Below are 72089 nucleotides of genomic sequence, written 5' to 3'. Positions count from 1 at the left end.
ATTTGATACTACCAGTGATTTTAGTCATTTTAATGGGAAGCTAGTCAGCTCTCTAATAACCTGGTAAAACACATTTTCATGGGCTGATAGGCTATATGACTTTTGTTGAAGTATCTAGTCAAGCTTTTAGCTAATTTTTAATTGGACATTTGCTTTATCATTGATTTGGAAGACTTTTTGTACATTCCGATTACAGGTTATTTTGTAACAGATATACATTGTAAGTGTCTCTTCCTTCTTTTTTTTCATTGCTTTTGCAAATTCAAATAACAAATACTTAAAAGTTGTGAGTGGCTTTAGGACTAGTCAATGAGGGCAAATTTTAAACTTCCTGAAACACTGTTACTCGAAATTTGAAATCTAGACTTTGAGGACACTGCCAATGAGAACTGAAAAGGAATATGTTATTAAAAATCAGAGAATGGATCATTTTATGGTGTGATAGAGAACAAAGCCATACTATTGTCTTCAATAACACTGGAAGAAGTATATACACTTAATAAACTGATTTATGTACCCAAGAGGATTTCTAAGTCAAGTGTTGAAGGTGTCATCTGATTTAATCTTGCTTTTTAGAGTAAAATATGGAGAGATACATTAAGAAAATAGTTTTAAAAAGTTAACTTGCAGCATGTGGTTGTAAAAAGTTTCCTCCTATCCAATAAGAAAAAGATGCTAACAGTAACATTATTTCTAAATCTAAGCCTAGAACATGCTCAAAAGAAAGAGGTCTACACTGAAGCCAAGCGTGTTACCACAAAACTTTCTGTTCATTTCTGAGAAACATCAAATATTTACCTTCTAAATAACATTCAGTTACAAAAAGAGGTATTTAAAAAGATTGAGTGTGCCTCAAAGATCTCTTAATTAAATAATACAGCCTCTAACATGCTTAAGAATATTGTACTTCAGCCATCTCAGAAACAGCTGAAGGCAGACAAGGGTGTATCTCAAAGATATCTGGGATCCTGTCGTTGTTAATGAAGTCGGCTACAATGAGAGTCACAGGTTGCCTTTGAGGTTTTCGAAGGAATTCTCTTAGTAAACAGGTTGTTCACTTACAGTGACAGCGAAAGAAGCAGTGCGATTAGAAATATTTATGGTTGCAGAGAGCTTGAGAAAATGACTCCGCTCCGAAAGTGCTACCTTTCACAAACAAAAAAGGATTATTCCAAAAAAAAGAGGTCAGAACAAGGTGTACAGGACCAAGGAGGAACATTCTCAGGAATTGTGATGGAACCGAAGAACTTCTCATGCTTGCTTGGCAGGATTTCAGAGGACAAATTTTCAACTTTTCCAAAGGCATATCTATATCACTATTTAGATATATTCTTTGGGTTGCTATTTCTACAAATTTTAACATGGTGGGAAAAACATAGTTACATTAGTCATGTGTGCTCCGGCCCGCGGAGCAATCAACTGGGGCTCGACCACCTACCTAGAACAAATGAGTTGGGGGGGACAAGAGGCGCGAAGAATGGCAGCAAGACAAAAGATTCTGATCAAGCTGCAAACTTTATTTTTCCGAACTGGGTATATATATAGGGGGGAGGGAGAGGAAGAGATTAGGTTGCTTGCTATTGGCTAGCTTGAGACAAAGAAGGGCCCGCTTATTGATTACTTGGGTGCAACTGGTACTCGTGGACACCTCATGTACCTGTAGCCGATTGGCTTGTGGAGGGCACAGGTTCCTGTAATCAATGCAATGTTTTTAGCTAGAAGCCAGGTGTAAGGTTCCCAACACATGTGGACTCATTTTATTTATTAAACAATCAGCTAATAATTATAAAATATGAGTAATAAAAACTCCCCCAAAATCTGAACCTAAAGATTCTCATTTTTCAGATTTTTTTCTTCTATTTTGTTTCTCTTGATTCAAATTACAGCTGGGGCTTTGAAGTCTGAATGATCAGTGGCAGATTTTCTGGACTCTAAACATTGCATATATTTGCCTAGACTCAAAATGAGAGCTAATTTTTTTTCATGAGCAAAGGGCTCCGTAGTTCTTGAATCAATTGTAATTCCCATGACCTCGGCCCCACTTCTGGTGTTTCATTGTCAGAGACAAAGATGTGTAATGGGCATTGTCTTTACTTATTTGTTCACAGTGATTTGATGGGGAAGTAGGACAGATGTGTTCTCTCATCATGTCCAGAGAAAACTGCAGGAAGATCTGTTCTCACATGTAAATTTATGGGAATATTCTCTGAGAATCTTCCCCAGTAAGAGTCAGAATAAACCAGCAAAGCCATGGACAATTTTTCTTGGAAGAAACAAGCTCTATGCTCATTGGAATATAGAAATCAACTCTGACAATATTATAGCATTACATTTCTGAACACTTTTAAGTTCTTATGGTTGTGATGTCAAGGGCAATTGCTGGGATATTTTGTTCTTTTTATAAAGTAGCTTGAAGACAAAAGTTGTCTTTTAAGATGCATATGACAATGGAAATTCCACTGGTGTTTTTTAACCCTGTTGTACTATTACTTTACCAAGATTCATCTCTTTTTCTTAAAAATTCCATGGCTGCTGCTCCCAGGGCAGAAGGGACATCATGCTACAGTTGTTAATGACTTGATTCAGACTGCTAACAATGAACCAGATTTCCTCAAGCAGGTCATAACTTACAAGGGGACTGAGACATCATTGTCCTCTGTACAATGTTTCTTGTATCTCCTTCAATAAATGTCTCTATTTTTCATATAAAAATAATTAGTAGATAACAATTGCCCATCAAGATCTGCAGCTTTTCTCTTTGGAGCTCTGCCTAAAATACTAAACCAGAAATGTGGGTCTGTTCTTTGGATGTCGGTCACACAGAGCCACTTAATCAACCCAAGAAGATTTGTTCTCATTAGCATCACATTTGCTCCCCAGGAAATGTTGACTCTATTCAGTGGCTGAACTGAACCCTTATAACATACCTTGGTTTTTCATAAATAAAAAGTAACAAAAATGCTTTTAAATCAGGATTTTTGCCCTCAAAAACACAAAGGCCAAAGATCTATAAGTCTTCTATATCTAAAATTCTTACGCACCTTTTAATAATTTTTGTGCACTTTTTAATATTTTTATATGAATCTTGAAGAAAAATGTCTATGTATTTGGTGTTTTCATTTTCTAAGCTGTGTTGCTATCAGATCAAAAATAATTCTCTCTTAACACATAAAATTTGCAAAAGCATATCGTTTACTTTGGCATTTATAAAGACAAGATTTAAACTCTTGCAAAATAGTGCAGTCATTTTCAGTTGAGCACAGTATATTGGGTGTTTCTGAAATTCTCTCTAGTCCCTGCTTGTGAAAGGATAGAATGACATGAACATGAGCTCTCTTTTCGGGTACTTGGCCTTTCATAGTGACTATGTGTGCAATATTATTTTGCTGTGGTCTGCTAATTTTTTTCCTCAACACATGAAATGTCTGTTTTCTGTATGTATGAAGACGGCAACAATTAATGGTGCAAAATAAAATGAAATAATATTAATAGTTTTAAAAGAGTAGACATTTAGTAGTTGGAAAATAAATTTGGTTATTAGCCTCGTTATGTAATCAAATTTCATCAAGAGACCCAATACAATGATGAGCACTCAATGGTATGATTATCTGTGTCCTGAGCATATTGCCATGCCCTGATGTTCCCCCTGTGGCTGCTTCTACTCAAGCGCACCTGTGAATAAGTGAATAGCTTTAAGTGTATCGACAGTCTGTCAGTTGGGGGGATGTGCTCTTGCATGCAAAAACTAATAATAAAGTGCTCATTACTTTGACTTGATTAATCTGTTATTATGGATCCATGTTTTCTTGTGTATATTCATCGAGTACTCTAAACATCCCTGGAGGTACATGCCTTTTAAAATCTTTAGCTACAAATATAGCTGTGGGTAAAATCACATAGTGTTCTATAATAATTTAGTTGTTATTTCTAATAATTATCAATAAGCATTATAGAATACTTATTTAACACACCTTGCAACAATAATGTTAGTCTGAGTGATTAAGATATAGATGTAAAATTTCTTAGCAAAATGATTTGGTGGAATTGTCCATCTGTTGCATATGAAAGCCTATAATTTTAATCATGCTTGTATTCTCAAAATCCAAAGAACTTTCAGGATAAAGTGAACATTAAAGCTTTATTATACGTATTGGGTGTGCTTAAATTGTCTATTTACTACGACAAAGTATTATTTGACTATGGGTGGTGAGCACACAATGATATATACAGATGTTATATATATAGAAACACACACTTGACCCTGGCTGGTGTGGCTCAGTGGGTTGAGTGCTGACCTGAAAAACAAAGGGTTGCCAGTTCGATTCCCAGTCAGGGCACATGCCTGGGTTGAGGGCCAGGTCTCCCCCTCTTTCTCCCTCCCTTGCCTTCTCTCTAAAAAAATAAATAAATAAAATCTTAAAAAAAGAAATGCACACCTGAAACCCATGTGATCATATTAACCAATGCCATCCCAATAAAATTTAATTTAAAAAGACAAAAAATAAATTACCTACTTATTTACTCTCATTACATTTTTGAGCAACCTGTGATATCAAATTCAGTGGAAACATTGAGGAATGGGAAGAAACAAAGCTATGACGAGACTAAATGAAATTATGTATAACTTTCTATAGGAAATTAAGAATAATCTTGGTATATAAATATACATATATGAAAGTACTGATAAAAATCTTCATTAGACAATTATAAATGTAAGTTGCTAGAATTATTTTTCTTAACCTCCAATTTTGTTATTTTAGTGTCGGTTTCTAAAATAGCTGATCTCTTTCTATTACTCCATATATGCATTATATACATATAGATATATATCTATATATCTTAAAATGTACATGGCTTCAAAAGAAAATATATAACAGTTTTTATAAACTTATTGTAAAATACATGACTGAATTTGAAAGCATGTCTGCTTATCTATTTGAATACAAACAATTACACACATAGGAGATGAATTAAGAAGCAGATAGTAATTTTTGCTCATGGTTTTAACCATTCAGATGATCAGTGGCTTTCTAGTACTGATAACATTGAGAGGAAGAAAAATGCACAGTACTAAAATTAAGCCCTTCAACTTTATCTCAAGTTTTTCACATTCAGTTATTCAAGTTAGACATCACACAAATTTCAAGATTTTCCATGTCATTTGGTTTTGGATTGGTAGAGACTTTGCATAATGTAGCATGCATATATTTATTTATATAAAAAGAAGCAGAAATAAGAAACAGGGAACATCATTTTTTAAATACTTAAGATTTTAAAAATATATGGATCCTATCATTTACCCATTGCTGTATTTTAAAGCATATTATTTTATATGAATTTACTCACAAAACATCAGGATCTTTGAGGCTTTTAAAAATAAATTCAAATTATATCTTTAATTACCCACATGCATTGCATATTATTTTAGTGAGCTTTAATTTAGCTGACCTCTGAAGTGAAAAAGAAATTTGCTTTAATTACTAGAGCAATTCAACCAAGTGACAAACACATGAAGAATAACCTTAACGGATTTAAAAATTAAGTCACTTACTTGTTTCAGAATGGAGCAATGAATCTTTTCATTGGAAATCTACGTGGGTAATATTGATATATGCAAATGGATGTGAAATCTTGCTATTTATGGTGGGTAAGTGAAGCTATGAAGAAATTCAATATCACTTACATGATATTCAATGAACTGATTAACATCAAAGACACATCATTTAGTGAATGACTAAATACATGTAGAAAAAATGTGCAAGTAACAGATTTTATCCTCATGTGACAAGATGATAGCAGACAATTCTGAGCATTATTCTGAAAGGTCAGGGAGGTGAGGACTCCAAGGTGTGTAACTCTGTGGGTCCCTTACCTTTTCCCTTAGCATCACATAAGGACTGTAGGGCTGCAGCAACTCTAAATCCTACCTATTTTTTCAGCATTTAACAGAGAGAGTGGTCTCAGTGAGAGTGGGAGTATTCCAACTGATTTTCTGTGCTCTTTTCAGAAAGTATTAGTTTATCAAAAAAGTCTAATAGATACCACTTATATTGTACTGGCAAGAACTGCAATACTGCAAAGACATACTTGGGTAGTATAATCTGGCCTTTCTGAGACCAGAGAAACTCTTCACAATGCCTCAATCGTATCTCAGCCCTAATAGCATCACAAAAAGAGAAAACCATCATGGGAGTGAACACAGAGAGTGGCCCTCTATGTGGATGGCTGTGATGTAATATGTGTGTGTATATACACACCTTTATTATTTTATACATTTTGATGTTTTATTACATTAATAATTTTCCAATAATTATTTAAACTTAGTTGTAATGTATAAAATTGCAACATATGTTTTTTGCTTCTTGACTTCATAGTTGTAAAGGGAGGAACCCTGCCCTGGAAGTGGTGGAGGTGTTGGGAGGTGTTGGGAGGTACAAGGGAAGAGAAGATGACTCGTGATCTGCCTTATGAGGAGAAGAAAGTATGGAAGATTCAGGTACTGGGCTGATTTGGAAAGCATGACTCAGCAGAGCTGTATCATGGAAATACACCTAGATCAGAATTACTAGAGGTGAGTGGCAGAGTGATGACCTATACTCAATGCCAAGTGATGAAGCTTCTGGTATAGTACGACAGAGTTCGGTGTTTACCGGACAAGCTCTGATCAGCAGAACTTGCATTTAACCAAGGTAATGGCTTGAGCAGACTGTCATTTATAAAGCTTTGTGGATGCCTTCTGGATGGAAAGAAATGGAGAGAAACAGGAGAGGCTACTTCAATACTCCAAACAAGTAACAGCATCTAAATTAATGGTGTTATGAAGAAGGAAAAATGTTGCTTTATGGAAAACCGAGAATAAAGAATTCAATATTATTCATTGATTTCATTTCCCTATACATTTATAACTGACAGTAAGATAGTTTCTAAAGTTTTGAAAAAAATAAAGGTCACAGAACAATAAAAAAACAATTGAATATGATCATTGGTTTCTAGTTGGTAGAGTTGGGTGAAAGTAGCAGAAAAGTGGCAGCAGCTGTGCAGCTTGGGTGGAAATACCACTAAAATGTAACTTACAGAGGAGTTTGACAACAATAGACAAAAGAAGTAACAGATAAGTAGCTGACTTGAGACCACTTAGTACACTTACAGAATTTGGATTCCTGGGCATTTATAAACTAAGGAACTCATGCCACATGAGTAGTAATGTGAAAAAGTTGTGAGAGAAAAGAGGTAGCCAAGAATTAACAATTTACACTAGAGAATTTTATGGGACAATAAAAAACTAAAACAGAAACATAAACTTTGACAAAGGTTGTACGGGTGTGTCACTGATACAAGAGAAAAAGACAAAGATTTCTTTTTACATAAAGAGTGGAAACGGTTCTGAGAAAGTAATAGTCCATTGCTTTAAAGATAGTAAATTCAGGTAAGATAATAAGATCAAATCATTCATTTGATCAAAAACTTCATTATAGATCTTTCGCAGAGGAACCGTTTTGGGTTCCGGGACAGAGAGAATATTGCTATGGTCTGAGGAGTGAGCACTGCATTGGAGAGGAGACACAGCACGTATGGACTAGTTAGGAGCATGATTGAAAAAAAAATAAAAGGAAGTTTAGTAAATAATACAGAGTGTGTCTCTGTGTGTAAAGGGGTGGGCTTTTTTGTTTGGTTAAAAATGGGTAAGGCTTAAACTCGTTATCAGACAGAGGGAGGGAATGTATCTAATATTATCAAAAGCAGACTCACGCGAGATTGCTACAATAAGCAAACACATTGGCAACTTTTTAATTTTATAGTCCAGGGGAAAATAAAGAATTTTATGTCCTGTTAAACATATTCAGCTTTTAAGTGCACAAGACAATGCTCATCTTACTCCCTTGATAGATTCCATAACGGGCATATTTCTTGGTGTATTGAGACAGTGGGTAGAAGCAAAATCTTACTGCCACGGTAATTGTGTCAATGTACCAAGGTGTTTATCTCTCGGATGTGAGTTGCTGCTTTTTGTTTTGTTGTGGTCAAAACCAAATACTTCACTGTTTTAATCCCTGTACATCTGAGGAATCATAACATTATATAAAGTGAATGTGTTAGGTAGCAGCTAGGAATGACCGACCAGAGCAGAGATAAAAACAGGTCCCTCACCATCACAGTCTAAAAAAGTATTTAATACAGGAGGCTCGAAGCAAAAGGGAGAGACATGTCTCACCTATTCACTCAACAGTCCTCAGGGCAGTTTGGTAAGATTTGCATTACAAGCAAAATGGCACAGGAAGGGGGAGACCTCCTTGAGACCATGCTGAGGAAAGGGGCTTCTGTAACACTATTACTAAGATTACAGGATGTTCTGAACGTCACAAGACGAAATTACACAGGAAGAAAAGGTGGGTCTGTGCTGCAAAAGGGGACCTCTGTAACAAGTTCACTAAGACGAAGAGCTTTTATTAACTGAGAAAGAAAGCCTTTGTAATGGTATGTTTTTCCCAAGATTTAGAGGGGAAGGAAGGGTACCTGTAAAAGCCCACTGAGGTGGATAGCCTCTGAATCTCAATAGCTGGCCTACTTAGATTAGCTAGGTACCCACTTGTAGCCTCGGCTCAAGTGTATAGAACAAACTTACTAACAACTTTCTTTCCCCTACAGGTGGGTCATCTAGACTAGCTGAGTGTTTGCTTGCAGCTTTGTGCTTGTATGTATTTCATAAATACACTTACTATCTCATTTCCACTACACATATTTGTCTCCTGCATGAATTATTCTCTCCTGAGCGAGACAAGAACTCAGACAGGGGAGGTCTCTCTCTCTCCATCTGTAACAAGTGGATTTTATGTTGATAAAATGTTTAGAGTGCTGCACTGAAAGGAGAATGATCTCTTTGATTCACAGTTCCATTCACAAACAGCAAACTTGTACAAATATCAAGTCATGATAGTTGCTTTATGCAGGTCATCTGAGTACAAAGTTTTATTTTTTTTGTTTTTAATATATTTTATTAATTATGCCATTACAGTTGTTCTATTTCCCCCCTTCATTCCCCTCCACCCTGTACACCCCTCCCCCACTATCCCCCCTTTAGTTTATGACCACATGTCTCAAGTTCTTTAGATTCTATATTTCCCATACTATTCTTGCCCTCCACCATTTATTTTCTACCTACCGTCTATGCTACTTATTTTCTGTACATTATCCCCCCTTCTCCTTCTCCCACTCCCCTGTTGCTAACCCTCCATGTGATCTTCATTTCTATGGTTCTGCTCCTGATTTAGCTGTCCTCTTAGTTTGCTTTTGTTTTAGGTGTGGTTGTTAATAACTGAGTTTGCTGTCCTTTCACTGTTCATCTTTTTATCTTCTTTTTCTTAGGTAAGTCCCTTTAACATTTCATATAATAAGGGCTTGGTGATGATGAACTCCTTGAATTTGGTCTTATCTGAGAAGCACTTTATCTGCCCTTCCATTCTAAATTAAAGCTTTGCTGGATAGATCAATCGTGGATGTAGGTCTTTGGATTTCATGACTTGGAATACTTCTTTCCAGCCCCTTCTTGCATGTAAGATCTGGCAAGGAAATAGACTTCCAGGAAATCCAGGAAGCTCAGAGAGTCCCAAAGAAGTTGGACTCAAGAAGGAACATACCAAGGCACATCATCATTACATTAGCCAAGATTAAAATGAAGGAGAGAATCCTAGAAGCAACAAGAGATAAGGGGACAGTCACCTACAAAGGAGTTCCAATCAGACTGTCAGCTGAGTACAAAGTTTTAAAGAACTGTGTTCTGAGAACCTAAAACTCAGATTCTCCTTTTACTTTGATGGCATGGGAAAGTGGTATGATGTTAAAATGAGGTAGATGTTTATTTGCTGTATAATATTTCTGTAAATATCAGAGAATTCATGTACTTTTATTCAGGAAACTTTTGAAATGCTCTATCTAATCTTAATTAGCATAATTATACTCCACTGAATATGTGGAATCCCTTCTGAACAATATGAAGACTTGTGATTCTAACCATACCTTGTTATCTAAATTTGTCACAAGTTATAAAAGACATTGAGTGAAAGAGTTAATAATTCAGTCAGCAAATTCAGGGTAAATAAGAAAGCAAAATGAAATAGGATACTTTAGTTAATACCAATAGCAAGATACTGCATATGTATATGTCTGGTTAATTGTATTCTATCACAGACAAAATTAAATGCAGTATGTTATATAGAAGTATAGTGCATATACAACTAAAAGCTTGTTAGATTTTATATTTCACTAGCAACTTAATAACAAAGCTAGACAAATGTGTTCAGTTACATTATTTTAATGGTGACGAAGTCAGGACCAGTTCACTCATAGGGACTGTCCAGTGAGACAGACCCAGAGAAAGACATGGAAAGGAATGAGAGGTCCGAGACATTTGGACAACGTGGTCACCAGGAATATGGGTGAGTCTAACATCAAAGTAAGTAAATTTTATATATTTTTGTCTTAAAGGGGAAAAAAAGCTTTGTGTAAACTATTATAGCAGGAAGTGAGGGACCAATATGGCTGCTTGTATTGTGAAAAACTGTGCGAGTATCCAATTCCCCAACAAAGATGATTCGCATGTGCTTACTTTAAACGCTGTTATCAATTTGTCCTGGGGAAAAACAAAACAACACAAAACAAAACTCCCTTCACCTTTTGGAACAGCCAGAATAAAAAAAGCCATTCCTTTTCTATCCACACCATCTTATATTGGTTTGAGCTCTAGCACTTTTGTTTACCTTCATTTAAAATTTAAGCACATATCATTTTTCAAGAATTTTCTCAGAAGTTGTGTCTATTCAGTTTCTTCTAATCTCCCAAGGAAATGGTCACTCCAGAAAATGCAGTAATGTATACACATTTGTTTTCTGTAGTTAGGTGTAATGTTAATGTCTCCTTTGAATTCCAAGGACACATTGTCAGGCCCAAATACAGAAGACCATAAAAAAATAAAAGAAAAACAATTTCATTGAGCTTCCTCCTCTGTGAATAAAGCCCTTTGGAGAAAGAAGGGAAATCAAGATATATTCACCCTCAGGTAAACACTTGATTGTGTTTTACTTTTACTTTTCATACCCATTTCATTTACTTTTTTTTTTTACAGTGGGAGAACACGGTGACTATTAAAATTGTACAATGGTGTTACATAAGCCCTGCAATCAAAGCATTAGGACTGAAATGAAAAGCAACATCCAGGAAACTACTTGGTTTCACGATATTTCATATCGTCTCGTGTGGTAAAGGAAGCATGAAAAGAACAGCTGCGTCCCCAGAAATTCTAGAAGAAATGTTTGTGTTCACGGTAGATTAATAGTGGTTAGATGTAATAGAATATGCTAAGCAGGTGTGCGGTTTTTCTTCTCTACAAGGTGCATCATGTCTTGAAATATTTTGTGACATAGCAGTCTGGAGAAACAGGCAAGGATGACGCAGGCATCAACAAGTCTAAAACCTAATAAAATTTAATTTTAAAGGCAGTAGAAGAGAGAAGGAGACCGGAAACACCAAGGCAGTGTCAAATGGCCAATAGCAACAAAGTGGAATGAAAGCAGAATACAGGTCACATTCCCTTCGTGATTCTATTTTTAACGCACTAGCGGCCAGTGCGGGTATTACACAGTGATATTAATTAAAAACTGAAGTCAAATTGACTACTTTCAGGATACTTTTATTCATTGCTGTGGTTTACCTGGCAAAAAAGATAATTATGACACACATATGTGTTACCTTTTTGCTACCATTTGGAATAATTATCATAAATGATCATGCCTCTGAAACATTTAAGCTATGTTAGTCATATTCTACATAAGTTTAGCTTTTGTTATTACCTGCTGATTAGACTTTCAAGGTCAACAAAAATCAGTACATGTAACTATTCCTATGATTGTAGTATTGTAAAATTGTAGTATTGTAGTATTGTAAAATTTAAGGCATTTTTACATATATCTATCCTAGACAAAAATATGTGACTACATTAGCTATTAGGTTGCATTACCAAGAACTCTTAAGGAGTAGAAATATATGCTAATGTAATATATTATGAAATGTGCAATAACTGATAAGGATTTCCAGACTATAAGACCCATATGTATCCTTAAACAAAAATGTTCAGTGAGCCTCCCTGTAAATTCTCTCCTTTCTTGTTTTATATGATCACAAAGAAAGAAAAAATACAGCTGTGTGAGCTGTGTTGCATGCACACAAATGCATACATGTATGTATGCACACGCACACATCAGCTACGTATGAAATTGAGTGAAGCTTACTTGCAGCAAAACCATAATATTCCACATCACATAAAGGATTTCTCAGCTCCATGTGAGAGCAAACTATAAGCAGAACTCCCTATAGGTTTTATTAGCTGAATTCATGTCAGGAATTACTCCTTGGTTGCTTTCTCTCTACATGGAGGTGCTTAGATGGAGTGTTTTATTTACATAATCAAAGATTCCTAGGGCTAAGTTCCACACTCAGAACAGCGCTATGGGGATGTGCCGGAGGTGCGGAGGTGCAGGGCATATGAAAAGAGAAGTAAATAACAGAGAAAAACAAGTCTAAACTCTCCAAACTCTGCCATTAACACTAATTTGAAAGAACACACACACTCACACTCTACTCTTTTAACGTCGTGACAGAGTTTTCTGTGACTTCTTAGGTAGCAAGCAGGACCCAATGGAATAAGCCTGGTTCTGAGACCATTGGCTTCTGTTCCTGGCCTGACCATTTGGTATGTGGTCATAAGTGATTTCAACTTACTCATACCACACATTTAAATGATCTCCCAATAACATTATTTTCATTTAATCATCGGTGAAATTCAATTTTGGAGTAGAGAAATTACCTGTCTCCATTTTACATTTGAGGAAATAGAATTCCAAATTAGTTATGACCACAGAATGGGGTCCTGGATCAAACCAGTGACACAGCTAATGATGAGACAATTTATCTATGCTCCTTAGTTCATTTAACACTGCCATTCTAACTGCTTTATACACTCATTTCTTAACGACTTGTTTCCCCCCATACAGTGAAGGGAAGCTGAGCGTTTTATAAAGCTTCCTTAAGTTGGAAGTGTGAGAAGGTATTGATACATCATGGTCAATATTTAGCAACTCTGGAGCATGCATTCTTTTATTAGCCTACAGAGGAAGGAATCTGCTTATGAATGTCAGCAGTGACTCTATATGAAAAACTGCAGTCTTATTCTAATCGTGGTGCTATACACAAGCATTTCCCTGTATTAGATGAAGTAAAACTTACCAAAGAACCAAATTTACCTTTACCTTTCGCTCTGCTCACTTGGAGCTGACTAAAACTTCTTTGTAACTGACTATCTGGCCTGTATGGAGAAATGAACAAAAAATTTTAAAAAAGGGCCCTGACTGATGAGTCTCAGTGGGATGGGCATCACCAGCAAACCAGAAAATTGTCTGCTTGATTCCTGCTCAGGGCATGTGCCTGGGTTGCAAGAGGCAACTACTCCATATTTCTTTTTGCATATCCTTCTTCCTCTCCCTATTTCCCTCCCTTCCTCTCTCTCTCAAAATAAATAAATAAAATCTTTTAAAAATTAAAAACAAGGAAAATAGGACAGAATGGAGTGAGAAAGTGAGGGGCTGGAACAGCCAGGTTCCAAGCATTGCCCGAGGCCCCAGCTGTGGGTATCATATCTCCTTCATAAGTCCCATGGGGCCCTCTGCCTGGCAGAGACCTTGTCTCAGCACAGGATGTCCAATGGAATAATGTTAGCTTTGATTTCGCTTTTACTGAGAGATTAAAGAACATCACAATATTGAAACAGACATATTCGATTTGGGTTGTGTTTCCGTATGAAGGTTCTGAATAAGAGGACCATTAACCTTCAGAATTTCACTTTTTGGGCATGAAACGGCACTTGCACTGAGAGAGTTGGTGTCGAGTTGTTGATTTTGTGCCAGAGGAGTTGAGATTGATCTCAGCACGCTCGGTGCCTGCATCTTAATGGGTGGCGTTGCTCTTTCAAAGCCCCGGAATGTATCTATTTTACTGTGAGTCCTAAGCTTTATTCTATTAACCTTCAACAAAATCAATGAATCATGAAGTTCTGAAATTATTGTCATAAAGAAACTATTGTGTAACCACAGCTATTATGAACCCATGCATTATTCTTGTTGACACCAAAATTATGTTTGTGTATCCCTTACATGTGAATATTAAATAAATGCACAGAACAATTTATCTTTAAGCCAACTGGGTCTCAAATGCTACCCCCAAAATACTTCTTGTTCATCTCATTTTCAAGTTTTTAAAATAATTTTTAGTTAATGTATTTTATCAAGACATACTCTGAAAAAGTTACTGTTTGAGTAAAACTTATTTATGAAACAAACAAAGCAAAATTATTCCCCCTTGATATTAAAAATGGATTATACTGTTAGATAGAAACTTTGGAAAATACACCAATAATTAAGTCCTCCGTTTATCCTGTTGGGGGTTACTTATTTAATATGGTGATTAGTTTACAGGGCCTGTCTGCTGGGCTTATTTTGATAAGTTCCTTTATTAAGATTAGATCCTCTATATTTTAGTTTTACTAATTTTAGACATGGTTTCTTCATCTGTACATAATGATAAGCATACTGTGTTTCTTGATCAGGGGTATGGATTAAATACAGTATTATCTAAGAAACTAAACTGCACTGAAATCGCACTAGGTGCATAATTTATTCTAGTGTCTTTTCCATTCTCATGTTTGTTTGAAAGTTTAAAAGAAGCCGAGATAAAAAGGTTTACTTAAACAGTGTTCCAAGTGTCTTCTTCTCCAAACATCTAACATTTATAACTCCCAATAAACTCACCTCGTATGCATTTCCTCTTTATTTTTTGATGTTTGTTTAGTGATGTTTCCTAAATCAGTAATTGACTGTTTAAGATCTGAATAGTCTTCATTTCTGAAAAGTTTACTCCCAGCTTATTTCTCATTTTATTCAATTATATACATGCCATACTCAAGTTATGAATGCTTACCTTTAATTATTTTATATATGAGTCCAGGGATGTCCTTCTGACAACTGCCAAGATATTCAACTTTCATTAGCAACTGCAGATAAAAAAAGGGGGAATTGGAAGAAATAAAGACACGTGCTACTAGAGTTGAGATAGATTTTTAGTTCAGCTTGCAAAAAACAACCCTACTACTTTATTTCAATATGCGTACCTCCACAAAATTCCACTTTTTCCTAAACTGTCAACAATGTATCAGTCAGAAATCAGGTAGGGGAACAGAGACAATCTATGAGAGAAAGGAATTATGCAAATTAAACCCAGCAAAACAATGGGGGAAGCTGTGAGAATGAAGAGCGGCAGAGAAATTGGACCTGAAGTTTTCCGGAAGTAAGAGTTTACTCCAGCCTTACAGGAGAATCTGAAAAACAAACACGTCAAATGTTAAAGTTGTACCTGACCCATCCCGTTTTTTATTCTGTGTTCTAATATTACCTCCACAGGAAAATGTCAGGTTTCTTGATAATACTATCTAACATATAGTCCATCACAGCCATTGACTTTTATCACATTCAGCCTTATTTTAAATTAAAAGCACTATATCCATCTAAAATTATATATTTATTTTCCCATGATGAAAACTCCACAATAATTAAGCTCTTTATAGGATGAGAGACTTCTCATATTTATTTCTTTTCCATATAACTTGTGCACAGATCGTACCTGTAACTATAAGAACATAATAACATTTAATATCATATCTTTAAAACATCTATAGATATGCATGACTTACATCACAACAACAAAAAAGAAAATCTGAGATTCCAAAAGTGAAGAAGTAGCTGAAACCTGGAATTTATCAGATCAGGTAACCAAGATAACCAATTTGCATTAACTTTTCAGGAATGGGAAAAGGCTTTGGTTTTATGAAAGTTTGGGAGTTGGACCTTAGAAAACCATAGAAAAATGAGATATGTGAAGTACTATGCACCACGTGAAAGAATAGTAAAACTGTTCTAACTGGAGAAAGTGTTTTATTTCCTTTAAACTTTATTATTAAGGAAAAACTGACCTATAGTAAATCCCATATATTTTATCGTGTAAAATTTATAGCACAAGAAACTAATAAGAACAGCAAAGACAAAAAGTATTCCCTTGACAATAAAATCAAGAATTTGTCTCTGTTACTTGTACTCAGACAAATTTTTTAAAACCATACATTAATCGAGTATATCTTGAGTCTAAATGTGTTTTCTTTTGCCAGTGGCATCCCTGTGAACTGGTTATTAATGAAAACAATAATTTTGTAGAAAATTTTTGAGGGCAATTTTAAGCATGTCTGGTCTAAAGTACAAATATCAAACTTACACCAATCAATTAGAAAATGAACAATTTTAAAAATACATATGTAGCACCATGCAGTGTTTACCTGATACTGAGCCATAATGCACACTTTACATTATTTGCCTAAGTATATCCTACAGACATTATCTTTTCAAAACTGATTTTATTGTTATTCAAGTACAGTTGTCTGCATTTACCCCCCCACTCCCTTTCACCACCTACCTCCCCTACTTCTACCCCTCCTTGGTTTTGTCCCCGTGTCCTTTATAGTTGTTCCTGAAAACCCTTCCCTCTTTCCTCCCATTATCCCCTCCCACTTCTCCTCTGGCTACTGTCAGTTTGCTCTTGATTTCAATATTTTTGGTTATATTTTGCTTGCTTGTTTGTTTTGTTGATTAGGTTCCAGTTAAAGGTGAAATCATATGGTATCTAACTATATAACTCAATTAAGTTACACATAAATAAATAAATAAATAAATAAATAATATCATTTCATCTTGTTTATGAGGGCATTTTGTGTTATTCTAGGACCGAACTATGACAAAATATTATTGAAGTGAAAAAATCAGTTATAATTTCAAGTAAAAATTATATAAATGGAATAGTTACAAAATTTTTAAAGTAAACCTTCAATTATTCTCATTGTTTTTGGTTAAATAACAATATAATGATGAATTCTAATGTCTGAGCAACACACATATTCTATCTCATCATCTTTTGTTGTATATTTTTATAATCTGATAATCTGTATGAAAATTGCTTAACTAGGTTTTAAATAAATCCTGACTGTTTACTATTCAATTCAAGAAAAGGTATTGAGTTCTCACTATGTTATAAAAGCTGTGCCATATACTGATCAAAATAAAATGAAACAAAGCCTTGACTTTCAAGAAGCTTACTGTCTTCTTGCACTATGGGCAATTATACCAGAAATTATAATGATACAATAACAATAATGTAGTAACGATGGTTTTAGTAGCTCTTATGATAATTCAAAATCCATAGTGCTATAAAGTTATATACAATAGGCACTATGTAAATATGTTGGATAATAAAGTGCTTATGTCACCAACATTTAAAGAAATATCATTTGAGGTATGCATACTAACTTCCACATATAAAATATGTTCCTTGCCTCTTTTCTTTTTACAGATAACTTACTAAGTGGAACAAGAAAAACAAAGCCCTACTACAAACGGGTTTTATGGGAATTTTGGGGGGGGTTCTTTCACCTTTTTTTGAATTTTTCATTTTTCTACCAGGAGGGGGATATATACAGGTTCTCTACACAAAATATAATGACCTGTCACTTTTGCAAGTGGGACTGGAGTGCACAGGTCAGGTGAATGAAGTTTTCAGTTTTTTGTTTTGTTTTGTGTTTGTTTTTAAGGGTGTACACAATGTGGGGCCATCAAAGTAGCCACTTTCAATCCATCAGACCCACTGGTGAATGGTTTCACCAGTACAATAGTGTTAACTGTCTCACAGAACATTGCAGATAATTTTTAATGTGTCTTTCTTAATTTAATACTCAAGTCTTTTTAGGTCAGAGAGAGTGAGGGATGTTTAATTACAAATAGCACCATTTTTTGGAACCAGGATATGACTTGGATATCAAAAACATCTTCAGTACAAAGTTCAGCATTTCTGCCTGCTTCTTTCTATACATTTTAAAGATGATTTCTGAGTTTCAGGAATAAGGTAAAAATATGTCAAGACAACAAAATACTGAAAAGATTCCAAAATAAGCTTTAGGTTACCTAACCAAGTTAGTACTTGTAAGACTCACTCATACCTACATAATAAAAATGTTTTCTGTGTTTTTGCTTTTTAATTAGATTTCAAACTTGAAATGTAAATTGTACTGCTAATCACTAATATGATATTGGTGATAGAAAATATTTTTGCTTTAACATTGTCAGTAAAATAATTTAATGATATCTATGTCCTAAAAGCTGAAAAGAACCATTCAACGAGAGGTAGACCTCATTGCAAAGGTATTGTAAATAAAAAGAGAATTTTAGCCTCTTCAAATTTTAAGTTTAAGTGACTAGTCAACAAATACATCGCTTGAGCTGTTTCCAGATGCTATTGTAAATAGGACACATAGTTAATAAAGGGTCTCTCAAACAATTCTGTAGGGGACCGGTTTGTTTAGGTCTGGCAAATGTGACTCAACTCTGTATGGAAAACCTACAGAAGCGAGGTGGTGGGCAGGAGCCAGACCTTCAAACCGAGTTTCCCTGTTGGAATCAGGCCTAGAAAATGCATACAGATTGTTATGGCTTACTCTTGCTAAAACTCCATTACCCTGGTCTAAAACAACAAATGTGTATTGCCTATCTTCAAGGTAATTTCCAAAGCCTGTGTGAGTTCTCCCAAGGACAGATCTAATCAGCTCATCGCCATTCCCCTCTGCATGTTATTTTTATTTCCTCAATTGTACCTAAAATGTAGACAGTAATATTCTATGTAATAGATAATAAATCTTTCTATGATGTAAGACCCCAGGAAAACAATAAAAGCCTGTCTAGGCAAGGGTCGGGGTGCTCCCCTCTTGAGGGAGTGGCCGAGGCACCATAGGCACTCTCCCCTTGAGAGAGTAGAGGTGCTGTTCCTTTTTTCTCCACAGGATTGTTGTCTCCTGTGCATTGATTCTCGTCATATACCACAACTGGCGGACTCTGCTGGACAGGGTATGCCGCACAATTCTATTTTCACTTAGTTTCATCACGCAACTTCTTCCCCATTCCATTACATTGATTCATAATTATGTGATACTGTTATGGTGTAAATTCAGGGCCATTTTATCACACAATGACAGAGAAGACTCATGAAATAATAAAGTTTAACGAAATGGACTCTGTTCCAGGAAAGGCAGCAAAGGCCCCGTGACCTGATGGTCTAGAGAGAAAAAAGTCGGTGCATAGTAGTGCACTGTCCATTCTCTTCCTCTTTCATTTGCAAACACTTCTGCATCTATAATCTTCCAAGGAACAGTGGCTAAGAAACTTATAGGAAAATTTAGAGGAGTTATTGGAACTCTGACACTGCTGGAGAAAGAAAATTGGAACATAGGAACCTCTAAAAGATAGGACAGTGATAAAAACCATAAATTATCTATTGAGACTCCTAGAGGAACGTAACATATCAGTGGAGGCCAATAAAAAAACACTGGTCTTAAAAAAATTGAAACACTAAGGGCTAACCCCTGAATTGAGAATATCCGACATTATTATATATGGCTGTTAGAGCATAGAGTCAGTTATTACTATAAAAAAGAAAAATCTCAAGCTTCTGTAATTTCTCATGAGAAATAGCTGTTATCTCATGAAAACTTTCCAGGGACAAATATCTACCAAGTAGACAATATAACCAGAGTCATATAGGAACTAGATCTAAGAGTTATCAGATATGGACTTTAAAATAATGACAACAGATATTTAAATAGAAGAAAAATTTTCAGAAACAGGGAGTGAAAGGTTAAAAATAAATCATAAAAATCTTGTAAATCTTAAAAATTAAAAAAATAACTTAAGAAGTATATGAACAAAATATTTTAAACAGCTAATTAGTTGACAGGAAAATAGGTAGGTAGACTAAAGCAAGGAGGAAAAAACAAGGGAAACGTCCTTAAAAGATATGTAAAACATGGGGAAACTCTATTATGTGTCCATTAGAATCCTGGAAGAAGAGATAAAAAGAGTATTTGAGGAAATAACTGAAGTGTAATAAAAACTGATGTGATATTTTAAGTCAGAGATTTAAAAAAAGTGCTATGACCCCCCACAAGTAAAATAAATATAAGAAAAATTTCTTTTAATGTTCAATATAACTACTGAAAATCAAAACCAAGATAAAATGCCGAAAGGTGCCTGAAAAGATTCCTTACTTACAAAGGAACAACAATAAGACTGACATTTAACTTTTCAAAAGTAATCATGGAATTAAAATATAGTAAATTATGTTATTGAAATATTAAAACATATTACCATCCATCTCAAATGCTATATACATTGAATATTTTCATTCTGATGGAAACATTAACTACATGCAGGAAGACTTAAGAGCAATGAAAATGAGAATTCTATATGTGTTAAGAGATCAAAGATCATATTATGAACTACTTTGTATAAGTAATTCTGAAAATTTAAAATTAGTGGAAAAATACTTGTGAAACAATTTAATAAAAATGTCACAAGAAGAAATGGAATTTGATTATAGAAAGTAAATATGTAATAATTAATTTTTCTGGAACTTATTTCCCACCCTATGGCACAGAATTGATTTAATAACATATATAAAAAGCTATCTGCTTCCTGCCCACCAGATCAAATCATGTTAATATCATAAAAATACTGAACCAGGATATTATTCTGCAGAAGGAAAGGTGTTTGACATCAGAGATCACAACCCAGAGCTGAAGAACTGACATTCTTCTAAGGCAGGATGGTGAACATGTACTGCTGGCCTTGACAGTTGAACATGAACCGCTTCTGGTGGCCTTTTCAAAGAGGGATAGAGGAAAAGCATTCCCCAGGTCAATGAGCAAGTCATTACATGCACTGATTTGCTCCAATAATAAAACAGCATTTTGCTCCAATAATGAAACAGTATTTTGCTCAACTCACACATTTTGCTCCAGTTGCTGAAACAGCAACTTCAATTGGAATCACACCTGATGAAGTTCACAGTAAGTCACTGTGGTTTTCCGGGTACGCTCTGCAGAGGCCAAAATGGGTGAGTTGAATCAGAATGTAATGAGACTCAGCATTTATGCCTCTAACAAATTCTTGATGGTGATATTTAACTCCATAGTCCTTCTAATAAACTTATATTACTTTTGGTTTACCTATTTCCTAAGTAGAAGTAGTTCTAACGGCTGTCATTTACCCATTCCTGGGACTAGAGTGAGGCAAACAAGGTGCTTAAAGACAAATTTTAAGAAGATGCCCACTCTGAGTGATGCCTATTTCCCCTTAAATACTATGCCTTAGGCCTCTTATTTGCCTTACTTTGGTCTTGGCCCTGTTCTTGGCCCTTACTTCTGGGCCTTCCTCCCATGGCCCAGAAGACCAGTGTATGGATTCTGCCAGTTGTGAAGGGTATTTACTTCAAGTAGGCATTTTGTACCTGCAGAAATACCACAGTGAGTGCTAAGGTCCAATAATTCCAGTATGAGAGAGATCTGAGTGAAAAGTGTCTCAATCATCTGTTCTCTAGAAGGTGCTATGCCGACATGTGAACCATTAACCATTTGGATCTCCATAACTAGTGTCAGTTCAGAAGTCTCCAAAGGGTTCACTATTTTCCCTTTCCCAGCATGTAGAGTAAGACGCTACCTTAGAAGACAGCTGCAAGGATGTTTCTGAAATCCTGAAAGAAGATAGTATAAATTATTGGTGGTGTAGAACATTCTTGTCTCAAGGAGCCATAGCCTCCCCTTTAATTAACAGACTTTGGGTCTGTGAACCGATTTGTCTGATAATGGAGCACGTGACTCTCTGCTCTGTTAAATCAAGTGAGGCTTGTGCTCATTAGACCTAGAGATTTTCTGCTTATGAATATCAGACAGGGCTTCCATAGACTAGCGTCTACTTCAGTTGCCCAGACACCATGATCAATCAGTCAGCAGTGGGCATCTCTGTGAAACAGAGGATTTTTTTTCCACTCCTTTAAATCATTTACCCATTGCAGTTACTATATCCACTGTAATTGTAGGGATTAAATGACAACAATTGGTCCCTTTCACCTAGTGATCTTGTCTAATCCAAATAAATAATGATAATTATAAGTAGTTATTAACTTTACTGAAATATAAAAGCCATATTAAAGCTTTACTGTTAACAGCCACAGGTTCCTTCATCTTTTTCATTCATGACATATATTAGATTTGTCTGCACAAGTACTACATGCTTATAGGCAAAGTTTCACTAGTGGGTAGAATCTGGAAAAATGTGATGCATATTTGTGGAAAACCTCGATTGGGAATCCTTTGGCAAGCAGGCTTGTTTTATGGTCCTACCTCAAATACAACAACTAGAAAAAACATCCTACTCTGCTGATTTCTAGTGATCCATGAGGGATTTCATTTTAGTTGTAGATAAACATGTATATTTTCCCATAATACAGTAACTTTTGTATTGTTTTATTTCATTGTATTAAAAAGTTTGGATCTCATGCATTACACTGCATGCATCCACATGCTTGAAACACTAAATCTGATGGAAGCAGTGTACAGGCACTGACCACCCTCAGTGAAGTGGAGGTACGTCCACTTGGAGGAGGCCTACGTGCCATTTCATGGTTAAATTATGGAAGCAGAGAAACGTTAACTGCAGCAACTTCGGTGAAACATATGGGAATGTTTTCCTTAGAGTGGAATTTTCTACCAAGGCTGTTTTTCTGCCAGCTCTTTTTTTTATGATTTAATTTTTGTCAGCATATTATTCAATGAACACTTTTATTAAATTAGTTATGTGCATAACTCTTAACTGAATATCTCAGCTTTTAAGACTCTCCTAAAAAGGTGTGCCAGTCAAATATTTAAAATAATATTGTCTAGAATTGTGTGGAAATAGTTAATCACATTTATATTCTAAATGTCCTATTTTAAATTTACACATTAAATATATTACACAAAATATTATACACAAATATAGTCTTGAGACTATTTTGTGTGAAAAGTGTTAATAAATATCATCATAGTTATTCAAACCTCAAAGTAGTCAAAACATTGACATTTTATAAGCAAATATTTCACAGTAAGTTTTTATCAGATATATACATGCAATTCATACAGTCATGAAATTAAATGCTACATGGGTTTTACTCTCTTCAAATTTGTTTAATGTTACTGAGACATAAACTCTACAAAAGATATAGTGTTTAATTCTATCCATATCCAATATTAAAAATACAAAAAATATAATATTTCATATATTATATAATGTGTACTTTAAAGTATGTGTAAATGAAATAATATGTCAGTGAAATAAAGAACAAACTGACAGTTATCAGAGGGGAAGGGTTAATGGGGGAAAATCAGGGAAGGGTCACGTATAAAGACACATGAGGGGTGGGGGGCATGGTGGGTGGAGGCAACTGTACTTGAACAATAAAAATGGTAAAACAAAAAATAAAGCAAAATCACATGATAATTATGGAAACAAAAAAAGGGGATGGTCAGATATTATCTCATCGCCATAAATAGCCATTGTATGTTCTGACATGTATTTGTTTCCCTCATAAGTTCTGTGAATATGCATGTTCTAGATGGCTAAGATCATGTAATAAATAGGATTTATGTACTGAAATAAAAATTAAGTTCTGAAGATGCTTTCCTGGGTTTTCTCAAATTTTATCCAAACTCTTTAATTTCAAGGGTATGTAATTTTCTTTCTAGTACATAAAATTAAAAAGAAAAAACACTGTGGAGATGTAACTACAAATTGAATTTATAAACAAATGTAAATTTTAGAATAAAGGACTTCAACTTATACATACTGTGAAATAAAGAACTTCAAATCATATATTTGGAAAAAGAAGTTCTTATGTTCTCATTCAATGATAATATATTTTATTATTAAACTGAATAACAAAATACATAACCATGCATTCATGTACTTAACTATAAAATTGTTCTCTCAGTGAAGTAAAATATATCTCAGTAAAAATGTAATGCACATAAAATATCTCAGCCTTGCTACAAAACCATTTTTTGTATTTTGAATTGTTGAAATGAAACAAGCCCTACAGATCAATCATTTGTCATGGCCTCTGAATGGTCATATGACCAATTGGTTTGTTTACTCCAGCATTGCCACAAATCATGTGAAAATATATATATAGTATATTTTATAGATATATGCATACATATTTTTTCATTCTATGTCTTGAGCCTAAACTTTAGGAAACGGCTCTAAAATTCTCTGCACCTAGTCCTCAAAAGTAATCTTTGTCAACTGCTTTCAACATTCATTTCATTACAGTATAATTTACACACAGAGAAACACATTCATTTTAGGTGCAAATTTAGATGAACTTGGACCATGCAGGGCAGTGGGTAGGCTAAAAGCACAGATGTTCATCTGACCGAGATGCAGGCATTTTCTCTCAAGCTTCTGCACGTCTTTTGAGTCAAGGTAGTGACTTTGTTCCAGACTGTTTTTAAAATGATCATTACAGAGCAAACAGTATTAGACTAGAGATCGAGTCTCACTTTGACCAGAGCTGGTTTTTGGTGACCCAGTATAATAAATATCACCACACTCTGTGAAAAGGTGAGGCTGAATAACTACCTATTGTAAAAGAGTCATTTTCCCAAAGCACAGGGCCTCTCCTTTAATTCAAACCACTGAGTGTTCAGGCATCAGACGATCCTCTTTTCCTTACCATGTGGAACTGAAACATGTAAGAACAGGCACAAATACAAAAATTCTGACTACTGCTGAACAGTGACTAATAAACTGCCTTGTCTCAGACCCACGTTTACAGGTTTTTACTGTCATTTCTGAAAATGTGGCAGGCTAAACTCTCAGTGAGAAAGTAGAGTAAAAATCGCATATACTCCACTATTCTTGACAACTGTAAGTGCCTCTGTATATCAAGGTCGTTCTTAACTATTCACTTAAAGTATCAATGCAATGCTAGTTATGATAGTTAGTACCTCTAAGATCCTACCCTCTCAACCCATCACAGTTTTTTGTTTTTTTCTTCATGTTTACTCTCAGCAAATAGTCTCGCCATTTAGTTTTAAAAAATATATACCATTAAGAGAATGATTCACTTTTCATCCTACCACTTCATCTGCAAATACACTTTTCTCCTTTCCTTATCTTTCTTTTCCATCATATTCAAATGTAAGATATACTCCCTTTTCTGTATTTATTTCTCCATCCTGTTCTTTCTCAAAAACATTGTCATATTTTAATGACTCTTTAGTCATTTAAAACAAACGACATAACCTCAAAATGATTCACAGTCAAAAATGTCTTTACTGTACTTTTTATTCTAGCCACAACCATTAGACATAGAATATACCTTCATACAGATAATTATTTAAAAGTGTGAATAATTTGATTTCTGAATTTTATCAGCTTTCAATGATTCTTCAATCCACCCTCATCATTATAACAAAATCTTTCTTGTTATTAATATCTTAGATGATGAAATAACCAATTCATATCACATACTTTTAAATTTTAATTTCTTTTTTTCTTTTTCTAAACCTTATTTTATTGTTTATGCTATTACAGTTGTCCCAATTTTTTTCTACTCTTTATCCCCTTCCTCCCTGCATTATTACTCCACCCTCTGGCAGGCCCCTCCCACCTTAGTTCATGTCCATGGGTTGTACATATAAGTTGTTTGGCCTCTCCATTTCCCATACTATTCTTAACCTCCACCTGTCTACCAATTTTGTGCCTACCAATTATGCTTCTTATTCCCTGTACCTTCCCCTCACATTCTCTTCCTACCCCTCCCTCTCCACTGATAACCCTTCATCTGATCTCCATTTCTGCGATTCTGTTCCTGTTCTAGTTGTTTGCTTAGTTCATTTTTGTGTTTTTGTGGGTTTTTAAATTTTTTTATTAATTTTTGAATTTTATTTAGTTATTTTTCAAGTACAGTTTTTTTTGTCTATTTCTTCCATCCCAGCCTCCCCCACCCTGTGCTCCCCACCTCCCTCCCATTTCCACCCCCCTTAATTTTTGTCCCTGTGTCCTTTATACTTGTTCCTCTAAATCCCTCCCATTTTTCCCCTTAAATTCCCTCTCCTCTCCCCTCTGGTCACTTGCCCCCTGTTCTCTATTTCAGTGCATTTGCTCTTATTTTGCTTGCTTGTCTGTTTTGTTGTTTAGCTTCCTGTTAAAGGTGAGATCATATGGCATTTGTCTTTCAACCCCTGGCTTATTTCACTCAGCATAATGCTTTCCAGTTCCATCCATGTTGTTGCAAAGGGTAGTAGTTCCTTCTTTCTCTCTGCTGCATAGAATTCCATTGTGTATATGTACCACATTTTTTTATCCATTCATTTACTGACGGGCACCTAGGTTGTTTCCAACTCTTGGCTCTTGTAAATTGTGCTGCTGTGTACATTGTGGTGCATAGGTTCTTTGAAATTGACATGTCGGGGTTCTTAGGATATAATACTAGCAGTGGAATTGCTGGATCAAAAGGCAGGTTGATTTTGGCTAAAGAAAACAGTATTAAATTAAAAAGATAACCAACTGTATGGGAAAACGTACTTGCCAATGATATCTCAGACAAAGTTTTAATCTCCAAAATATACAAAGAACTTACACAACTCCACTCTAAGAAGATAACCAACCCAATTAAAAAATGGAAAAAGGACTTGAACAGACACTTTCCCAAGGAGGACATACAGAAGATCCAGAGACACATGAAGAAATGCTCAATATCGTTAGCTATCAGAGAGATGCAAATTAAAACCACAATGAGATACCACTTTACACCAGTCAGGATGGCTATCATAAACAAAGCAACCAACAACAAATGTTGGAGAGGTTGTGGGGAAAAGGGGACCTTAGTTCACCGTTGGTGGGATTGCAGACTGGTACAACCATCATGGAAAATAGTATGGAATTTTCTCAGAAAAATAATTTCTTATCTATATAAACCATTTAAAAGTTGCACATGCATTCCTAAGACACTTTCTTTTTCTTTCTTTCTGAAATTACACCATCCCAGTATTTCTGCAGTCTCATTGACTGTTTTGTGTTATTCAGTTTGTTCATTTTCTAACATGAAGGTCATCAAAACAAAATTTCACAAAACCCTTATAACTTTATATTCTCTCTCTCCGGTGGTATCTGCTGCCATGGCTTCATATTACATTCTGGCAAGCAATGTAGGAGTTACCCAGTTTCTCTACATCCTTACCAGCATTTGATGCTGTTTTATTTCTTATTTCACTCGTTTTATTTTTTATTTCACACCTTAGAAGTAAGGTGTATAATGATACCTTACTGTGGTTTTAACTTTCATTTCCATAATGGCTAATGATATTGAATATCTTTACACATGCTCATTTGTCATTTATATGTCCTTTTAGGTGAAATGTTATTCATGTCTTTTGACCATTTTTTAATTGGACTAAATTTGCTGTGCTTTTATTTCTTTTTTTGCTGAGTTTTGACATGCTTTTATGTATTTTAAATAGAAACCTTTCATTGGCTATATGGATTGCAGATGTTTTCTCCTAGTCTATAATTGTCTTTCCAGCCTCTTCACAGGATCTTTTACAGGTACAAAGTTTTAAATTTTAATGAAGTAAAATTTTGCGATTTTCTTTTTACCTCCCATTCTTATAGTGTCAAGTAAAAGAACTACTATTATCAGTAGGCTGTTAAGACTTAAAGATTGTCTCTGAGGTTTTCTCTCTAAACATTTATTGTTTTAGCTTCTACACCCGTGAAACCGAACATGGAGAAGGAGTTAGGGCTGGATGATAGATAACTCACCTGCTGTCCATTTCTGTAGCCACAGACCCGCCTGCTGGTGCGCAGCACCGCAGCTGGCAGTTCTGAGTCATCTCCGTCTTCCCCACGCTGGTGTCAGTGATATCCCGTGACAAGCTGATATCATGTCCATTTGAAGGCGATGTGTTCGGTGCATGTCAGTGGCTTACTTCTTACTTTTTTTTTTTTGGAAAAGTGTCAGCAAGACCAAAGAACTTCCATTCTACCCATGTGCAGCTAGGCAATATGAGTCAGTACGGGGGTGGAGTCACCTGGAACCAGTGGAGAGTTGAACAGGCTCGTTCACCGAGCCCTCACATTACACCTTAATGGACGAGCTCACCATTACAAAGTAAGACTATAACAGAGATAGAGGAAATACTTAATTAAGGTGATTTCATTTTGAAGGCAAGAATAATAAAGGAACATCAATGTAAATTAGGCTTCTACACTTCCCTCTAAGTGGTAAAATGTTTGTATCAGTATATTGTGATAAGTTACATTTATATATTTTAATAACCAGAGGAATCACTAAGAAAACCATATAAAATATAGTCAAAAATACTGTAAGAAATCAAGATGAATTCTACAATAAAAATTCAAGTAACTTACAGGAAAGTAATAAAAGGCAAACAGAGATGGAACCACAAGAAACAAATAAAAACAATTAATAAAATGATGGAATTATGTCCAAGCACAGTGATAATTGCACTGAAAGTAAATGGGATACATGCAGCAGTTAAATAATAGAGCAGAGCAAAGTGGATGTAAAAATATGACCCAGTTATGTCTTATCTACTAAAAACAAATTTCAAATACAATAGTGTAATTATATTAAAAACATAAAAAATAATACATTATCCAGGTGCCACTTAAAATAGGATAATGACAGATATTAAATGAAGTGGATTTTAGAATAACAAATATATATAAGAGATAAAAAGCGACATTACATATTAATAGTCAATTCATCAGTACAACCTAATGATCCTGAATGTGTAAACTTTCAACAGCTAAGCCTCAACATGTATTAAACAAAAAAAGACACAGCTAAAAGAGCTATGCAGGCAAATCCACACATATACTTGTGAACTTCAGCATGGTCATTTTAGTAATTAATAGAAGCACTAGACAGCATAGCAGGAAGAATAGAGAATAAACGAACAACACAATCTACACCAGCAACCACATTCTTATAACATTACTTGTGAACAAAAAAATACTGACATAAAAATACAATTAACCAGTGTAATTCCATAAGATGTACTTCAGAGAGAAAACAAGCCTGGAAGATATGTGTCAGATGTAAAAGCTAAAATTAAAAAAGGAAAACAAATATGCAAAGAAATAATCTTTAAATATGTGGGTAAATTTAAATAAATGAAAATCTGTTTCTACATAGTGCTATGATGACAATGATGATAATGATGATGATGAGGAGGAGGAAGACACTGTCTACTACGAATTAGGGAAAAGTGCAATATAAAATACTGAGGACAACATGCAGGTGAGTTGATAATAATTGATATGAAATGCACTTTTGAAGATCAAGATTAAGATAATGAGTGTGCATTTTGTTAAATGTCATGGTAACATTTTAAAGGAAACCTTTAAATAAATATCAGGATGTCAAATTAATATCCAAACCAGCTGAAAGAAAAAAATTAAATTTTGAAAAAGGAAAAGGAAAGTAGCAAGCATACAAAACATGGGATGGTTTTAAGATACAAGGTAAATAAATTCTAAGAAAATTATAAGGAATAATTAATTAGAAATAATATAAAGGGAATATTCAACAATATTTAGGAGGAGAGCTACTAAAACATAAGTTTATAAAAAGCTTCAGAATAAAATAGTAGGGTATTGATTTGGTATTTTTGTTAACTTCAACTATTCCAAGTATATCTGGATTTAATATCAGACATAATGGTAATAAAAGGCTTTACTAAGATGGAGAAAGTCACTACAAAATGCTGAAGTGTATAATTTTTAGGATATACATTCACATGTGTAGATGTAAAGGTAGTATTTACGTGTCTGTATTCATATGCAAACATAATGTATGATAAAGATAGATATAACTCCACTTAGAAATAGGCCAATTTTCATCATATTGAAAGCTTTAAATATACCTTTCTCATTTTTGATAGATCAACCAAACATAAATATAGTCATAATAGAGAAGATTTCAAGATCATAATAAATAATAGACTTCATTTAACCCTGAAGTTAACAATTAGAAAGCAACTTTTAATTTTATATTATATTTTCTGAATATGATATTTACAAAAAAATCACAGCATTGTGGGCTACAAAGCAAAGCACAAAGAATTTCAAAGACCTGTTATCACGCAGGTGTTTTTTAAAGCATTGTACTTGTTAGAATTCATTTCCAAGCTAGTATAAATAATAACCATATTTTGTGATTTGAATTGCATCTTCACAAAAGACATGTTGAGTTCTATTACTAGCTACCCACGAATGTGACCTTATTTGGAAATAAGATCTGGGCAGATATAAACAAGCTTAAACAGGTTACCAGAGATCTGAGTAAAACCTAATCCAATGACTTAGTGTTCTTATAAGAAAAGGGATATTTAGACACAACAGGCACAAAAGTAAGACCATATGAAGACACAGAAACACAGGGGCGAACAGCATGTAAGACAGAGGCAGAGAGAAGAATGATGCATTTAGAAGCCAAGAAAACACCAAGGATTTCCAGCAACTACCAGATGTTTGGAGCGAGGAATGGGGCAAATTCTCCCTCAGAACTGCCAAAGTGATCAAATCCCGCTGATACGTGGATTTTGGACTGCTAGCTTCCAGAGCTGTAAGAGAATCTTTCCTGTTGCTTTTTAAGCCACCCACTTTAGGGTAATTTGTTATGGCAGTGCTAGAAAACAAATACACCATAATTTTGGATATTAAAACAAAATGCTTCTCCACGGTGATGGTTTAAATGAGAAACTGTTATGAAAGTTTAAAACACTATAACATCTATTTAAGGCGATTCAATTGCACATGGAAAATTCACAAAAGAAAGACAATACTCTTCAGTATTTTTTAAAACATTATAAATATATTGCCCTGGCTGATGTGGCTTAGTGGATTGAGTGCCAGCCTGGGAACACAAGAGTCACCTCTCTGAGGTGCACATTCTCAGTCAGAGCACATTCCTGGGTTGCAGGAGAGATCCCCAGTGCGGGGCACGTGAGAAGCAAGCACACATTGGTGTTTCCCTCCTTCTCCTTCTCCTTCCCTTATCCTCTCTCTAAAAATAAATAAACAAATTATTTAAAAATATAAAACAAAATAAAAATTATAAATATACACATATGTACTCTAACTATAAATATATTAAATTATAAATCTATTGTAATCACATATCTAGGAAAACACCAAATAGTTTGGAATTAGATAAACCTTTAATAAGAATACATCGGTCAAAGAATAAGTCACAAGAAAAATATATTTTAAAATTAAGTGTTTTGGTATTCAATATAATATTAGTAATATAACAGGGTGCAGCCAAGAGGGGTGCCCCAAATACAGATGTGGAATGGGGTCCAGAACTCTAAGTGTCCAGGAAATATTAGAATGATATATAGGATGTCCTCACCCCTTACCCCTACAGGTAGGTGTGAGTTGGGGGAAGGGACAGATGGAGCAGGGCCATTGAGAGCTGTTTTGCATAGTAACAACTTTGCAGCTAACCTCTGCCATGGTCATTTAACATATCTATAACCTTTAACTGGTTGCATAGATATGTTAAATAGCTGTGGCCATGCTTTGAGCCAGGGGGATGGAAGTGACATCCACCCAAGATGTAACTGGGAGCCGACTCCCCCTGGTTACAGCACCTGCATGAGAGCTTGGAGAAGATTGGCTCCACGCCATGGAGCCACACCTGCCCAGACTCACTAAGGCAGCCCAGTAAAGCTGGAAGGATATGGGAGTGCTCGCAAGTGTAGCTCATTGTGGGAGGAGTCGGAAATGAGGCTGCAGAAGAAGATTGGCGTGGGGATTTAAACCCAGATGAGGCAGCCATTGAGAGGAGAACCATGTGGCTTTAGCCAGAGTGGGGTCTCCCAGAACCATGTGAGGGAGAATCGCCATGTGGTAGAGAGAATCATGTGGCTTTAGCAGAGAACTGCCATGTGGCTTTGCTGGGAGAGAACTATGTGGCTTTGGTGAGAGTGAGGAGCCCATGGATTTGGGGTGCTCCCTTTGGCCACATAGCTTGGGAAGCAGGACAGACTTTGCCTGGAGGAAAAGGGGAGCCCATTTACAAAATGGACCATGAGAAGGTGCCACATGGCTTTGGATTAATTGGAGATCCTGGTGGCAACACAGCTGATGGTGCCAAGAGCCTATCATGGACTACAACTTTTCTTGAGATCCGGTACCCAAGATAAGGGCAGGAGAGAAGGAAGGACTGTGCATCTGTGGGTATCTTAAAAGACTTCGATATTTTAATGAAGACTTTAGGTCACTACTTTAAGTCTGCATAACTTTAAATAAACACATCCTTTCCTTTTTACAAATCTCTGGCATTGAGAGACATCTTTCCTCTGGGGGGCAGACAAGCAAGCCTAGTGGGGGGTACTTTCAGTAACAGTATATCAGGACCCCCTTGGCCCTGTTCTGTAACAGTAATGTTAATTTCAGATGTAAAATATGGTGATTACATAAAGGTGCTCACCTCACTAATTGACTATTCTTAATGAATCACAAAGAATATATACCATATCAGAATTTAAGTTGCATATAAAGTATTTTGTCATGTAAATTGCAAAAGCTCATAATATAGGGAATCAGTTCTCTAAATTTCATCTTTAAAAAGTAGAATAAAAAGAGCAGAATAACAAATGGAACTAAAAGTTAGCAATAGAAAGGAAACAATAAAATAAGTATAGAATACTGACAAACATTAGGAAATTTGACTAAGCAAAAAAGTAATTTGTTTAAACAATAAAAGGAAAAGCATAATTAGCAATACCAGAAAGAAAAGAGATTATCTCTACATCTCTTACAGACATTAAAAGGTCAGTAAGTACAGCTTTAATAATGCCATGTTAATGAATTCAAAATAGGTAAATTTTTGGAAGTTACAAATTAGCAAAATTAAAATGATAAGAAATAGAAAATCTTAATAGTCCTCATCTAGTCAATGTGTTGAATTTTTATTTATAAATTTCCCACAAACTACAATGCAAGCTCAAATACTTTCCTTTTCATTGAGGAATGCAATTCAATATTAAATAAAGAGAACTAAATCAAATTGGATTTCAATACTTTCAAAAAACTGGTGAATTTCTAAAGAACAAAATAATTAAGGAAATAAAATTAAAGTGCTTGTAGTTTTATGAGAACGATAGGCACAGATAAAGGCAAATGTGCTTCCCCCGACAGGAGCATCGAAGTAGGGAATGGAAACTGGTGTTGCTTTAATGGAACCACCGTTATTGAGAATATGTGTTCTGTTTCAGAATCAAGACTAACCAAAAGATTACGGGGTAAGTAAGACCTTGATGTAAAACACTATTGGAGAGTATGGGGTAAGTAAGACCTTTATGTAAAACACTATTGGAGAGTAAGTAACTTAAATGGCTACATTATAACCAAGCCTCATTTAAAAAAAAGTAACTTTGTTTTATATTCTTGTGCCAACATGTGTTGCCTCCTTGCTTTTTGAAGTTAACCTTAACCTGTGAAGCACAGTAAGTAGGTTTATTAAAAGTGTTTGACAAATCAATGTTCTATTCCGTAGCGACAGTTAATCTGGGCTTGCTGAAGTTTGGTCTTTGTTGTGTAGAAAACAGTGACTTAACCTATTTACCCATTGATCTTATACTTTCTGGTACTCACTTTTTCTGGAGTTTGTGATTAAATTTAAGTAAGATAATGATGTCGAGGCACTTATGTAGAAGTTCATCAAAATGTATTTTTGTGTAGCTCCATCTAATTTTTTTAATTAATATTCATTCTAAGCAAGTTCTAAATCAGGTTCTAATGATACTTGGTTTACCAACTGCACGAATTTTTCCTACACGTATTATGTTTTTGCAACTACAATAGTGTTTTATTGTTCCTTTCCATGTCCTCCTATGTGACTTGAGCAAATCTTACTTTCTCTTCATTTATCCGTCAGTGGCATAATGTCACCCACAGTGTTTTCTTTTATTATACTACATGTAGTATTATCTCAAATGATTATATATTAAATACACTTGCAAAAAAAGGTGTTTCTCGCAGTTCTACACCAATAAAATAAATGTTTACATTTTCTGTTTCAGAAAGATTTCTGTGATTTTAAACTTTTTTTTCTTCAAATTTTTCACCAAGCCTTTTGGTATACTAGTGTAAATTGTGACTTACCAAGAAATGGGGATCTAGAACTGAATATTTCCAAAAATCTTTCAACATTTAAACATACTATAGTGGAACTTTCATTATTGCATGGTGGAATATTAATATTCTTTATATTACAAATTGAGATTACAGTTGCTCAGCTTTTATGTTCTTCCATGCTATCATCTATTTTTAATATTTAAATGTTAGTATTTGGGGCTACAAAATCATTTGTTTCAGTAGCTGTTCCCCTGCTACATGTTTTTGCTTCCCCGACCAACCTTTGAAGGTAGCTAACTGTTCACCACTGGCCCTCTAGGATCTCTTAATCACTCATTGCCTGAAAACATACCCACTGATGCACATAAGCCTTTACCACCCATGACTCTCCCTCTGAATGCTGACTGTGAACCTCTTCGGAGGATCCCTCTGCAGTGAGTGTGGAACTCTTCTGTTTTTGTACAAATAAATTGAGGACAGGAGAACTGCATTCCTTATAACTGAACAGAAAGAAATTAAAGAGGATGCAACTTTGAGCATGTGGCCAGAGCTAAGAAAGAGGGTGGTCCCCAAATCAGCTCTTAAACAGTATGAGGTCAAAGCAAGAGACTAGGTAAAAATCTACTAATGTCTGTACTTAACAACAGCAATCAAAAAATATCTGTGCATCACACTCTTGAAAACCAAGGAAAGAGCGGACATGGCCATGGACAGACATTCTGCATTCTATTTTTTTCCCTACTTTAACTGTTTCATTTCATTGATTTAAAAATGTCTATTCTGAGAATTTTGAAATAAAATATCCATAATAATGCAGGTATTTTGGAGGTCATACCCAAAGTACATGTTGAAAAATGTCACTACCATTCTGATCTTGTGCAAAAATCTATAGATTGTTCAAGGGTGAATATATCATCTCTAGTTTGGTTGTATATTTAAAGTCAATGCACTGGTATGTCCTACCAGTTGCTGAAGAGTAGTGGGTAATAAATGTTTCCATGGCCTTAGAAGAAGTGATTTGTATAGCAGGATGCCTTAAGAAAAATGAGTTCACTTTCCTCCCTCTCTCTGATCTACTACCAAGGCTCCTTGTGACTAACATAAATAAGAAACCAGAAATTTAATGTAGTCCACACTTCTTAGAACCCCAGAACAAACCCCAGGAATAGGTGTGGAGTGGATCTTCTGAGACACTAGGAAAATATCCAGTCCTCTCTGGTGCACAAATATCTAAGATGCACTCTTGGATTTTTCTAGATTAAAAGTTGTCCCTAACTCAGAGGAGGCACTAAATTCCAACCACAACCATATTAATGTTTATTGATAATACTAACTCAGCCAAATCTTTACCTGAAAATTAAATGTTAGCATACGCAATAGTTTTGTATGAGATTATGGAATACAATAGGGATCAAAATACTGAGTCATATACAATATAGTTCCTGCATTTTATCTAGCCCTCATGCTGGCCTAATTATTAACCATTGCTACTTCTTTGCACTACACCTTCAAACTTCCCCTTAGCATCTTCTAACAGGTTTACTATAACATCTACTTTACCTCATCATGTGGCCATCATTTTTATTCAGCATCAAATTCCTTGTGGTCTTGACTTTATTAGATTTCCAAAGCTTTCTTTTGACCAATACTATAGGGGAAGAGAGTAATAAGTTGCACCTTAATTAATCTCCTTTGGTTATAAAATGTGTTCCCTGTTTAAGTGAAAAATGTTCACAAACCTCCACCTTTCCTCATATGTGTGTATCTATGTGTTGTGATAATGCATACATATATATATATACCCCACACACATATATATGTATATATATGAAATTATATATATATAATTTCATATATATATAAATTTCATAAATTATATATATATAATTGTAAAATGAGTCTTCTTCATCACTTGAATATGGGCTGGCTTTTGGATTTGTTTGGGAACATGGGCATCATAATTAGCATTGTGTGCGGTCTGGATCCTTAAAATACCTGGCATGCTCTGGCCCTTTCCAGGAGTTTGATTGCAATGTCATTTGAACAAGGCTTATCTAGAGGGTGACAGCCTACATGAAGAAACAAAACATCCCAGCTAAAGCCAGTCAACTTGACAGAGGCAAAGCTTCTTGCTGATGAGTCAATATTGAAGCTAATGTCTGAAGATTTATGAGTGAGCCCAGCTTAGGCCAGAAGAATGTCCCAGCTGAAAGTAAATTGCTGGTAGTCTTAAACATGAGTTTAAAATTTGATTTTTATCCTTCTGAATTAATACATCTATGATATTGTCTCCTTTTCTCTTGTTTTATAGCATCAATTCAGATCTTCCCAGATAGAAAAAAATCATTGGTGAAGAGAGTGACCATGACCTCTGTCTGCTGGTCTACTGCTATAAGAAGCCAAAAATGGTGACAGCCATCAGCTAAACTCCTAGTGGAAGCATTTCGGAGTTGATAGGCTGATTGAGAAACCCCAAGGCCATGGGAGCAGGAAGCAAAGTTTATTCCTTGGGATATTTGGTATAGTAATTGGCAGATCCTGATCTGTGCATCCTGGCCATGAGGGAAGCAGAACAATGTATTTATTGATCAGCACCATAACTAGTTCTTCAGCCTACAAGTCAACCATACTATTAATCCAGCTTCTTAGGGGTAAGAGAGCACAAAATAAGACAGGTGAACCCCATGCCATGAGGTTCTGCAGCTATAGTTCTAAGGTCAAATGTGATGTGTGGAAGATATTATGTTGATGGACAGAGTGTGGTAAAGTTTCATGTGTAGAGGTGTTAGAAAGCCTCTGGGGCAATGAAGGCAAATCCATATGCAGAATATGGTTCAACACTTGTGAGAACAGATGACTTCGTTTTGTATGATGTTTGGGGTCCAATGCAATTGATTACCACCTGGTAGCCAGCAGGCACCCCTCTGAGATGGTGCCACATTAAGCAAAATCATGGCCAATGCATGTAGGGCTAGATAAGATCTGGGGATGAAAGCTCATGCTTTGTCGTCATGCATGACAATAAGTGTGGGTTGTTGGAAAAGCAATAAAGTAGTAACAGCAGATACCATAAAATTCTGATCAACTTATTTGATGCTAATAGAGTTTAACTGACTTCCAAAATTGCTTATGACTGATCTATTACACACCACTTCTATTTTATAATGGGGTATTTATGCCCCCATCAAATTACATAGTTCACTGGAAGGGATACTATTAAAATTATTCCAGATGATGCTACTTTCATAGTCCCTTGTTATAGATGGTAATCTGGCTTTGTAGCCTCTACTAGAGTCAATTAGCAATCACAGGAACTCTTGGTAGACGAGAGTGCTAACTTCAAAATGTTAGGAGTCTATTATATTTCAGCTGTACGTTTGCTAGAGGTGTTATAAAAAGTTTCCCCCAAATTTACAAATTCCTGAGTTCATAAATAGCAGGGAACTGTGCAGGTAACTGCTGAAGCTACATTACTATTATTTGACCCATGATCATTTATATCTAGTAGTTTCAGAGATCGTTCAGTAAATGGGTAAGAGAAGCATGACCAAATACGGTACATATTTCTTCCCAAATCCAAATGGTGTTTCTCTCTCTCCATGATGGAGAATACAAAGTTAGAGAAACTTGATTTCAATTTTAAAATTGGCACCACACACTACTGAATTCCATCAGTTTTTCAGGCTTTTGAACTTTCACAGGTAGTGTGCCAAGACAACTGAAATCAATGTTACTCTGTGGATCTGGCACTACAACTATGAATGCTATCACTACATGATTAAATCTATGATAATCTTCTGATATTTACTTTAGGCAATGCAGTTTGCATTAGCCAAATATAATAGGACAAAAGCCACGTTATCAGGCCCTCTCTCCCAGAGCTGGCTGGACCCCATAAAGCACGACTGACCCTAATGGTTTTATGAGCCTTTATCTTCATGAGTAGAAAACTACTGGAAGCCTCCTGAAGGTGCAGAGTCTCTGGGAACATATGAAATAGGACATATTAGATCACAAAGACCTGGGCTGGATCCTGCACCCAAAGATAAAATCAAAACAAGTCACAGCCCAAATGAAACATCTAACTCTACCACCACCCCTTTACCGGATAAAAGCCCAAAACCCTAATCTCTTGGGGCTGGTACATTTCTCCACACCTAGCCCTTTTCCTCTCTTGGGAAAGTAAAATAAAACTTTACTCTCAATAATTTATTCTCTGTGAACTCTTTCACAGCCTGTGTCACTGACCACCCTAACATTTTGGTGGCCCTTACAGGACATTCTCTATCTCTCCCTCTCTTCTCGCATCCTGAGTCTTGCGACTACAGCAGCAGTGGGCAGCAGGAGCTCAACCCAGGCTAGCCCACTAGCCCTGTCTCTGTGGTTTTGAGAGGATTCTAATACTTTTCCATTTCTCAGGAATCTGTAGACAGCCTCCTCTTCACCCATCTTCACGGTCAGCAACTGGTAAGTTTCTATGAATCTCGGGACTAAAGCATCCTATTCAAAGTGATCGCTTATCCCCTTGTCTCATTGTAGTAAACCCCAGTACTGGGTCTATCACTTTCACAAAGTTTCAGCTGTGAGGGATGCCTTTCACCTTCTCCCTGCTGGTTGTCTGCTCTCCTGGCCCAGGGATGCCTGGCTCTGAAGCAGATCCTCGCCTTCCTTTTGCCCTCAGGCTCCAGGATGCCCAGTTCTGGCCGCAGACCTCTAGGTCATTTGAGTTGGCGACACCCTTCTCAAACCTTCCCCGCTTCTCGGTTTTTCTTGTCCCTGAGATATCCTTCCCCCCTTTTTTTCATAGTTCTCACCCTGGGCACTATTCAATTGGCCCAGCCCGAGGACTCCTCTCCACTGGGGAGCAGTTGCCTACTGAGGAGTTTCAAAGCTCTGGGTTTTACTGATCTCAATCCCAAACGGTGGATTTTCCGTTGCAACACAGCCTGGCCTCAATATAAACTGAGTGACCAGGGGTCTCTTAACTCTAATACTATCCTCCAACTTGACCTGTACTGTCACCGTCTGGATCCCCTGCTTAGGTTTAGTTCTCAGGAGGAGATGGTATTTTAACCTTCTACAGGGATCCCAGGCCTCTTTCTCCTAACTATGCTTTTTTGTTCAAATTCATCGTACTCTGCCACCTCCTCAAAGACTGTACAGCACTCTAACTTCTTTTCTTAGAGACCTGGAAGCTGCTCAATCCAGGAAAAACTGGGCCTGCCTCTCAATGCAGAGGAAAAACAGGCATTTAAACTTGAGCCGCTTTTCTGCCTCTTCACCGTACTCATTAACACCCTCTCCATCTCTTCTTCCTCCTTCTCCTCCTCAGACCTCTGCCTCTGTCTCCCTTTGCCACTGGGTTTCTCCCTGCCACTTCCATTTCTGTCATGTCCTTCAGGAACCCCCCCCCCAAGAGAAAACTAATGTGGAAACTGACAGTGCTTGCTAAGCATCTTTCCCTCCTTATTAACTTCCAGGAGAGCTTCAGGGACAGCTGAACAGGTTACCCACTCTACTCATAATGGCCTAAAACAGTGCAGAGACTTCAGGGATGCCTCTAACTCTCAGCTTGCTACACTTCAGTCTCTCTGGGTGCATTCAATCCATTCCCGGGGCATCTGGCTGGTGTTCTCTTCATTGGTAAGGTCACCCTCAGGCACAGGGTAAACTCTTTGTATTTCTCTGCTGGTGCCGACTGTAACTCCCAGTCTTCCACTTGCACATGTATCTTCTGTTATCGGGTTTCTGACCTTTCAGGGGCCAAAGCAGCCCCGCCCAGGCTCTTCCCTGCTGCTAGACTCCCTGGAGGCCAGGCATTCTTTCCCCCACTCACTAACAGTCCTTTAAGGTTTTACTGAGAGTCTCAAGAGGTCTGCTTGGTATTTAGAAACTTCCATCCCCTTTTCCATATACACAATGGAATTCTATGCAGCAGAGAGAAAGAAGGAGCTACTACCCTTTGCAACAACATAGATGGAACTGGAAAGCATTATGCTGAGTGAAATAAGCCAGGAAGTGAAAGACAAATACCATATGATCTCACCTTTAACAGGAACCTAAACAACAAAACAAACAAGCAAACAGAATAAAAACAAAGACACTGAAATAGAGAACAAGTGGGCAGTGACCAGAGGGGAGAGGGAAGGGAATTTAAGGGGAAAAATGGGGAGGGATTTTGAGAAACAAGTATGAAAGATACAGGGATGAGGACTGGGGTGGGGGGGAGGAAATGGGAGGGAGGTGGGAAGACAGGACAGGGGGGCTGGGATGGGAGAAATAGACAAAAAAATGTACTTGAAAAATAACTAAATAAAATTTTAAAAAATAATTTTTTAGAAATTAAAAAAAAAGTTGGCAAGAGCAAATGGGAAAAATTTTGTGCTTTCTCCACAAAAATGAGTAATTAAAATTATCTGTATGGTCTTTATGTGTTCAGTCTTCATGTGTATGACCTGTATGTGATTATGTGTTACATGTGGTGATTTTTCTACCTCTGGATGGCAAAACCAGGGTGTAATATTTTATTGGCCTAAATTATCAAATACTAATATAAATTAAAAAGAATTCTGTGGTTTGGACAAGTTATTTGTTATCAAAACTGGTTTTAAGTTTGATCGATGTCTCTTAGTGTTATTATTATGTATGTGTGTGTTTTACAACAAAGTTATGTTATAATGTTTTAGTTCAGCTGTTTTGACAACTTATCCAAAGTTTAAGTTTAAAAACTTAAAAATGACTCGGAGCTATTCCAATGCGCACCTGGAATTCCTCAAGGATCTATTTTTTCTCCTTGTAAAAGGAAAGTTTTTGAACTAATTGAGCCTATTTAATATGCTCAAAATTATATGAGAAAAATGCCAAGTAGAATAATAATAATGTTGTTTTAATAAACATATATTCTTATCAAATAGATGTTCTAGAAATTTCAAACTGCCCCAAGAAGAAACTTGTAAAAAGTTAAAGCCAAGTTCAAGCAGGAAGCTCTCAGGTGTAATAGGTGTCCTGCCAATGACACTGGACAAGCCAAGGGTGATTGGTCCCTGTGGGGACATTAAGTAGTGGAACTCTGGGTATTTGTAACCCACACATTGGGAATGTTTAATTGCTTCCAATGCTCAATGATCACTTCTGATAAGTCCTGTACAGCATTTTGAAATCTTTCATACTGTTTGCCTTTATATATATTGAGATTGTGTATGAAATCTAAAAATGTGGGCTTTAAACTATTTTTATGTCATTTCGTAGTAATTATTACCAAGAAATTGTTATCTTGGAAATGTTACGTCTTATAAAGAAGCAAAGTTCTTAATAAATTGCATTATAATCAAATCTATAACCATGTCATTTAAAATTTTGTCATTTATAAATAGTCATTCTTTTACTCAAATGCATTTGCCAATGTATCTTTAGAAAGGCTCATGAAAAGAACTTTGACTTACTTTAAATTACAGACATTTAGGCAGGTTCTGTCTTTGAAAAAATGAAGATTTATTGAAATTTAAGGAATAACTGGATGCATGGAAGTAAAGACCAAAAGTCAAAACAAACAAAAAATGATTCAAAATATTGCTAATTCTAAATCTTTGTGTTTTCCAGTTAAGAGGGAAGTTGTTTTTGTTTTATTTTATCTCTAGAGCAATTTGTAAAGCATACCCTCATAAGCAATATTGAATCATCTGTATGTTTCTACCTATCTAATCTCTCCAGAATTTGGCATCTCTTAATGAGTGGGTCTTATTTTCATGGCAATATGTTTGTTTGCAAAAACTCAGTAAGAATCTATTCTGTTTACAATAGCACCAGTTTCCAAATGTGGTTTTGTTAACCAAGTGTTTGGAATGTCATGATCGAAAGAGTCATGCCTGGACTCTGGATGTCACAAGAAGGCCTTAAGAAATTAAGACTTTGATGCCAATAAAAGCACCTTGGGAAAATGACCCGGTAAATTGCTTGGTCTCATGGTTCATGGCAGTCTTTCCAGGTAGGTACAGAACAAAGTTTGCTTTCCTGAAGAATGCCAATGAAAGAACCTCAAGACATTATAGGGACCTCAAGAACTTGAGGAATCCACCCAAACTTACATATATTTCAGGCAAAGCAAGGTGGAAACTGGCTTGGCTTCTTTGCCCTGAAAGGCTGACTAAAGTTCAATCTGGAGGTTCCTTGTAAAATTCCAGCAAAATGGACTTGCTTTTGTTAAAGATTTTCTTTATTCTTTAGAGAGAGGGAAGGGAGAGAGAAAGAGAGGGAGAGAAACATAGATGTGAAAGCGAAACATCAGTTAGTTGCCTCTTGCATGCCTCCAACTGGGGACCTGGCCTGAAACCCAGGCATGTGGCCTAACCAGGAATTGAACCTGCTGCCTTTTGGATTGCAGGTAGGCATTCAACCTACTGAGCCACACCAGCCAGGGCCAGCAAAGTAGAGTTGAAAGAGCCATATATGATCAGTTACTATTCTTGTCGTGTTCATGCAAATAATCAGGCTAAATCAAAACTGGACTTAATGCAGTCTTTTTGATAAAATAAGAGTAATTTTAGGGAGAAAATTGCATTTCACTGGAAATCACAATGTCCAACTGTCATCCTCAAACTGAATTAAATCCTAATTTGATCTAGTTTTATTCCAATCTAGTGTTTCTTTTAGCTCTTGGCTTAGAATTATTGAGAGGTATTGAGGCAGTGTCAGCCATACAGATTTTACCTATGACTCTCTTTCCCTTTTTGGGATTTTAAGGCCAATATCTAGTTCTGGTTTTTCCTGGCTAACCCCCTTTGTAGCACCTATAGCAGCCTTTTATTCTTGCCTTTGGGTCCTGTATCCTCAAATAGCTCATATCCTTCATTGAACAAAGTGTCCTAGTTCTGGGAGACTCATTTTGCCCATGACCCCAAGATGCAGCTCTGACCTTTCAGGCTATCCCGTTCCACTCTCTCCTTCTTAATGGCCCATGCCTGGATCCACAGACAGGGGGGGACCTGTATGTCCATAATCCACAGGAACTTCCAAAAGAAGAGACCTCTGTCCCTATTCCCCAGAACCAGAACAGATCCAGGTCATTAAGAATAAAGCCATCTCAAAAACCAGAGCGGGAAATAATAGGACAAAAGCCACTTGCCCGACCCTCTTTCCCAGAGCTGGCTGGACCCCATAAAGCATGACTGACCCTAATTATTTTAGGAGCCTCTATCCTCAATATGAGAAAATTACTGGCAGTGCCCTGAAGGCACAGAGGTTCCAAGAACTTATAAAACAGGATCTATCAGACAACCAGAAGTTGCAGTCCAACTGAAATATCCTGCTCTACAACCACTGCATTAACTGATAAAAGCCCAAAGACCAAACCCCTTGGTGCTGGCACATTTCTCCACACCTAGCCCGTTCCCTCTCTTGGGACAGTAAATTTCACTTTACTCTCTGCACTTTCTTCTCTTTGTGAATTTTTTCACATCTCATGGCACCCTAACAAAATATGTAAGTTAAAAGTAGATAAAAGTGTTAGAAATCAACACTTGTGCATCTCTAAAGACTTCAGTTGTCATGGTGGTCTCTTCAGTTCCCCCCAAAATGTGATTATCGCTTTTGACTTACTCCCTTTACAGCAGGAAAGAGAAACCCAAGTGCAGTGACTTCTGTTACGACATTTTTGACACTATGGCTCTCATTCCATAGGTTAAGAAACCAAAATGGAAATTCTGCCATGTAGCAAGCATAACAGTTTTGACTATTCCTTTCAGAATTAAGGAAATAATTGGAGGAGAAAAGCTCTAATTCCACTGATACCGCTTGGATTAAGATTAAGAATCCATTTGTCAAGTAATTGCCACAAATCTTTATTTTGAGGGAAAAGCTATGATGGGTTTTAGAGTAACAAAAGGTCAGCTGACACTGAGAATCTATAACTAACAACTCTGGAAAAGTTTTTAGAATAACCATGACTATGGGCAAGTTAGTTTTATGCTCAGCACACCTCAGAAGATGCAGAACTGTTCTTGCTACAAATGTCAAATGGTACATTTCAAAGTTAAACTTCTGTTTAATTTCTAGGAACACTAAAATTATTTAACCATTGTCACACTCCTTAAGCTTAAAACACCTAATTAACATTATATGAATTAGTTTAATTGTGGTCATTGCACTCATATGCTGTCCCTGGTGGTTAAATATTGCCAACTGACCTCCACATCTCTAGCTCTTATTACTCTCATGATATCATACTACATGCAGCTACTGTCTTATTTTGCTCAGGAATCTCTGATACACAGAGCTTTTCAATGATTATGGATACACCCTTCCAAAATTCAAGTCTTTTTAAAAATTTTACTTATTTATCATTAGAAGGGAAGGGAAGGAGAAAAGGAGAGAAACATCAATGTATGGTTGCTTCTGGTGCATCCCCTGCTGGAAACTGGTCCCTGCTGGGAACTGGCCTACAACCCAGGCATGTGTCCTGACGAGGAATTGAACCGCGATCTTTTTGTTCCCAGGCCCGTGCTCAATCCACTGAGTTACACCAGCCAGGGAAAAATTCGAGTCTTCAAGTCTGGTAATGGAAGGGCTTACTTGGAGGTATTCTTAAGGGCAGCTGAGCAATGCACACTCAGGAGATACATATGATGTTCCCCACTCCCAATTCTTCGTGCCCCATTCTTTCCAATATCACAAGAGAATTCCAGCATTTTTTATGTTATTGATCAATGTCATCATTGAGTCTGGCTTTGACTAGCCCATCTAGTAGACTAATAATACTTCCTGTTAATCAAAGCTACACATTAAAGCTCAATAGCTGAGCCCCCCTTCACATATATATTTTCCAAATCAAAACTTTATTATGTCTCCTTTGATTTATCATACTGGAATGGTCTCCACAAATTCTCCTAGACTGATGTCAATACAGATTACAGAAATCTTACTATTCTTGCAATGTCAAAGTGATTTTCTCATGGATCAGGGCTTGTATTTCTCCATTGGGGCTTTACTGGGTTTTATTGTCAACAGAACATTGATTACAATGAAAGGGAGTGTGTATGCATGGAATTGGCCTGTTTGTGAGGAAACTGCCCTCCTTGCACGTAGCCATTGAAATGTTTATGTGCAGAGATTAGATGCTTGGGAAGGAAGGGTAGGAGGCAAAAGGAATTTAGGAACCTGTTGAGCTTCAAGATTCTTAAATTCATCCCCGTCTTCCTCCAGATCCCTATCTCTTCTTTCAAGGTCCAACTTCTTCCCCATCAGAGTAAAAACTTTAGTACAAAATGCCTGGAGGGATAGTGCATATAATTGGTGCAAAAACTGAGCAAGGTTTTCAAACTTGTTTTCCTCAAATGAAGGGATTTTCCTTGTTATTATTTAAGCTTAGAGGACCCTTCAAAGTTTCCGTGAATTGCTCTGGTTTCTACCCATATTCTTAATTGTATAGTGATAATTCAAGTTTCCTTTCTCAGTGTGTGCTTTCTAGAACAGTAAGAAGGGATCGGGTGATTCTATCCTTACAATCACTTTAGTTGCCACAGTAACTAAATTTCACAACCACTTGTTCGATAAACATTCTGCTTTCCACCTATAATTCATGCTAAGATACCACTGATGATAATTTCAGCAATTCTGGGACCTCTTATGCTATGGACTAATCCTGTTTGTGCCAGTATTATGGCTTCAATGCATTTGCCTTAATTATTTGAGCATCCCCATAAAAACAGATTCAATATTTCCTGGGATATTTCTAATATCAATTAGTATATTAATGACAACAGAGATACATATAGCATAGGACACACTGGTGTGCCACAAGAATTTATAAAGCATATAATACCTGACTACTGAGTCAGGGGCACTAACCTTTTTCCCCTTAGATTGTCAATTAAAAATGACAATAAGCAACACAACAATTGCCATCCAGTGTGAATGAATCAAAGCTATACATACATTTTTGGTGAGATCAACAGAAAAATAAAAAATATGTTTCAGTGTGCCACAGAATTTTAGTAATTAGTTTATGTATACCATGAGATAAAAAAGGGTTAAAAATAGCTATTGCCTTGCTTAGGCAGGACTTAAGATACTTATCAATTTACATGGGAAGAATTGGTATCTTTAGATTTTGAGTGTTTCCCCATCAAGAAAAGTTTAGATATCAATGTATTCACTTCTCATGTCTTAAAGGTATTCGTAAGTTTTGTATATAATTTCTTATAATATCTTATTAATTTTTTCATACATAGTTTTATGATTATACTATAATTCTGATTATTCTAGTTTAACAACACTGTGTTAAACATCATAGTAGACTAATTGCCTCATTCTATATGAAGTATTTATGTATCAATTAATGCTGTGGATCCCATTGATTGATTTGACCTTAATCATTCATCTAGGGAGAAATGTTTATTAAATGTATAAAAGTTTTTACCAGACAGTTGTGTACACTAATTTATTTCAATAAGCAATAAATAAATGTCAGGATATGAACAAAGTATACCTGAGCAGCAATATTGAAACTTCTTTCTTTTGCATTAACTTTAAAAATTAAAGTGGAAGAATTATTTTCTAATTGTTTCTCACTCTAATAGTGGAACTTTCATTGTTTTATTTAGGTTTTTCCATTTGTAGCATTGATATTTCTGAGAGTTTCATAGAGTATCCTCAGGACATAATATTTACTTAAATAATACCAAGAAATTGCTGGACAGGCACTTAAATTGAGTCTCTTGATTGAGATAACTTAGCAGCAAATACGTATTGAGCACTTACTGTGGGAAGCACTACACTAAGGGCTTTATATATCATCTCAATATGCTGTCCAGATATGCCAAGGTTATGGATTCGATCCCCTGTCAGGGCACAAACAAGAATCAACCAATGAATGCATAAATAAGTGGAACAACAAATCATTCTCTCTCTCTCTCTCTTTCTTCCTCACTCTCTCTACAAAATTCAATAAAATAAGTTTGAAAAATAATATAGTATCAAGAAAACAAAAGAAAATCTGTATATAGCAATGTGTATAATGAATAAATTCTTACATTTTCATCCAAGGGCTTATATACTACATGAGAGGAGAAATGTTTTAATTTGGCTATTGTAATCACAGAATTTTGAATGGTATTTGGTACATATTCCTTATGCACTCGAATCATTGAAATGACTCTCAAATACACACTGCGGTGTTTTCACAAATGTAAATAATACACAGTTGTATTCATAAGACTCCGGTCAGTGTGTGTGTGTATATATGATATACAATTGCATTCAGAAGTCCTGAGTTGAAGCTACAGCCTTAATCATCTTGTAATTGTATATGACCTTGGATGAATGATAATGATTCTCAGTCTTAACAATAAAATAATACAATAAGGCATATAAGAAGGTAGTTGAGAATAATAAAAGAAAATAATGGGAAAAGTGGTTTCTAAAATGCCAATGAATCTACGATTACTTCTTACTATATTCTTATCATTTTGTATGCTTAAAAAGGTATAGCCAGGAACTCATCCCAAAGGTGGCAGAAGATACACTGAAGAGAGACCGAGAGGAGATGCTCCTGTAGGGAGCATCCAACAGGTGCTAGAAGACAGCATCTGTCTAATATTCAGAAAAGTCATACAGCCTGCCAGAGAATAGCAAAATGGATGAGTTTTCTAATGAGCACTAATTAACCCGTTTAGGTGGAAAATTTGGTTTAATTCAGTGGCTCAACCACATGCCAACAAACTGAATTTTAACACTAAGTAACTTGCACTAATTTAGCTTCAACCCTAAAATTTTCAGAAAGAAAATGTTATATTTTTTGCTTCAGTTACTATTAGTACACATTACGAAAACTGTTTTATGTTTTTAACTTATTAGAAATACTTAGAAATGTAGTCAAATACTTCCTGCACGCAAAAAGATTGGAGGTTCAATTCCCACTCAGGGCTCATACCTAGGTTGCAGTTTGATCCCTGGTTGGACCACATATGGAAATCAGCCAATCAGTGTTTGTCTCCCACGTTGATTCTTCCTTCTTTATCTTCCTCTATTCTTCTCTCTCTAAATTCAATAAACACATTTTTAAAAAGAATCAAGATTTGCAACTTTGGAATGAATCTTAAGGGAAAAAAAGAAATGTTACAGTATTTTTAACTTACTGGAGTCCTGTTCTCTCCTCCCCAGCTTAGTGGTGAGCATGGAAGTAATAGCTTTTATTTCTGGCAACAGTACCTGAAGAGACACAGTGAACCTCATTTTCAAAGAATTGTCACTTTTTTAAATCTGGTAGATTCCTGAAAGACTAGCTCTGATGGGTTGCCTTTACATTGTCTGACTCAAGTAAGCCCAGTCCTAAAGCTGCTTGCTACTCAGGAAATGTCTGAAAAAACCTGTAGCAAGGGTTTTCCAGCCATCCAGGGGGATGGGTATGAAGGAGGCCCAATGCAAAACTGTAAATTTACTTAAACTTATTTTCCCTCTCAGCTCTCATTAGTGTTTGTGTATTTAATGTGTGGTCCAAGACAACTCTTCTTCTTCCATTGTGGCCCAGAGATGCCAAAAGATTGGACACCCATGAAAATTTTCACTTGACATCATCAGTAGGTTCTACAACAGCAAGTAAAACAACTTTTAACAAAACCAATGATACTATTAGTTAACTGATAAAAAACAAAAGTTAAGTTCCAAGAACATCTCATCAAAGTCATAATAAGATGGTGCTGAACAAAACAATGCTATTTGAGGACATGCTATATAGGCAAATGTTTTACCAAGTAGTTAGCTCTATGCGAGGCAATAGATACAAGTTGAAGCAAAAAGTAGATGAAACAAAAAAGATTGGGAGGAAAGCCTGGGAAATAAGATGTTTTGGTGAATAAAGATTTCAAAGAGGTTTGATAAATTCTTGGGAAGTTTTAAAGCCTGGTGTGTGCCTAGGATTGGGTGCCTTTTCAGGACAGACCTAAGGAATCCCTGATACCTTCCCTCTGATTGGCCCTGAGGATACATGAAGGCAGGAATCACAGAATAAGGCAGGGCTCTAATCTGTCTGGCTAAGTGTTGCAGGCCTTCTCAACACATACGCAGAGTCATTCTGCAGAAACCGGGAGTTAATTTTTGCCCCAAGCATTTAAGGTATTTTCTGCCCAATCATTACAGGGCTTTAAACAAATGGAAGCAAGATTTCTCTAGCCACATGCAATAAAAATGTAGACTTTACAAAGTTAGTTCAAAAATCACTAAACAAATGAGCAATCACTATGACAGGGAGAGGGAGAATCTGATTTTGAGAGCTCTGCATAATAGTAATCAAGATGGCAAGTTCTCAAAAAAGTACAAGGTATGAGAAAGATAAAAAAAAGTATGATCTGGGCAATAGAAAAATCAAGAGGAACTAAACTGTTCCTGATGGTTTATAAATGTTGGACTTACTTTGAAAAAACTTAAAATCAGCTACTTGGAATATGTTCAAAGAGCTGAAGGATACCATATCTTAAAAAGTAAGACACTGTGTGTCTTACCAAATAAATTATGAATTATTAATAATTATGTCAACAAATAGAGAGTATCAATAAAGAAATAAAATATTAAAAATAGAAATTTTGAATTTAGAATGTGTAAGAACTAAAATTAGTGAGAAAAATAGAGAAACTCAATTACAGAGTTTAGCGGATTAGAGGAGAAGAATCAGTGAACTTGAAAATAAGTCAATTGAGATGATCAAGTTTGAGATTTAAAAAAATTAAGAAAAAGGAACAGAATTTAAGGCAACTATAAAATACTCTAAAACATACCAACATATGAAAACAGATGTTTGAAGAGATGATTCATGTAAACTCCCCAAATTTAATGAAATACATAAATATACAACTTTAAGAAACTCAAATAATTCTAGATAAAAAATTCAGAGAGCTATGTACAGACATATCATAGGCAAACTGTAGAATGTTAAAGACAGAGCCTGGAAAACAACCAGTGTCTTCTGACACATAAGTTTCCCATAGTAAGATTAACAACGAATTTCTCATCAGAAGCCAAGCAAGCCAGTAGGCACTGGGTAAACATATTTAATGTGCAGGAAAAACAAGAAATAAAAACAAACACTGTACACTAATAACTTTTTCTTGCAATTTTTTAAGTGCATGAGGTAATCTCATCCTCTTTAGTGTGGATGGATTTGTTAACATCATATCACTTCTTTAAGAGGTTGTGAAATATGGTACAACATATGGTACAAGTGACTTTAATAAAGAAATATTATCAGGTACACCTGTCCTACTCATGTGAGCTCTTTAAGAACATAGTCTTTTTCTTCAGGTGGTTGCAGAAGAGACATGATGTTCCTCATGTGATGATCTGACCCAGGCATGAACAAAAGTCACTCCTTGGTTCCTACTGAAGCTAAAACTTCTTGGAAATTTTTTCTTCTTCTTCAAACTTCTTATCTTTAGAAAGGGGATTTAAAAAATAATCAGTTTAAGTTTGTAAATGAGTAATACGTAATTATGGGGCAAAAATCAATGGAACAAAATATATAGTGAAAATTTTCCCAGCCACTATTACCCTTAAGATTATGGTTCTAAATTATTTCACTACCCAGGTAACCACAGCAGTTAATTTACTGATATTATTCTAGAGATATTTAATAATACATGTCTGTGAAAATGCTCTTTTTTTTATAATATATTTTATTGATTATGCCATTACAGTTGTCTCATTTCCCCCTCATTCCCCTCCACTCTGCACACCCCCTGCCACCCACATTTCCTCCCTTTAGTTCATTCATATCCATGTGTCATAAGTTCTTTAGCTTCTACATTTCTCACACTGCTCTGGCCCACCCCCTGTCTATTTTCTCCCCCCCCCACCGTCTATGCTACTTATTCTCTGTACCTTCCCCCTTCATCTCCTCCTCCCACTCCGCTGTTGCTAACCCTCTATGTGATCTCCATTTCTGTGGTTCTGCTCCTGTTTTAGCTGTCTGCTTAGTTTGCTTTTGTTTTAGGTGTGGTTGTTAATAACTGTGACTTTGCTGTCCTTTCACTGTTCATATTTTTATTTTCTTTTTCTTAGATAAGTCCCTTTAACATTTTATATAATAAGGGCTTGGTGATGATGAACTCCTTGAACTTGACCTTATCTGAGAAGCTCTTTATCTGCCCTTCCATTCTAAATGAAATCTTTGCTGGATAGAGCAATCCTGGATTTAAGTCCTTGCCTTTCATGACTTGGAATACTTCTTTCCAGCCTTTTTTTTCCTGTAAGGTCTCTTTTGAGAAATCAGCTGACAGTCTGATGGGAACTCCTTTGTAGGTGACTATCCCCTTATCTCTTGCTGCTTCTAGAATTCTCTCCTTCATTTTAATCTTGGCTAATATAATTATGATGTGTCTTGGTGTGTTCCTTTTTGGGTCCACCTTCTTTGGGACTCTCTGAGCTTCCTGGAGTTTCTGGAAGTCTATTTCCTTTGCCAGATTAAGCAAGTTCTTTATTATTTGTTCAAATAAGTTTTCCACTTGTTGCTCTTCCTCTTCCCCTTCTAGTACCTCTATAATTTGGATGTGGGAGCATTTAAAGATATCCTGGAGGTTCCTAAGCCTCTCCTCATTTTTTTGAGTTCTTGTTTCTTCATTCTTTTCTGATTGGGTGTTTCTTTCTTCCTTCTGGTCCACTCCATTGATCTGAGTCCCAGTTTTCTTTCCATCCCTGTGGTTCCCTATGCATTTTTCTTCATTTCACTTAGTGTAGCCTTCATTTTTTCATCTAATTTGTAACCAAAATCTACCAATTTTCTGAGGATCCTGATCACCAGTGTTTTGAACTATGCATCTGACAGGTTGGCTATCTCTTGGTTGCTTAAAAGTATTGTCTCTGGGGCTTTGATTTGTTCTTCTACTTGAGCCATAATTTTTTGGCCTGTTCAGGCCTGTTACATATGAGTGGTGAATGCCTTAGGTGTTCACCAGGGCGGGGCAACCCAGTGGCTGGGTTTCGACCCTGTATGTGGGAGCAGGATCAGGATTTCAGTCTCCTCTGCCACTTCCCACAAGCAAATTGGGCCCTTCTGTTGCTGGTTTTCTGGTGGTGGGCCTGTGTACATTCTAGGACCCTGTGGGTCTCTCCTGCAAATTCTCCTGTGAGGCTGGGAGTCTCTCTTGGCATCTTTTCAATCAGTGCTTTTAGGCTTATTTTCAGTCACAGGAGCCCTGGATTGCATGGTCTGTCTCACTGCCCATTTTTGCCTGGTGTGTCTGGTCGTGAATGTGTGTCTGCGGTCAGCCAGCTGCCTGGCACATCTCAGTGGGTCTGCTTGTTTCCTCCCTGCACCCTGGGTCTGCCAGCCCTGGGCCACTTGTCCTCCCTGGTCTGGCAGCCACTGCCTTTTCCTGCCCAGACTCATCTCCACAGGCCGCCGACTCCACCCCTCTTACCAGTCTGGTTGAACGGTTCATTGTTGGACTTCCATGCAGTTCAATTTTCTGTCTGTTCTCATCGTGTGTTTGTTTCTAAATCTTTGTTGTCCTTAATTTTGGTTGTGGGAGGAGGCACAGTGTATCTACCTACGTCTCCATCTTGGCTGGAAGTCAAAAATGCTGTTAATCACTACCACTATTCATTCTTTCCATCTTAAATAATACTAAAAATTTTAGTTGGACACACAGCTGCAAGGAAGAAAAACTATACTCTCTAGGTTCCTTTACAGGTGTGGCCAGGTAAGATATAAAGATAAAAATTAAGTGGCAGCTCCCAGGAACATTCCTTGAAATATACCTTTGGCTTCTTCTGTTTTTCTCATTCTTAAAAAATATGTACATATATATTTATTATTTTGAGATACTATATTTGATATATATACATATATATTTGAGGTATACATTTTGAGTTATAAATAAATATTATTTATATTATTTTGAGACACAGGGTGATGGAAAGATAGAGAGAAAAAGAGAAACATCAATTTGTTTTTCACTTATTATTTATTCATTGGTTGATTCTTGTGTGTGTTCTGCATAGGGATCAAACACACAACTTTGGCTTTTCTCCATCTTGTTGCCTCCAAAGTAAATAGCAGACTGGACCCAAAGACAAGGCCATGACTTAAGGATGGTGCCTGGCAATTGCAAAGTAAACTGGTTTCTGAGCATGTGATAGAGCATAGCTTTAATCTCAGTCTTGTCTGTCTTCCTTTGGACATTAACAGAGAAAAATAAACCTACCTTTAAAAAGTTTTCCAAAATAGGCAAATCCATAGGGACAGAAAATTTACTAGTGGTTTTCAGAGTATTAGGTGAGGGGAAAATTGAGAAGTTCAGAAAAAATTTGGGGGTGTAAGTGAATTATTCTAGAATTAATAGTAGTTATGAATGCATATGATTATGAATTTGCTAAAACAATGAACTGCATATTTTAAATGGCCAAAATGATGAATGTAATCTATGTAAATTTAGTTTCAGTATACAAATTAAAATCTAGTTCAGTGGTACCTCGGTACTCATCGTTACTTTGTTCCAGAAGTCATAGTGAGTGTGTCCAGACCAACCAGCAGTGAGCAAGTGAGGAGTGCAGAAATATTTTCTCTTGTGGGGTGGTGTGGTGACCCATATAAGTTCTACCAAGTATGAAGAGTCCCTAGCAAGCGCCAAGTGCTGAAACAATTTTTTCTTGTCTATGTGACAAGCACTGGGTTTGACGAGGTCTGGAGCCAAGGTGTACCAAGGTATGACTGTGCTAATAACTCCCTCGCTTCTATCCAACATCTGTATGTGATGTGTGTGGAAAGATAGTACCACAAAATCACTATTAATAAGAGACTAATTAATGTCTAAAATAACATATTTTAACCATTGCAGACCTGAGTAATTTCCTGTAATGTGGAGCTATTATTCCTACTTTCCATGACAAATTTTCTTCCTTAATTTAAGGAAATTCATGGAACAGGAGGAAAAGATGGGAGACATCTGATGTCATCAAATTCCTTCTTCACAGGGGAAAAAAAAAGACTGTTGCTTTATGTGTTCCAGGTAACATTTTAGGATATTGCCATGCATCAGTGAACAGATATCTATCCTTGTCCTAAATGATTTTATAGTATCATAAAGAAATAAAAATAATAAATTGAAACAAGAAGTTGGTATCATATAAGATGGTATAAACTGATCATTAATATGGAGTAAAAGGAAACAAAATATATTAATGGGGATTGGGAGAACCAGGCTAACGGGGAAACCAGACATGAAAGAAGCATGGAATTTTGTGCTTTTGTTTCTGGATAAGATGCTAAAGATGACTCAGACCAGCCAGAAAGTTTTCCTCTTCCAGAAAGAGAAAACTTACACTCTTGTCTCCCACATCCTTGATTATGGTCATGGACACCGGTACCTGAATCCTGGTATAATAAGTATCTACTGATACAGGGTGCAGCCAGGGCGGGCCTCCCCCCAAAAAAAAAGATTTGGAATAGTGTCCAGAATTCAAAGTGTATAGAAATATTGGAGAGACATATAAGATGTCCTCACCGCCCCCCCCCCAGGGGGAAGGGATGAATGGAGCCAGGCCATTGAGAGCTGTTTTGCATAGCAACAGTTTTGCAGCTAACCTCTGGAGGAATGGTTATTTAACATATCTATAACCTTTAACTGGTTTCATAGATATGTTAAATAGCAGTGGCCAAGTTTGGAGCCAGGGAGGAGGATGGAACTGAGGGACTCAGGATGGAAACTAGGAGCTGCACTCCTGAGTGAGAAGGGCTTGGACTCAGGAGGTAATGAGGGGCTGCGCCCCTGAGGGAGGGTGCCGCTGTGTGGGAGCTTGGAAAAGACTGGCTCCAAGACATGAAGGGTCCCCGCTTGGCCAGATGGAGAGAGAGCCACGCGGTTTCAGCAGAGTGAGGACCCCCTCTTGGTGAGGTGAAAGAGGGAGCCACGTGGTTTTGGCAGGGTGCGGACCCCCTCTTTCCCAGGTGAAAGGGAAAAACCACGCAGCTTTGCCAGAATGGAGATCCCTGCAGCCAGGTGAAGAAGAAAGCCACATGCTTTTGGTGGAGTGCAAACTCCTGCAGCTTTGGTAGAAGAGGCCCACGCATCTTTGGGGTGCCCCCTTTGGCTGAGGGGCCTAAAAAAGCAAGAGAGACTTTGACTGGAACTGGGTACAAAGGACTCTTGCCAGTGGACCATGAGAGGGTACCACAGTACTTTGGATTAACTCGAGATCCTGCCTGCACGGTGACACAGCTGACGGTGCCATTGGCCTGCAACACAGACGTGTGCTCTTTTCCTGATTTACGGTACCCGGAGTTGGGACAGTGGGAGAAGGGAGCGCAGTGTGGGTGTAGGTGTATACCCTAAAGGACTTTGATATTTTAGTAGTGGCATTAGGCCTGAATAACATTAAATAAACATTTTGTTTCCTTTTCACAAATCTCTGGCATTAAGAGATGTCTTTCCAATTAGCGGCGGACAGAAGGGCCCAGTAGATTTTAGTATTTTGTTTTTGGGAGGGGCCCCTGTTGTATAGCAGTTTTGGGCATCCCTAGGTGGGCCAAATATTGTACTGCCCCTCCCTCGGACCTCCTCTTGTTCGGTAACACTACCACTCCCTCTAGATTATGTGTATAAATCCTTCTTTCTTTTTTGGCTTTACTGCCTAAGACAGGTTTTGAGGTTTTGCAAGAGCATCCTGACATGCCTTTCTTCCTCCCTTCTCACTGTTTTTGTTTGTCAGACTTTTAGTCAGAGTAAACAAAAACACAATTTTGATATGAATGTCTCTCTCCACTTACTTTGAAAGCATCCAGTAACTAAATTGCTCACATCAAGTTTTAAAGGGTTTCGCAAGGCACCTGTGGCTTGACTCATTTCTTGTCACAACCCATTTCACACTCTTCTCTCTTACATTTACCCCCTGCTAAGATCACATCAAATCCTATTCTCCATTCCATATCAGTGTTTTGTCACTTTTTATATTAGGAAATTATTCTTCTTATACCTGCAATGACTTCTTTTTTCTCAATCTTCTTATGAATTGTAAAAAGGGTCATATGTATTTATTCATACAGAAGGGATGTTAAATACAACTTGTCACTAAAGTATAATTATATATCACACACCCATGGACTCCCCTCCCAAGTCAAGAAATAAAACACAGATTCATTTATTTCAACATGTTGAACATTTGGGTTGGTTCTCCTTTTTAGAATTATGAAATTTTCTGATATAAATTTCTTGAATGAATATATTCTAAAATTTTGAATATATATATATATTCAGAATGGGTTCTCCAGATTATAAAGTACGGACTTGTTGAGCCATAAAATGTGCTGAGCCATAAAATGTGTTTCCCAAATTGGGTGAAGAAGTCTATATTACATACTACAATGAATAAAAGATCTCATTTATTTGGCATTTCTATGAGAGATGCTGTTAGAAGTTATTGTAAATTTTCAGTCTTGTGTCTTTGCAATAGAAATGCATTGTGTTTTTTACATTTGAGGTATAATTGACCACTATAAAAGTAACCCTTTGAAATAGGCAAGTATTTGAAAATATTTGCAGAACCACCAACACAATTCTAGAAATTTGCCATCATTTCAAAAAGAAACTAAGTATGTTTCAGTGTAGTGATCACACCCTTAAACTCGATTTTTTTTTAAAAAGTCCTTAGGTGAGAATTTAAAAAAATAACCACAAACTATATTGTTGATGTTACAGTGTGAAAGCTTGAGCTTGAATTATATAAGTGTACATTTACTTTATATTTGAATTCTACGTTCCAGAATGTTAAAAGATGCTTTAATATTCATTCCATTTACTTCTGTCGTATTATTATTAAACAGAAAGCTTAATAACAGATATATTAGAATTGGCTCACCCAATTTTTTGAGTATCTTTTGGTCTTTATTTGTCTAAAGGGCTGGGGATTAAAAAAAGAAGGAAAGAAAGAAGTATGGAAGGAAGGAAGGAAATGAAGGCCAGTAGGAAAGAAGGATAAGAGAGAGGATAAAAGAGGAAATGACTCATCCTACTTATGCCTTCTAAACACTGGTATACCCTTTTGTCCACTGTATTATTATGAATATATTTTAATGAACCCTCTATGTTTCATATAAAGACAATGAGTAACTGACATATAGGTGATATGTATGGAATCACCTGACAGATTTTTCCCCATAAGAAGTTAAATGGTAATATTTTATACATAACATGGCTTACTTTTTTCTTGCTCAAAATATTTTAGTTTTAATACTTTTCTTTTTAAAAATACATTGATTGAGGTGACATTGTTTACTAAGATGATATAGGTTTCAAGTATACAGTTCTGTGATCCATCATCTTATTTTGCATTGTGTGCCCACCACCCAGTCAAATCTTCAGTCACCATGTATTTGACCCTCTTTACCCTTTACTACCCCATAGCCTCCTTCCCTCTGGTACCACGATACTATTGTCTCTTTCTATGAATTTTTGTTTGTTTTATTTCTTCATCCATTGATTTCATCTTTATATTCCACATATGAAGGAAATCAGATGGTTCTTGACTTTTTTGTTTGATTTATTTTGCTTAGCATGATGGTCTCAAGGTCCAACCATATTGTCACAAATGACAGTATTTCATCTTTTCTTATGTCTGAATAGCATTCCATTGTATATATGCACCATGTCAAACTACAATGAGCTACCACCTCTCACCTGTTACAATGGGTATTATCACCACAAGTGATAACAAGGGTTGGAGAGGTTATGGAGAAAAAGAACCTGGTGGGAATGCAGACTGGCATAGACACCATGGAAAACATTATTGAGGTTCCTCAAAAATTAAGAATACAGCCCTGGCTGGTGTGACTCAGTGGATTGAGTGTGGGCCTACGAACCAAAGAAGCATGGTTCGAGTCCCAGTCAGGGCACATGTCTGGGTTGCAGGCCAGTTCTCAGGAGGGGATACAGGAGAGGCAACCATACATTGATATTTCTCTCCCTCTCTCCTTCCCTTCTCTTCTAAGGGTGAATAAATAAAATCTTTAAAAAAAACAAAAATTTTTCTCCCCAAAATTAAGAATACAGTTACCAAATGACTCAGCAACCCTTCTTCTGGATATCTACCCAAAATTTTGAAAACATTTTATTCATAAAATTATATGCACCTGTATGTTCATTGCAGCATTATTCATGGTGGCCAAACCATTAAAACACCCGAAGGCTTACTCTTAAAGATAACAATAAAATATTATACATTGCAACTAGACAAAGGAAATCACAAACTTTTAATACCTCCATGTCACACTGTTCTTAAGGTAATTTATAGAAAACAAAAAATATTTTCTAAAGTTTTTGCTTCCTTTAAGGCTGAGTTTTTCAAGTTTTTGTCACAAATTTTAAGAGTTATGAATTCTCTTGACGTTCAAGGTAACTGCACGCCCATCATCTTGACACAGGGAAGGAAAATAAATATTATGATCTTTCTTCCATTGCTTGATCTATCAAAGACCAGTAATAATTGTCAAAAATTTGCTTGCATGATTACAGTCTAATCTTTGTGTGATTGTTTCTAAGTCATTACGTACATTTGTATTCTTTATCATTAAAATAAAAATTTTACAATAGAAAACATTGGTCTTCTCCTTTTACATCTTAATTCAAATTTTAGTATATTTTGAAACATGTATTAAATGGCATAGGTGGCAATTAGGAGAGCCCACATGGACTTCCAAAATGTAAATGATTAAGTCATTTTGTTTTACAGGAACTATATGACCATGTTACACACAGTCACATGTGTAACTCACATGTTTGTACCCTCGCTCATGCAGGAAAAAAGTCACATAGTGAATGTCCTTGCTCATGCAAGAACACAAGTTTCTAAACTATCATTATGATATTCCATCCAGTGCCCTAAATGACTACAGTATTATTTGCATTGCCATAGCTACCTTACCTGCCTTAGTATCATAGTTATGTCCATGTTTTTAATAGGATATATTTGTATCTTTTTCATCCTGCATGTGTTCAGAATTTAAGTACTTTACTTTGGTATCCCATCTCTTATTTTTATGTGATTAATTCCATCTTTCATATAGCAGCTATGATCTCTCTCATACATGCTCCCTTTATTATTGTCTGACATGTATCTTTTATTTACCTGTCTATAGTACACAAAAGCTTTATCTGTTATAGTGATAATTTTTTTAAATCCAATAATTACCTCCATTCAACAAACTTGTAAATATATATATTTATGTAGACACTCTACTTGTTCCACAAAATACATGTATAAAAGGTAGCTTTTATTTTACCTAAGTGTCTTTTAAACATAATTAAAACCTTAATATGTTTTTCATATTTTAAGACAGAGGGACTTGAATAAGATGTAAATGTCTGGGGGATATTACAGATAAGGGTCAAATGGGCATTGCTAATGGTTCCATCTATATTTAAGGATATGTTAATACAAAATCTTCATAAAGAAAGAATAGTCTCTCCAGTTATTATTTTAGTTTCAGAAAAGGTGGTACTTCAATGGAAAAATAAAATATAGTGGATATTTTTTTTCTGTCCATCCTCTGGTTATTTTCTTTCTTCAGTGTTCTGAGAATATGACACAGAAGCACTAAATTGGAAGTATTGCTTGACTTAACCCATAGGAAACAAAACCAAAAGATGAGTAAAAAAATTAAACTCAGTAGATACTAAAAGTAATTCTAAAATGATGTATATTTACAGTAGTTTTTGCAAATGTTCTTTTTACTATGAAGTAATCAGATGTTTTCCAAAGAAACAGATAAGCTGAAAAGGTTAAATTTAAAATAGCCCAGTTTAAAACCAACAGTGTAATAAAGGACTAAAAACTCACATTAGGTCATATATCAGTTTTCACACTGGAACTGATACATCATTCAAATAACTAATATATATTCACTGAGTTTACTCACTGTGTCTGGCACCTATGGTAAACTACAACTATGCTAGAATATAATTTCTGCAGTCATATTCTATCAAATGTTCTATATCTTATGACCTCACTATTAAATTGTTTAATGCAACCCCATCAGCATAATACAATGAATCTATGTACTCAAAGATTAATATGAAGATATTTATAAAATTCATGATATTATATAAGATAAAATCTCTACAGGCAAATTTGCATTATCTAGCACAGTTGGAAATTTGGTTTCTGTTAATTGCATAGTTCAGGAAATGGTGTTGATTTGTCCCATTGAGAATTAGTGGCTCAAGATTGCGTCTTCTTGATAGACACAAACACTTAAGCCATGTCACTTGCATGCTGGCTTCTCTGGCTGCACCATTGTATTGGTTAAACTAATAACCTTTTAAATCAGACTATAGTTATGCAGATTTGAAATTAACATTTGCAGACTGAATAAGAATGTGGTAGAAATAAATTACAGTAGAAAATACTCTTTTTTTGCAGTCTGATATTGTGCAGATTAAAATTCATTTTATTAGATGATAACATTTTAAAATGTTATTTTAATAAAATGAATGTGTTTCTTTTGCAATCACATATTTATGATGTTTTGTAGCCTCACTACTTCATAAAATAAGAAAATAAAACCTAATTTGATGTAAAATAATGTCCTTTCTGTAATATATGTAACATTAGTTTAGATTTGTCTTTTACCATAAGATATTTATATTTCTGTTTCTATTCACAATTTCTAATAATTATATTATATAAAATATTTTATATTTGGGATATAGTCCCTTCTATTCTAAGGAACTAGAAGGATTATAAATATATAATTACAGTAATATTTATCGTGTCAGATAAGTGGGAGCTAAAACAATTATTTCCATTCTATACTTAAGAGATATAATGTGATCAATTATTTGCTAATGTCTAATCATAGGAAGATTGGTATATAATATCATCCCATAATATTTCATATCCAATGCTTGTTTTTAATATATCCTACACTGAAATAGCTTTAATGCCATACATCAAGGAAATTTCACTCTGCCTACAAACTTCACTTTAGCCTTGGTGCTATACATTATTATCATTTTCCCTCTACTAACCTTCAGCTCAAATCAGTGATATTATTTCCAACAATTAAACATATATTAACCACTTGTCAAAGCCAATTGATGAGTCTACTTAAGATCAGTCTAAATATTAGCAACTATCTTCTCACTGGTCACTCAGTTTAAAATAATACAATCAATCATTTTGTTGACAGCATTTTTAAAGGGCCTAAGTTAGAATACACAAATGATTTAAACTAAAATACTGGAAAAGAAGGGGAAGGGTCAATTCAAGGAACATGTTTGAAGGACCCATGGAAAAAGACAACAGGGGGGATTAAATGTGGGTGGTGGGCAGGACAAGGAAGAGTCATGGGGGAAATGGGAACAACTGTAATTCTACAAAAATAAAAAAAAATAAATATGCACTGTGTCCCCTTGTTCTCTATTTCAGTGTCTTTGTTTTTATTTTGCTTGCTTCTTTGTTTTATTGTTTAGCTTCCTGTTAAAGGTGAGATCATATTATATTTGGGGGGTAGAAATGGGAGGGAGGTGGGGAGCACAGGGCAGGGTGGGCTTGGATGGGAGAAATAAACAGAAAACTGTACTTGAAAAATAACTAAATAAAAAAAGTTAAAAAAATAAATATGCACTCTGAAAATCTACATAAGCAACTTCAAGGTTAACTTAATTTCCTATTATATAAAAGCTCTGACATGAGTAAGGTATGGGACCATAATAATTTCTTCTATTAACCTCTCCAGGAATGCATTAAGTATCAAGCTTCCAAAAGACCCAATGAATGCTACTTCTGAATTGTAGTAGTAACTTGCAGGAGGAAGTAAGACTTGTATGGTACATACAATTTTTAGAAAGGAGAAGAACAAAGACTAGAATCGATCCACAGAAACTTTCTCTCTTTGCTTCTCCCCTTTCGTGTCATTAGGAGTAAAATAGTGTTGCAAGCTTAGCTGTAATCTTGAAATCATTCAGTAGTCATGCAACAGGTTTTGCTGTGTTCTTAGATAATTACAAAAACACACTTCTCAGACATTACTTAAGTTTTCCAAAAATAAGATGTCACGGGCAATTTTCTAAAGCTTGCTTTTTGTCCTTCATCATCAATACAGCATAAAAAATCCCTATGCCCTATTAATAATGATTAATAATGAATCTGTCTGCTTAATAATCACATGATAGTCCCTAAAATATATGTAGCATATGTTATCAGCTTCTCCCATATTAATTATATTTTTTACTTCTATGAAAAAATTTTCAATAAGTTCAGTTATGTATGTATTCTGGTAAAATTGATAGATACTACATTTTCTTAAATGTACATTCTCTTTTTAAATATAATACATTTTCAACTTTGCTCTCTAAAATGGCTACAAATTCATCACACTTCATTCAGCAATGTATAAGGGCATTATTTTTTCCTCACTCTTGCCAAAAAAATGCAGGTATTACATAGAAATATATTGTAAGATATTAATCTTATAAGTATTAATTATTATTAATTATATTATTATAACATGCTAGTCTCAATAGTAATATATTATTGCTGCTCTAATTTGTATTGCTAATTGTCAGTAAACTTGATATGATTTGATGTTTGTGTTGATTATTTGGGCTTGTTTTACAGTAAAAGTCCTCTGCATATATCTTGTCCAATTCTCTTTGGATTTAGTTATTTTCTTCTTGTTAATATATATGTGCTATTTGTGCAGTGTAAATGTCAAAGTGTGGTCATATTTATTACAACAGTACTTTAACATTTATCTCTTGACTTTCTATGTGCACGGTGAGTTTTATATTATATATATTACTTTTTTATAGTTATCCTAATTCGTATAAAGACTCTTTCATACTTGCACTGGCTTTACATATCTTGAAAATATTAGAGAAAACATGTTTTTCCAAGGCCATTTTATGCCAAGGAATAATACTTGCTGCATATCCTATGAGGTTGCCTTTACTCTAGGAATATATCTGAAGGTCAAAAAGATGTTGACTCAAATTGAACTTGTCATTAGATAGATTAGGTCATTTTCTCCATCAGAGATAAGAAAAACAATATTTTAAATGTACCTCTGATTACCGTTCTTTCCATCAATCACAAAAATGTTCTGTCATCTGATATTACTGTATCCTAAATCTAGGAAGTCGCTCTAAGAGTCTCATACTAGCCCATAAAATCCAGGTCTCCTTAGTCAATCTGCTTCTTTCTTTTCAAAAAGTCAGTTGAAGGATTCCAAAGATGATAGAAATATATTCACAAAAGAACAATTAACATAAAATTTTTGAGAGTATGTTTAAATGACTTTTCTTAGTATCTACAAACATACATTTGAAAGAATATAGATGATTATCATTTCTCACAAAAATATCCATGTTAATAACATTTAGCTATTTATTTTTATAGCTGCATAATACAATTCACATTTTGAGACCTGGTTTTCATAAATCATTGCAGATTATTATTTGGAAAAACATACCTGAAATTACTTAGTTGTGTTTTAATAAACATAGGCACAATGTAAAAGTGTATAATGTATTAATTAACATATCCCCAAAAGTAGGGCAGTATCATATCTGAGATAGAATTGTACATGAAAAATTTATCTTGTTATACAGAGTACCCAACCCCAATATAAACTGAGTATTATAAAATATGTTAATTACATTAGAATTATAAATATTGAACTCTAAGTAAATAATACATAATCTTAAACTATAAAAATGTGTTTAAACAGGATGTATTATTTGCCCTGTTCAAGAGAAAAGTGATATTGAGGGTAGGAAGGAAAAATGGCTGAATTCTTTTATTTATATACAGAGTATTTATATGTAATATTTAACATATAATATATATACACATCTAATACATGCATATTTTGTTTTATATATTAATTTGTATAATATACACATCTCATGCATGTTTTTACAGCATATATAATATATTGTTTGATGGCATTACATAAATGTAGTCATATCAAAAGAAAGTAAAAATTGAATGTAACGAGTACTTTAAGATTTAAACTAACCATGTCCTCTGTCTCATTAATTTTCTAGTGTTAATAAAAGGCAAAAAGTCATCCAATAGTTACTTTCGGGCATGAGCATTTATGGCATCTTTCTAAGGTATACAAAGTTCATTTCTAATCTGACAAGATAGTGATGAAAATTAATGCAGGTGAATAAATGAAAATGATTGAATTGTTTTAGTGATAGCAGTGTGGTGATTGCCAGAGGGCAGGGAGGTAGAGGGAGGCGGAGTCTGGGATAGGGATGTAAATGTGGGAGGTGGACGGAGACTTGACTTGTGGTGGTGTTCACACACCGCATGGCGCACAGATGATGTGTTGTAGAACCGTGCACCTGAAACCTGTATAATTTTGTTAACCAGTGTCACCCCAATAAGTTCCAAAGGGAACAAGATAAAAAATAAAAAATAATTCTTATTGAAATATAAAATAACAGAAATATATTCAGATACCTAAATAATTAAATTTAAAATGAATCTTCACTTGAGGAAATTTGTAATAAGTGACTGATAACTGTCTTATAAAGCTTCAGGACATATTCATTTTCAAAGAGATGGTATAAGGTAAAATTACATTCAATATTTTTCAATTACTGAATAGCTACAGAAATAAAAATTTAACCTGCTTCATAATTAGTTATTTTATAAGTTTATGATATCAAGTAGGCACAATTTGGATTATTATCTTACTTTGTCAAAACAAATCTGAAACTTTTATTTAAAAATACACAAAACAGATTATTTAATAACCCCCCTAAAGTAAAATCTTTCTCATATTTTTGGACCAGAAACCAAGCAGAGAACCTAGGAGTCAAATAGACTGTGAAGATACTGAATGCCCTTGCTGGTCAATCAAAACCTGTGCCAGGTAAATTCTCCATATTGACATTAAGTTAAGATACTCAGGTCCTTGACAATGACAATTAAAAATGTGTATTCAATGTGCAACTTTCAATACACGGATATATTTTCTACTAAATAGAAATGCTTTTCTATCTAGTGTATGTCAAACCCATTTTTTAGTGCCTATAAAGCATCTGAAAATTAAGATTGGGTAAATATACACATATTAGTCATGGACTCAGAGATTATACACACCTAAATTTAGTATGTAGGCATCGCTGCCCTGTGCTCTGGGTTTGTGCGTCCATTTACCACAGTTAGCCCACACTGATATATTTTATTGATCTTTATTTGAACAGATGAGGTGTCCATGGCTCAGAGAGTTGAAGTATCTTTCCAAGCTCATACAACTTGTAAGACCTAAGAGAAGATTTCAAGCCTCCTGCTCACCTGCAACATTCTAGCTTTCTTCTTTGCCCCAAACCACAAGAACTTAATAAAAATGGATATAAGAAAGGTCACTGAAAATGGCCTTGATGATCTTGGCCATTTAAGATCATACCAGATGATCTTAAATGTAATTTTGTTTCTCATATTCCAAAATTAAAAAAAAAGACAACAGCCATCATACTGTACAGAAAAATCTGGTATTAGAACACTGCTTTTCATTGGTGATATGTCTCTAACAAGATAAGTGACTATTTATATTAAAGCTGCCAGTTATTTTTTCTTCGTTGTGACCCAGAAAACATTTTTAAGTCCACATACAGGTTTTCGTTCTCTCTCCAAAATCTCCAGCATCACCAAGATAAGAACTTTCTTATCACAGCACATGAACTTAGCTATTGACAGTGCCCAAGTGTTGAGTCTATTAAATCCATATCACTCTTCCAATTCTAGGAGTCTCCTTCATGTGGAATAAATTACTTATAAAACCCCCTACATAGTGTATACATTTACATATATAAATGATTAATTTATTTGTTGAAAGTACCAAATAAAATTATGGCATTGCACTATTATAGCATTTATTGTATACATCTAAGTTCTATAATAGTTGTTTTCCTCTGGTAACTCTTTAGGAAATTTTCTGTAATATACCTATATTAAAAGATCTGACCTAGAAACCACAGGTAAAATATCCAAAGAATAAATCTTCTTGTGCACACATTGCTTCTAAAATACATCCCTTTGGGAGAAAATATCTTTCGTTTATGAAACCCTCAGACTCTCCACGATTAGTATTCTCAAATACCCACCTTTTAAAATGAATGGAAGAGAAGAACCAAAAGACTTAAGGATAGACCTCTAGAATTTACCTAAGAGACAAAATCAGATGCTTAGACAGCATTAGGATGAGGGTGGAAGTGGAGATGCAAAGTGACTTTTTGAAGAGGCTGATAAATCTGATATGATCTCATATCATATCTGATCTGGAAAATTACAAAGTAACTAGTTTATTTCCCAGGTCTTACTGGGCTGCTCCAGTGCCTACATCCTTTTTTTTTTCCTGTTTACCATAACAAAAGTTACTCCATTTCCTACTTGGAATATTCAGTCACCAAACTCTTTGTAAAAAAGAAGAATGACTAGTAAATAAAACAGAAATGGCAGTCTCATTAATTGTTAACATTACATTTTGGGTTTTTTAGACCGTAATTTATGACAACTGATTGTGGATTATTCTGCTGGGCATATTCCATAATTCTCCTCTCACCCAGCTTCTGCCACAATCTCAGCCAGATACACAGACTCGATTTGTTGCCGTAATCAACAATTGCTGTTAGTGCCATAGGTGACTGTGTATCCTAGAGCACACACGTTACAGTGTAAAGGACATGGTCTAGACTTTTTCCATGTGCTTTTGTTTCTCTCCCTACTCTTACTATTGCCCTCAGCAAGTCTTTTTCAAATATCAAACCTTGGTATTGCTGGGAGCTTTCATTGCTACTTTTAATTCTATTTTTGTGGCTCTGGAGTAGAAAAAACAAACTTATGTAAGAATTATGCCTTGTCAACTGTTTTCAAACTAGTATTATTTTGAAAAAAAAGAACAAGAGAGTAGTGTGTTTTGAAAAGGCTTATTCTTTTTGTTTTCTTTCTTTCCATCAATAGTATCTGCCTTTTCCATTTCATAAACATATGAGGAAAACAGCTAATTGACTGAGCTTGGCTCCACATTTACTGATACATTTGAGAGAGAGAATACATCTAAACTAATACAATAAGCAGACTTCTACAGAGTCCGACCAGTTAGAGTAACTTCCGTATCTTCTCCATTTTTAAAAATTCCTTTGCTGTAAGGGAGGTTGGATAGATTTATGGATGAAAATAGGTGCACAACCCACAGACACACACAGCAGCATTGGGGACAGACTGGAGTGGGGGTTGAGGTGGAGTGGAGGCGGGCAAAGGTACATAATAATGTAAACCATAAAAACAAAGTAAAAAAAGTGAAAATAGAATTTTAAAATTTTTCCTTTGACTTTGTTTGGGAGGTAGTTTGGCCATCACTTCTGTGCTCTACCTTCATCTCTATAATAGCATCACCCTTGTGTCAAGCATGGATGAAGGCTAGACAGCTAACGCTAAGTAGAGGAGAAGTAGCAGAGGCACATTTGCTCACTCTTGTTAATTGAATAGTTCTTTTCTCTGACACCAGTGAGTTTGTCTTCAATAAACATGTATGCTCAATGCAGTGCTAAGTCCTGAAAAATCTGATCTTTTTAGAGAGAACTAATTATGGGCCGGTGAGAAATCCCTACCATTTTAGGATTTGTTTCAAGTAGAGGTGACTAAGTAACCAAGAAAAAGAACTGCATTTGGGGACAAAACACCTACACAACTCTTGCACAGACAGTTGTGACAAGTTTAGCTTCATCGGCACAAAATATTTTGTATTAAGAAGAGGATTACATTTCAGGGTCACAATATGTTTCACAGAGAATACAAAATGGGTATAAATAGAAATTCCTTCTCTTCAGTTAGTGGGTTCTTTGGGATCAAACACAGTAAAGATAGTTTCCTTCTCTTGGACACTTAAAGGAAAATAGATGTCTTTGAAATCACGGTAGACTGCTCAAAACAGAATCCTTGCTACCAGTCGGGAGGATTTAACAGCAACTATTAATACAAGACAATAGTTAACAAAATCTCTTCACTGTATTCTACTTTACTGTATGACTTTGCAGAAAATTAAACTAGCCATTGAGTGCAAAGCCGGGTACTACCACTTGAATGATATAGTAACAACCAGATTTCAAAAAATAAAAATCTGTGAGAGTATTACTTCATTAAAAATTATGAACATAGATAATTACTTCTCTTTATGTTGCAGAAGACATAGACTCTTGGGTTTTTCCAGAGTGCAGAGAAATCTGGTAACAGCACAATTAATTTCTTCAGAGGAGATTCATTTCAATTAAATGTATATATTTAAATTTTGTGGGGTATATGAAAAATAGTAAAAAGGTGATGTTTATAATTCTTGTGATATTAATTTTGTTCCTGCATTTAGTTTTCTAATTTTCAGGTAATAAAACAAATTATTTTATAGTAACTTAGCAATTTATGTAATTGGATAATAAGAATTAATTTCTACATCTGACTATGATTTCATTATTTTATATTTTTAAGTGTTAGGGTATAAAACTCTTTAAATACTTTTAACAACAAAGAAAATAGTTTTCTGTGAATACCAGAGGAACAATTGTTCACTGAGCTTTTTTTTAAATTTTGACTAGCAGAAAAAAATGTACTACATTATATAGGAAATAAACAAAATTTCCAGACATTTATTTACTTGACAATGAATTTCAAATATTATTAGGCTACATTGTAAAGAGCACTAAGAGAACATAAAATTTTTAATTAAAAAGTGTCAACTGCCTTATTTATTCTATTATTCTCTAATTTGTTTTTAGCATTTAATTTGAAAACACATTCAAGTCTACTCTAAGATTAAAAATAAAATATTTTTAACCCTGGCTGGTGTGGTTCAACTGAGACTGCCAACTGAAGTGTCACCAGTTTGATTCCCAGTCAGGGCACATGCTTGGGTTGCAGGCAAAGTCCCCAGTAGGGGGCGTGTGAGAGGCAATCACACACTGATGTTTCTCTCCCCCCTTTTCTCCCTCCCTTTCCCTCTCTAAAAATAAATAAATAAAAATATATTTAAAATAAAATATTTTTAAAATTTTGTAAATGTAATATATTTACCTTCACTGTTCCTTATTATTTAGGGCTATTTAATAAACTGGTTTAAATTTTTTGCCCAGCTTACAAGCTAAATGAAGATGTATAGTGTTATTATAAGTTATGGATATTGAAATATCTTTCAATAAAATATTATTTTGGAAGGTTTTAAAATAATGTTAGAAGTCCTTTAGCAAAGAAGAAAATTAGAGATGGCTTATATATTTTCTGAATCTTAATTCGTGTATTAAAGTGTTTAACTTTAATTGTACATGCTTCATTATGAAACAGTTCCAATCGTACATTCAGCTACAACTTTCTAGGAAGCCATTGGCTATTTCACCATTTCAACAGTTATAAAAGCCGCAGGGAATTCTGTGGTTTCTAGAATGGTGGCCTGTAACTCAATCTAAGCTTGAGTGAAATGCAAATTTCTTCTAATTCACATGAAATGCTGTGCTTAGTTACAGTAGGAATATGGAAAATAACTTTTATCTAAGAAAATAGCACTCCCTGAGATGTCAGTGCAGTTGGTCATCCGCAACTGCACGATATCCAATTGCACACAATGAATCACAATTAGGTGCTTCCTCTTGGGAAGGGAGGAGAAAGCAGGGAGCTGTGTTTCTGGTGTAAGAAATGAGGCATAAGTCCCTGGGCATTAGCAGACAGCACTGCAGGAGTGTGGGTCAGGGGAAGAAATGGTGATACAGACAAACTCAGCAAGGATTGCATCATCCAACAGCTGCTGGAACTTAGAGAGTCCACGCCCAAGGACCATGTTTGAGAATGAATCAGAGGGCTGTGATTAAAATCCCAGCAGACCTTTCTCAGTCGGAAAGATCTGCTAGAATTCGAAGCACCACTCAAAGTATGCGGTGTTATTCATGAACAATGTTGCCGGGGAGACCTAAGTTAAGGGACTCCCTCCTTCTTGGTCCTTGTCTTGTTGATGAGAAATGAATTAAGTGAGAGACAAGACAACATGTATATTAGACACGAGTTAGCAAGATTATTTGTGAAATACACTTGAGCATGAAGCTGCAGGTGGGCACCGGGCTAGTCTGAGTGCCCTGCCTGTTGGGGTTTTAGGAGGTTTATGCTTGCAGCCAGCTTCTAGGTTCGCCCTCCTCCTCCCTTCTCTGGACCTTGGCATAAACACACAGTTTTGAAGTCTTGCTTTACCAGATGGGGAAAACGATACCCACAGTATTTCCAGAGGCTCTCCTGCACTGGTATGCTCTCTATTGTGATTTTTAGAACAACGTGCAATCTTACCTGACTGGGCTCAGGACAATGGACTTAATGGGTGAGACCTGTCTCTCTTCCCCTCCCTGCCTTGGTTTTCTATCTATTCTGCCGAAAGGCAATAATAGGACTATAAATTGTTTTTGGCTTTTTGTATATGGTGGTTTTTCACCACGAAGCAACTACCTGTTTCTTGGAGACTGTGTGGATAGTGATAATCAGTCGCCAGAGACTACCTGCCTCTTAAAGGCATTCAAAATCAAATATTCGGAGAATTTCTTTTTTCTCAGAGGAGACCACAAATGTTCCAGCATCAATGGAATTTGTGGATTTAATTAGGAATGTAAAACAAGATACAGCATGGAAAACTTTCAGAGTGCTTGCACTATCTACCAATAGCAGCCATTATGGGTAAGACAATATTTTGCTGTCACTAAGGTTTATCAGCAAATTTGTGGAGCAGATTCAGCAATTTATGCAACCTACTAATGTCCCAGATCAAGATATGATTTGTGACATTGTGGTCTGACCCCAATAAATATGTCTTAGGCTTCAGTGAAAATGACACAGGAGTGTCCTTCACATTTGGTGCAGAAGTGCTTGCAAATTTCTCCACAAGCATGATTGGAACCTTATATGTGGTTGAAGATGGATCCATTTTTTTTTTGCAAAGAGGCATTTGGTCACTGTTTCCTGTACCCAATTATTGTAGAGAGTTTGACGATGCAGTTGCCATGATGAGTGTGGAGAAAACACTGATGGGTTCTTTTCAGGTTTTAAAACCTGCAGAGAAAAAGAAGCTGAATGCCCTGAGACCCTTTAACACCTCCAAGGTTATAGTCACAAAGCAAGCAAAAAAAATGTCATTTTCACACTGCCTAGTTGGGAATTATGACATATAACCTTCATTTCAAAAATGTAATATATATTCGTCAGCTTGATCGAATCATGTGTTTGTGGGGCCTTCTCTTCCACTTTTTGAGTTAAAGAACAACATTTGCTAGTTACAATAGCAAATAAAATACTTCACTCCCAAGGAAAAAAATTGTTTTGAAATTCCCTCTTCCTTTTGCAAACAACTTTAAAGATATTGTTAAAGCTGTACACCCCAGGACATGTCTGAGAGGTAAGCATGCAATTTACTTCTTTTTAAATTCATTACAACACAGGAAAATATATAAATGCTTGTTTCCTTTAGCATATAAAGGGAACCTTCCAGTACTAATCTGTGCAGATTATTGTCATAAAATGCATACTATTGATTGAAACCACTGTGAATTTTTTTAATTGAAGAATTTGTTTCAAAGGGCATGCTTATTTTTCTCATTGTCTTGTCTTGTACAAACTGGTTTTTATAGCTATCAACATTATGAGTAACTTTGAACCTTGCCAGCATCACTGGCATAATGGTCATTTAATCAAAGCACTTTCTTCTGCTGTGTACTTAAAATGGTGATTAAAGCTATTATTTTTTTAAAATCACAATTATAGATAGAAATAAACTCAAAGTGAATATCAGCCAGAACTCTGTATCTAGTTTTACTGAATCTGTTTTATACAACTTAATATATTTTTGTTCAACTTGAACAAGTTCTCTTAACCACTGAATGACTGAATATATAATCACTTTTT

The 72089-nt window shown here is 35.6% G+C and overlaps 1 pseudogene; it reads left to right on the top strand.

Annotated features, from left to right (window-relative positions):
- Nucleotides 1-15328: 15328 nt before the first annotated feature.
- On the top strand, nt 15329-71359 carry LOC119049237 (serine/threonine-protein phosphatase PP1-gamma catalytic subunit B-like; annotated as a pseudogene).
- Nucleotides 71360-72089: the final 730 nt, after the last annotated feature.

The sequence above is a fragment of the Artibeus jamaicensis genome, unplaced genomic scaffold, assembly GCF_021234435.1.
Source record: "Artibeus jamaicensis isolate MK-2021 breed Jamaican fruit bat unplaced genomic scaffold, CSHL_Jam_final contig_415, whole genome shotgun sequence".
NCBI lineage: Eukaryota > Metazoa > Chordata > Mammalia > Chiroptera > Phyllostomidae > Artibeus > Artibeus jamaicensis.
This window is presented reverse-complemented; position numbering and strand designations above follow the sequence as displayed.